Here is a 71,799-nt window from a genome sequence, read left to right on the forward strand (position 1 = left end):
GAATGATTAAACTCGTAATTTTTTGAAAGATTAATGAAATTCCTTAAGAGTGTGCTTATAAGGATAATAAGACTTAGCTCAATTTGAAGAAAACTAGTATAAAAATAAGTTTGCCTTATTTCTTTTGTTTTTAAAAGTTTTCCTAAGCATTATTAGTAATACTTAAGTGTTTAACACTTACTGCAGACCATCTGTTTACAAAAACACTTAATCCATGTTTTTTATAAAAATTAATTAATCACATAAATACAAATAATAAATTTGGTTTTCTTTTAATTATAATCAAATTTATTATTTGTATTATAATCAAATTTATTATCTGTATAAATATTATACTAAATTTATATTAAAATTTATTACAAGACATAGAATTAATAATATATAACAATTATGTAATGTGTTAAAAAGACATTTTTAATAAAAATATTAGTATAACTTTTATACAAATAATAAATCTAGTCTTTAAGTTGAAGATGAATAATATTGCTTTATTTTAAAAAATTAAGACTAAATTAAATAAAATAATTACGTATAAAAACTAAATTGAAATGAAAAAATGACATTTGACATTAATATAAACATGTTTCATTATCATGTCATATAACATGACAATGTCACATCTTATACTAGAGGCTTGATATGTGAACAACAAAATGAAAAAATAAAATAAAACTAAAAAAAAAAAAAATAGAAACTCTCTTTCAAATGTTAGAATTAAATTAAAACAAAAAGTTAAATAAATATCAACTTAAAACTTTTCCCTTGACCAAGTAATTAAGTTAAAATTAAATAGTTCTTTTGCATTATAAACAACTTTATTAAGCCTCTCACTTATTTTATGTAAATTTTTTTTATTGCATTATAGTCCATACCATCTATCATTCATTAAATTTAATTATAGATATACTGTAGGCTGACCTGCCATTTTATACCCCATAGAAACGTAACATATTGAAAATGGCAATGCCAAGTACTATAGTTTATGTGATTTATAATGGATAAATAATTGAACTCCTTACAAAGAATCCTTCTTCTATAATTAGTAGATGCATGTACTCCAACTACAAAGAAAGTGTCCGCACCCTCTTTTAAGTTTAAAAGAAGAGTGATATACAGCTGAGGAGATCATAAGAACATAGTGAGAAATAGTCATTATGCACAAGCACCAAATTATGCTTTTGTCATTGCTAATATACGAAGCAAACCGTTTAAGCTTTCACTCCGAACAAAGTAAAATGAAATTTTATCCAAGTATACATAATCGGACACACTTAATGACACATATATTATATCACTTTACAATACATATCCATCTTTTTATTTCCTCTTAATTTCTTATTTTTATAAATTTGTTAAATACTTTCACTTTATATTTAAAAATTATACTTTTTAATGTTCATAATATTTTGTTTAAATTTTAATCAATACGGTAACTTTAAATAAAATAAAAAATATCACTTCAATAAAAATGGGAAAATTATTTACTATAAAATAGAAGTTGATTACATATCAAATCATGAAAGAAAATGGAAATATTATTTTATAAAAATATAAAGGGTTTATTTATAATTAGAATGATCATAAATGCCACAAATGCATTTTTCCACCAACAAAATAAGACAGAAGTTAATGTGCATTTTTCGAAAGAGAAGGTACAAAGTTCGGATAATAAATAATTATAGGAATAAGGTGTTGTAAAGCTATACATAGCTTACGATAATTTTCCATCCTGATGCATTATCATTGAACAATGATAATATTTGACTTTATTTTTAAAAACACCTTCCTCACGTAAGCAATTTTATCGATCTGATCTGCGCTAGATATTTGAGAAAACTACCATATGATGAGCAACTCTTCGATTCAACGGGAAAAAAATAATAAACATGCAATGGCAGCAGTAGAAAGTTTACAAATTAGAGAATAACATTTGATTTGGGCCACATTTCACTGTTCTAAATTACCATTTGAAAACAGCGTAGTATAAACGTTTTCCCCCTTTCATCTTCAACTGGAGGGGCCTTAATCATAATCGAAAACAACAAATATTCATACAAGGGCTGAGAGGCCTAAACATTGGAAGTAGAAAGGTCTCACTTAACCCATAGCATATTTCTGGGTCCAGCTTCTGGCAGTTGACTCGTACTTAGTCCTATCTGTCTTGTACATGTGGGCGATTTCGGGGACCAAAGGATCATCAGGATTGGGGTCCGTCAACAGGGAACAAATTGAGAGTAACACCTAAACACGGCAAAGACAAAGTAAACAATGCTTAGTTGCATTTCGACATACTCTTCTCAACAAGAAATAATTGGAACGGCGACACTTAAAAACCAGAACTACAAGAGCCAAATAACTGCTTGGCTGCTTGAAAGAATCAACCATCAAGCTACATATGGCCGTTCCTTCCATTAGAATTACTCAATTGACAACAGAATTCCAAACTTAAATATATATTCGGACTTCATTGTAAAGAAATACAAATATTTTAATTTTTCATTAGCAAAATTAGTTTACATCGTTCCATAAAAAATGACTATAATATTAACAAATATTTAGGTCATACATCTTTAATGATACCGTAGACACATATAGGATGATAGCTTAAAGCAACTTTAATATTGTATATCGAAAATGAATACAAGTATTAGGATCATGTGCCAATAAAGTAGCGAACACATCTAAGTATGGGCAATTTTTCGAAGTTGGAAGAATGATTAAAACATAGTTTAAGGAATAACTTATTATGTAAAACCAATAAGAAAAAGACCTTGGAAATAGTTAGGGCAGGGCTCCACTGTTCCTTCAAGATGTCAAGGCAAATGCTTCCATTGCTATTAATATTTGGGTGAAATACCTTCGTCCTGAATGCAACCTGAAAGGCATTCACAATCCATGAGTATACACAAGATAAGCTGAAGGCCTTGCACCGCACAGGGCTCATGACGCTATACAACACAGAATTTGTTATACTCACAGAAAATAAATAGAATTCTCATTAAAATTTTCAATAATGTAATCGCTAGAGTTTGTACTGTTTTGAAAATTGAGAACAAACAATAAAATTAATTCTTGGTAAGAAATGAGAGTTTCATGGAAGCATTCAATGTTAAAAAGGCTCCCTTAGAACATAAAAGTTCCAGACAAGCAAAACAAGTGGGGAAAAAATGTACTATGGCATGATTTAAAAACAAAAGCTATAGAATTAAAGGAAATGTAGGAACGTTACAGAAATAGACACCTCATATATACAAACCTTGGGTGGCTTGAAGGGATAGTCCGGAGGGAAATGAATAGTGACGAGGAAAACACCTCCAGCATAAGGACTGTCTGGAGGACCCATAATTGTTGCTTGCCAGTGAAACATGTCTTCAGCAACAGGTCCTGCAATGTTTAAAAAAATAACAGATAAAATATGGGATAAGCACTAGGTTTTTCTAAATGATAACAACACATAGCTAGATTGAACACATCCCTAAGGCCCAATATACAAGCACATAATAGCATCTCAGGCTCTCAATCAATTCCTAAGTCCCAAAGCGAATTTCCAACAGGTTTATCCAACTATATTTATTTTATAACTCTAGAGATTAGTGGCATGATTAGGAAACAGCAAAATTACACGTCTTCAAAATAAACCAATCAGGTTGGATAAACTTAAATTAAATATAGTTGGATAAACTTAAATTAAATATAGTTGGATAAACTTAAATTAAATATAGTTGGATAAACCAATCGTCATAATAATATACCATTAATCATCAAATTGGCAATAAAGGTCTAGGCCATATGGCTATCTTAAAAAGATTTTAAGTAACCTAGTAGAGAAATTAGTTTGGATCACCCCTTCAATCAGGTTGGACAATAACACAAGCAGCGATCCAAAATGAGGAATAAGAATCATGAATGGTCACACCGATTGTTGGGTCATACTTAGAGAGGAACAACATGTAGAATCAAAGTCCTCAACTGGAGGAAAACCTGTTCCTTATTGCAAATTTAACCATGAAACACACAGCAAGGCCGCAGCAAACATAGACATCGTCCAGAAAATAATATAATCATTTATCAGGCAAAAACAATTTAAAGCTTAAAATACATACAGAATTTGTTCCAACGAAAAAAAATATCACACATCCCTAAAATATACTATATCAATAACAAAAAATTGTTGAACGTCCACACAGCACCACCCGATCATCAACAGCGTCCCAAATACATGTATAAAAAGTTTAGTTAATACCAAAATATAAGAAAAATCGATTCATTATCAGAAGCCCCAAATCATGCCTAGACCACTGTTACCATACAGTAACAACAATCTGCGAACGGCTAAACAATTATGCGAATTTCCAAAATACCATACACGATCATTCAGCGATACAAAATCAGAGATCGTATAAAGTTCTTCCATCGAAACCAAACTTACAAAAGAAAACGAAAAAAAAAAATAAAGAAAAAATACCGGCGCTGCAAGAGGTTGGTGGATCCTTCTGGAGATCCTTAAGTTCCTTCAAGATCCGCTTCGACGCCATCACGAAAACCTAACCGAAATCGAAAATCAGATCAGAAATTAATTAGCCACAACGCAACAAAACATAAACAGAGGAATAGATCTCGGTGGATAGACGTGATTACTCTACCTTCTCCTTATTCTTATTCTAGTTTCTTCTTTTTTTTGTTTTGTATTATTTTTTGTGTGGCGAAGGAGAGAGAAAGGCAAAAATGGAAGATTGTGAGGGATTTGGGGATGGAAAAGTGCTTTTATAAATGTCTGGTGCTGCGGAGAGGAATCGATCCACTCTCTTTTGCCTTCTTCCTTCCCCTTTCCTTTTACAATTCTTTCTCCTCTCCCGCCTTTATTTATTTTTTTTATTTTCATGCTATTATTATTCGTCCTTTTTCTCAATTATTATTATTTTTACTTTTCCATGCTATATTCTCTTTGGAAGGAGAGAGGAGAAAAATGAAAAAAAAAAGTAGGTAACCCCAAAAAATTATAATAAAAAGTATTTTTTTATCATTGACAATTAAATTACCAATATTATTTTTCAATTAAAAAGAGACAAATATAAAGAATTAAATTTCGTTATTACGCACAGACATATAAAGAATTTTTTATTTTTTTTCATTTCGACCATGTCGTCGTTAGAAGACGCATGAAAGAAACATAAGCGAACGTTTGTGGGTCCATACTTAGCGTTTTTTGTACGAAATCCATTCGTTTTCCGCACCCAGGGTCAAAAAGTGGCACCTAAAATAAACTCTCTTTCTTGCTAATCCTATCCTATTATTCCTCAATCAATATGTCCTAACCGTGTTACTTTTCTTCTTAACGCATTCCTGATTTTTCATTAGTTATCAATCAAAAGTTGGAGCAAGAAATCTACTTTACGATACCACCAACTCCACATAATTATTAATGCATTATTAAGTTTATGTATGCGCCTGCATAATTGAATTTTATTAATAGATGCATGCACCATTCAAAAAGTAAGGAATAAATACCATTAGGTAAAAACCAAAATATTAAACATCATTTAATACCTTTAAATTAATTAAGATTTGTTTATATTATAATTCCATATCTATAATAAAACGATACACGTTAATTACTTCAATTTACTTCATACATTGAATAATTACAAAACATGTGCTCTAATTTTCTGCCTTATCCACATGTTATTCTAGAAACTTCTATCTCACAAATCAGTGGATTTGGACAGGAAGTAGAATCAAACTGGGGAAGGTGGTGACAAGTAGAAAACTGGGTCATTTTTGTATTTTTATAAAAACAATAAATTAATAATTAACTATCAATATTATGAGGGAAATAAAAATAAAGGAAAAAAGAGAGTGAAATTGGATTATACGAAGGTGAGAACGCTAGAGAAAATGAACGAGAGCCAGCTGGATGGGGTCCACTGGATCAACACACGGTTCAACGCGGGCGAGTTCACTCGTTGATCTCGACGCATAACTCGTAACCACGCTTCCAATCTCAACCTTTCTTTCTGATTTGGCAAACACGGTGGAGGATGTCGGAAGGGAACCAGATCGACGATTCCAAAAATGACGACGTTCCCGAGGATGAATCCTCTCCGATTCAACGCGAAGAACCGGAAGAGAAGATCCGTAAACGGGACCACATTGACATCCTTTCTCACCCCAACGTGATGAGGCTTCTGAACAAGCAAGGTTGAAGCTTCCTTCTGATAAACCTCACTTTTTTTTTTCCAAAAAAAAAATGTTTATCACTCTTGTACCCGTTATTTGAATATGCGTCTTATTTATGAAATTTAAGAGTGGGGTTTGCGTTACAATTCTCGAAACTCATATATTGTCATAGAAGAAAAACAGACGCAGAGTAATTCGTGAAAATCTTAAATGCTGTGTGGTGTTCGGTTTTCAGGTGATCAGATTGTTCTATTTGCAGATAAAGTTTTGAAGTTCACTGGTTCTGGGAAAATGAAATACCGATATCTGATGATTACGGATTTTGCGGTTTACCTAATTGACCCTGAAACTGATTCCCTCAGACGGAGGATAGCCCTTGCGGCGGTTGAGAAAATTTGTGTCAGTGAGTTAACTGATAACTTTCTTGTAGTTATAATTCCGACAGAGTATGATTTGCTCATAGCTAGCGCTAGAAAGAATGAAATCATCACTGCCTTTGTTGAAGCTTATGAACCTGAGGTCGTTTCTTCCAATAGGTACTTGGAGTTTACACCTATTGCTCGCTCTCACATTGCTCCATCCTTTGTAATTGTACTTGTATGTGATTGTTTGTACGATCTACAGTGGGTCCCTGAGAATTTTTACAGAATGTGTTTGAAATTTTGTATATGCATGCTAGCAAACAATTGACTTTGTTGGCGATCCTCCATTTTTTAATTCATGGTCTAAATAGAGATGGCATGCTTTCAAATTAGCTTTGGAAAGTTAAAAGAATTTTTTTTCCTTGTTTCAGCAAATCTTGTTACATTTCATGCTACTTAGTTGAGCTGCAATCTTCTGTGTGGGCTACTGATTGAAGTTTTACACTATAAGACATTGAAAAACCTTAGAGATTATAAGAAGTTGGTCCATTTTTTGTACCATCCCAGTATTTCATCTTTGTCTATCTTGGTTATGTACGATTATTTCTGGTATGTCTGTGGTAGCTGTATAAATTTATTGATTATGTATGAGAATTATGGTCCATTGCCAATGGGAATTCTAAGTAATTCGTTACACCCTTGACTGCCATAAAGATCAGTATCCCATTTCTGAAGTCCTCATCCTCACAAGGTGGTCCCGATAAGCATGACAACGTCACCCCTGGGTATGCACAGTGTAGTCTTGCATGGAAGATGTCTGCAACATGATTGCATTCCCTGATCCCTTTTCTGTTGTCTCTCTATTTTACTTTTCTGTTGAGTGTCTCAGTTTTAGTTATGTAGGACAATAAGCAGTTGACATGTTTTTCTTTTCTGTTTATAACCTGGTTACGTGCTTTTTTATGTGTATGTCTTATGCCCTTGCTTTAACATTTTCTAACCCCAAATTTTAAATTGTTTCTAGTAAGTTGTTTGTTGTTTATAGACATGGTCCATACTGTATTTCGAAGCTGACAATCAAGGACTAATGTTTTCATGGGATGTGGTTTCCCCTAACCAAATATATTACTTTAACCCAGCATGTTTGATTAATGTTTTGTACGGTCTTCTTTACAATTTTGTTGTAAATTCTGTTGAGTATTGTTTTCAACCATTGTTACGAAATTTTCTTCACTTTAATCTAGCCCTAAATACATGCTTTGTAATTCCTTTTTAGGTTTCAGTATAATGCAGCATCCAACATGGTTAAGGAGATTGAATTTGAGGAAATTGAAGGTACGTGGAGGATTCTTTTTTCCTCTAATTTTTTTAAGGTGGGGCGATGTGCTTGGAAGGGGAATTAATGATCTAGGTCGACATTCCATTCTTATTTCTCTTATTATAGTACTTTCAGCTGCATGTTTTTAGTCTTGTCTTACTTTTGTTTAATATATTTCAGGCGGTGTCAAAACAAGAATTTTGAGGAAGTGAATTTCTTTTGTATTTTCGTGACAATGTCTGTAACTTGCTGGATATACGTACAGGAAATGATTGTTGAGCGATTGTGTAGAAAAGGTTCTTCTTACAAGTTTAAGCAAACTGCACGGGTGAACTTACCACCGTATATGTTTAATCTTTTATGGCATGTTTGGATTATTGTTCCTTATATATTAAATTTACTTTCGGAGAAGAATGATGCACTATGTATTTTTTTTTATAGTAAATGTATTTTTGGGAGCTTTCAAACGGCAATACAACCATGCCTTTAGATTCCTTTGGTACTGAGTTGAACGGCAATACAACCATGCCTTTAGATTCCTTTGATACTGAGTTGAAACTACGGTTGTCTAAGGGAAAATTTTGTTGCTGCTATTGGACGAGCGTAAGAATTAGTGCAACATACAATCAGATGTTAGTTGTATCCTAATTCATGTCCCGGTGGCAAAAGATTTGAGCTAACGAGCTCTCTATTGTAGTGCACAAGGCTTGTACGTCGTCGTGGTTCATCTGTATGCCCCCAAAGTTTGTATCATTCTCCCTTCCTTTCACTGAAAGTACAGGAATTAATAGATTTTCCAGTGCTTGTTGATGGAAGGTTCAATGGGAGACGTCAACCTATAGAACAAACTTCTTTACACTGGGTGTACATATTTGTATATCAGAGAATTAAGAGCGTTCGACAGTTTTGTATTCAATGTTATTTTTCTTCTCCCTTTCAGCTTCATATTGAGCTGAAAGTAAATTGTTAAGATGTTAGCTTCATATTGAGCTTTAACAAACAATACATGGTAAAAAGCTAGATTATAAAATGAAAGTACGAAGTAGGACAAGTTATTTATTTTTTAAATGTTGACTAGTGGAACAAATCTGTCATGGACAATCAAAGTGGACTGAGAATAGTTAATAAACAACGTATTAGGTGTCCTATATGCAGTGCAGTTCATAGTAGGTATCACGAACTGACAGCATAACGGACTCTAAAGATTCCCTGACTGCATAATACAACACAATTATTACTAGCACAGGGACCCAGTCTGATGTTACTGGTAGCTTAACTACTCAGCGTAAATTTGTTATGAAAACTTCCAAGAACCAGAAGTCCTTTCGATGGATATCATTTATACTGTTAAGAATATAATTGAATTGATTACATCTTAACGACTATTCAGCAGAACAAAAGAATATCATTGTTGAACAGAGGTAGAAGGTATGTCCACTGCACGAGGTGTGGGTGTAGAAACTTCTGACCGAGACTCCGTAGATGGTAGATTTGGCGTATTTACACGGCGAATCTCTTCAACCATTTTCACCACGTCAGGCATCTTTGGTCTCTGATCCGGTATCCTTGCAGCACAAGCCATCCCTATTTGTAGCATCCCCACCATTTCTTCTTCTATGTTGGGATACCTCAACAGCTCTACATCAAACACTTCTGCAGTCCACTCCTCTCTAACAACAGAATTCACCCATCTAACCAAGTGGACAACCTGCTCACCTTCTGTGCTGTTTATGGGCGATTTCCCAGTCAGAAGCTCGAGTAGTAGCACCCCAAAACTGTAGACATCAGATGCATGGGTTGCTTTACGCGTGTCAGTTACTTCTGGTGCACGGTATCCAGTTGTTCTCATGGCAGGGGCAGGTATTGGACTCATCAATGTTGCCAAGCCAATATCAGATATGCATCCATATCCTTGTGAGTTGATGAAGATGTTTGAGGCTTTTATGTTTCCATGAACGAGTTTCCCTCCATGTTGTGAGTGGATGCGAGCAATGCCTCTCGCTGCACCAATTGCAATTCTCAAACGGCTATCCCAGTCTAAAGCACTTCTACCTTCCCCTCCTTTGCCTGCATAATTGACATGCAACAAGACGTATGGAGGTCTAATTATTGAATTCAACGTTTATTACAACTTAAAAGAAAAATGCTCCAGGAAAACAAATGAATATTAGCCAAAGCCAACCCATGTGGCAGACTTATTGTTTCACCGACTTAGAAGTAGTTTTGATTCATTAATGCACAGGCAGGGACAAATTTTAATTTAGAACATCCCTAACGACATACTTCTAGGGTTTAATTCTAATACTACTAGTTAGGCTGACATGTTGATAGAGAGACTACGTAGGATGACAGAACAGTTTGTCCAAGTATGACTCTGTTTGGAAGATCTTATTAACAACTTATTTGGGCATGTCTCATTACTTGTACAAAGTATTCAGAAAAGCTTATGAAAATAACTGAAGATATATCCGTAACTTGGGTTCAGATTATTCCAATAAGTTCTCCAAGATAACTTACGAAAATAGCTTACAAAAATCTATTTGGTGTTATTTCTGTTTTAATTATTAATCCAGCTTATACGTTATTGCTTACATGCTAAATACCTATTCAATAAGAACTCAACTATGTTGTTTATGCAAACAGGCACCTAGTGGTATAGGCTTGGGCTTGCTGAACAAAAGAATTCTTATTATATGATGCAGAAAGCTAAATTCCTATTATGTTCTAAATTAAAATTTGTCCCTGCCTGTTGGAAAAAGTGTGAGAAACTGAAGATAATATAACTGTAATGTTTTAGACAAGGGAAAAGGTTCAATATACCATGTAACATTGCAGAGACGCTGCCTTGTTGATAGTAATCATATACTATGAGTTTCTCCTCCTTTGAGTAGTAATATGCCCTAACTGCATCCACATTGTCGTGCTTTATTCTCCCCACCACCTCCATCTGCTGTTCAAAATCTCGTTTTCCAACAGTGACCTCCTTCAACCTCTTGACCACCACAGTGGTTGCATCCTCTAGAGCAGCCTTATATGTCATGCCAAAGGTACCTTTGCCAAGAATCTCAGCAGATGCTCTCAACAGGTCCTCTAGATCAAATGCAAGATTGCTACCCTCAAAGAAGACAATTTTATTGTTTTTGTCTTGACTTCCGGAAGATTCTGTTTTCAGAGAGGTTTGTTTATTCTGGGATTTCGTTGGTTGCACATCCACATCTGCATTCTGATAGCAGCACACAATCAAGAAACCTGCAATCACCACAAACCCCAGCACGGAAGCACCAATGATGATACCCAACAATGCAGGTTCGCTGAGTCCTTTGGATTTTTCCCCTGGAGGAACCTCCGGTGGTTCCACAGGAAAGGCCGGAGGAAGTGCTGTTGCTGATGTAAGATTGTTACCAGCAAAGGCTGAACTAGGAAATCTAATAAGAGATTTAGGCACAACCCCACTAAGGTTATTGTAGGCTAAATTCAGCTCCTCCAGGCTAGGAATATTGAGATCAGGAATCTCACCCGTAAGGGAGTTGTTGGCAAGGACTAATGAAGTGAGATGAGTGAGATTTGAAATTGAAAAAGGGATACTCCCATTAAAATAATTGTTGGATAAATTGACAACACTGAGATTATTCCAAACTGAAAAATCCAATGGTAGTGGCCCGGAAAACTTGTTAGATTGAAGATAGAGGCTGGTCAAATTTTTCAGCTCAGAGAAACCATCAGGGAAAGGGCCTGATATACCATTTGATCTGAGACTCACAATCTCAAGTGCTGAGAGGCGACTCAGAGTGTTGGGTGGGATTGGACCACTCAAACCAGCTCCTGGCAATCGAAGGGCTGTGACCCGAGACTCGTCAGAGTTGCAAGTCACTCCTCTCCAGCTTTGGCAAACAGAAGTGTTCTCTTCCCAGTTGACATGAGGAGAGTGATTCATGCTGTCAAGGAAATCAAGCAGCGCCTGCTTATCCTCCACTGGTTCAGCCAGAACACCAACCAACACTGTTGAAAAAATGTAGAAAAGGGCCAGCTTCTTGTCCATTTTCTGGATTGATGAGAGACGAAGATCAACAGCTCAACACAACCTGGATGCAAACTAAGACCTATCGGGATATTGATAACCTTTACAAGAAACCAAACTGGAGTAACATCGAAGGATTAGTTACAGAATTAATAAACAGTATTTTCAATATATACGCAAACCCGAACCAAAGACAACGTCTACAAGACATGTTGAATACACAGTGTGCATTTTACTATGCTGAGTATATCTATTGGGTCAAAATAAGCAGCTCATGTTTGACCAGGAAATTAACCTTAATAACAATTTTTTTTTGTTCACCTACTCGATTGTTTTCCTTAATGACTACAAAAAAAAAAACGATGCAAAACTAAACTTTGAAGCCAAAAGTCAGTTTAACAGGCAGCCAATAGCAACCCGGTGATGATGGCCAAGACTTTTGACAGTAGACAAACACACCATTATATGGAACCAATCAGAAACATGAACAGCAGAAATATTCTCCGTTTGTGTACACCAGAAAAGTATTAAAAATATTAAAAATTTGGGGTTTATTCTTTCCTTGCATTTTGGAAGTGATCCAAGTGAACACAGATAAAAAGGTGGAAGGTAGATATAGCATATAGAGAAAAAAATGGAATACTTACAACTCACTTCTTGATCCAAAAATTGAGGAAGCTAGTTAAAGATCCACAGACAGAGAGCACAATGTCCTCGAAAACCATGGTAGGAATCTTGAAGAACAAAGAACAAAGAACAAAGAAAGAGTGATAAATTGAGGAGTTAGCTAGAAAAGCAGTGGGTCCATGACCATATTAGATACATGTCCATCATGTGTTCAGGAGTAGTTAAGAGGAAGGAAATCCAAAATGGGGTCGTTGCAATGATGATGTATCGGTAGTGATGGTAGATGAGCTGTATTCGCTTGCGACAACAGCAGTGCCACATGCAATTCAATTGAAGCAAGAGAAACTCATTCGGTAATGATTTAGAAGCCAAAGATTACATATTATTTTATGCCGCACAAATTGCAGGGTGCATATGCGTTTTAGACTAATGAAACAAATTACAAACATGCAGGCTTATATATTTTTATGCAACTATATATATAATAATTCTGTCACTAACTCACACGGAGAAACTTCCCAGCCTAAATTAAAAGGAATGTGTACCTACCTGCTGCTTCTATCGCATTTCACGTACGGATATTACTTCAATCAATTATTACAGAATTCTTTGCTGGGAAGAATACAAATTGCAGAACTTCAGAAAAAATCTTATCATTTTTACTGTTCATCTTACTCTAAACACATCGACCCTTGAGAGTCATTAAATTTATAATCAACAAAAAATAAATACAATAAGCCACTTTGGCAACTGTTTAAATTCCATTTATAATTGATTTCGTAACCAAATTTAGCGCTGTGAAATAAATTGAAGTAATGAAAAAATCTCTTCAGGACAAGTACCATAAAGCAGCATATTATATAGAAAATATAAATATGTACTTTTTTAAGTACTGATATTTTATCCGGAAAAGAAAAAACGTAATGCTGTGCTTTTTATAATATGCTAATCCTTCCAATGCTATAAAGAAAACATTGAAGGAAAAATTAAATATATTTAATATTAAGAAGTTAAGGATTTATTTAGTAAGCGAGATCATTATAATATAAAAACTATTAAAAGTTTACATTATTTTTAGGTTAAATATGTTTTTGGTCCCTTAACTTTCAGTGAAAATTGGAATTAATCTTTCCTTAAAACTTTGGTCTAATTTAGTCCCTCAACTTTATAAATGTATGAATTTAGTCCTTTTAACCAAACTTTGTTAACTTTATTTGATGTTTCAAACACGTTTCTAAGTTAACATTGAAACAAAAATGTGTCAAACAGTGTAAACAACCCAAATGCTATCATGAAATGTGAAACATCAAATAAATCTAACAAAATTTCGTTAAAAGGACTAAATTCGTACATTTATAAAGTTGGAAGACTAAATTAGACCAAAATTTTGAAGATGGACTAATTCTAATTTTCATTGCAAATTAAGGAACCAAAAGCATATTTAACCCTAAATTTTTTTTTAAAATATTTTTACAGAACATAATGAGGTGCCGATGAGGTTTTATATACAAATTCATTGTTAACAAAATAATCAACTAATGTAATCGATTCCCAAACTTCTTATGATTATATTTATGTTAAAGGATTATCTATTCCCAAAAATGTATGTATTATACTGTTAATCTATTAAAAATATTTTTGCAACTGCATGGTTAAAAGATTTTTTTAGGAAAAATCTTTTTCCTAATAAATGTTTCAATATGTTTTAGTTATATTATTTATTGGGAGTAGAATAAAGTTTGTTAATAGTAAAAAAATATTAATAGTTTATAGTTCATAGTACCCACTTGCTAAGACATAACTTTAAAATAAAATGTAAATTGATGAATACTCTTCCACCGACGCAATACTGTACAAGTTACGTACATATACACAGTATACATACAGTAAAAATATTACAACGAAAATATCGGAAAATGTTGACATTGGCTAGTTGGATATTGACACCATGAGTACTATTATTTATATGTGTGTTTGTAACAATTTTATTATCACCATTTGCAGCCGTTGACCACTATTCATTATACATTAAATCGTAATGAACCAAATTATGAGTAAAATATTATACCAATAAAATGTAACTAATTTCTTCCTTTCTCTATTTTTTAAAGTTCTTAATTAGAATTTTATATACCGTGTAAATATGGTTATTTTTTGTGTATTAAAATAGATGTAAATGTAAGTTTACAAATTAAATCGTTATCTTTTGTACTCATATTAAATTGGGATGGTGATTAAAATCAAGTACTTATGCTATGTTGATCGTCTTAGCTAGAGTTTGTTCTCACAAGAAATCCAGTAATTGTTAGAGTATGAGTTTTTTTGGATAGTCATGACTATCGCAACCATGAGAAGTGACATGTTCGATATTTCCAACAATGAATAAAACAACATCATTTTTTGCTTTATATCAGAACTTTTATTTAGGTACCAACACATGTTATTTTGTTCTTCTTTCAAAATCTTTGATCAATGTACATATTTCAAATTGTTTTAATTGATGAACCGAAATCAAATTCATCTTTAATTATAAGTTATAAAGGTAACAACTTCAAAAGGTATATGCATAGTCCATTCAATTGTAGATTTTTTTTTAAAAAATTTGAAATATAATAATTAAAGTCGTTCAATTATTATAATCGTATTCTTTTAATTTATTATCAAATTTGCAAAACTTACTTTCTTTTAATATATAAAAATAGAATATATAATGATTTGTTCTCGTAACTAAAATCATTAACGTTACTTTATTTAAATTTAATTGACTTAATTACCACACATTTATTTATATATATGATAAAGTTATTTTTTAATAAATAAATTAAATATAGTTTCGCAATCAAATATTATTATTTAAATTTACAAAATAAAATATTTATATTAAATTTTAATTATATTTTCATAAACTTAAACTTATATAATAAATATATTTTATCTTTTTAAGGAGTCTCGTGCGAATGTACATATACTAGTTTGTAATTATGAAGACATCGTCAAATGATATGGTGACACCAATAGAATTAGGATGTCAACAGGTTCTATCAACGAGTAGGTTAAAAAGGTTTAGGGTTTTAAAATAATTTTAGAAAGTGGATTATTTTAGGGAAAACTTTCATGTATCCCTCTTAATTTCTAACATCCTTCCGACACCTAATTAAAAAATATAATATTTTTATTTTTCTACTTGGTTCATTCTAAATCATTTTATATTTTAATATAAAAGCCTTATTTTATTTATTTTCGTTGAGGTTGGATAAAAGCTTATGTGATTGTGTTATTTTATATAAACATTCATTTCAAAGAATATTATCGCACTACCAATTTATGTCTTGGAACTTAACCATGTACAACTATATTATACTTAACCAGAAAATTTCTAAATAATTGTCAATTTTAATGATAACAGATAATTAGTTATTATAATAATTAGTTTAAATATTAATTTATAAACTAAAAACTCTTAATAACTAAAATAAATTAATTTATAAACTAAAAACTTTTTAATAACAAAATAATGAACTTAAGACTGTCCAATAATTATAAGATGAATTAGCGTATTAAACATAGAATGCATCTAAAATATTTAATTTGAGATTATGAACTTTTTATCTTTATGTGTTCTCTCACTGTACATTTTACTTTTTAATGAAATATTTAAAAACAAAAAATAAGTATGTAGTTCATTAATTTATTATTGTTAAAGTGATTGGACAGAATACGTTTTGCGTGAAATTGGACAATAACTAAGATGATGGGTGAATTGCTTTCTTGTGTTTTAAAAATAATTTTCTTCTCTCTTACTTAACAAAATAAGATCAACAACAATAAAGAGTGTAGAGAAAGAGAGATTTGCATACGTAATTTTATATTGGTTCGAAAATCTTACGTCTAATTGTTAATTTCTAAAATAATAGATTAATTAATTCACTAATACAAACAAACCAAAACTTACAATCACAAAGATAAAAGTTAAGGTTTAGAAAAACACCTTTCTTGATGCACAAGAGATGAGACTCACTTTCTCTGACATCACAAGGGATGAATAATTCTTCTGAATCTTCACAAAAGATGAACACCTCCTCCGACACTCGAAGGATGACAACTACCTTAAAACACATCCTTTGACAAATAAAGGATAAACAATTCTTCTACATCTCATTTGACACGCAAAGGATGACAAGTTTTTCCTCAACAACACTTCAATAGCTCTGCCAACACCAAGTTTCCCAAGTCTCTAGAGAGTTTCACAAGATCTCTAGCTTTTACAAAGTATCTTTAGTGTTTTGTGTTCAAGAGTTCAAAGGAAAGTTCTTAAGTAAGAAATGAGAGTCTATATATAGACTCAAGCCCTCTTCCATGTTTCATTTTCAGCCTTTTTGACTATTTTAATCAATTAATTTAAGTTTTAATCGACTAATTCATAAAGGACAAAAGTAACGGTCAATTTAACGGCTAGAAAAACGGTTAAAAACTCTAACGGTCTGATTTAATCTATTATTTCAGGATTTAACCTATTATTCCAGAAACATTTTGGGTTTTCAGACTTTTGATGTAATAATCGATTATTCTAGCGTTAATCGATTATTCCGATGTTTTTTTTACTCTAAACACAATTTTACAATACTAAGTTATTACATAGAATCAAAAACCACTAAAATTCTAAGTCTTATACATCGAATTACACTAATTACAAAAGTTTTACAATACAATACAAGTTTTCAAATAATTTTCTTATTTCATAATTGTTCTTAACTTGATTTGAACACCATCAAAACTCCATTTTCATCATTTTACTAACACACTACTACTCAACCAAAAGTAAAAATAAATTGTTTTCATCACACACATTTTTAATATTTTAATTTACTCTCAACAATTTAAAATATTATTTATGATTTCTATACGAATCATCTTAACACGAGTACAAATATATTAAGTAATAAGAAATAAAGACAAAATTAAGGAAAATGAGTGAAAATTTATAATTAAAAAAAAAAGTATAGTAAAACTCCCACTTGCCTATATACTTGTAGTGGCCGAATCTTGTTGCAATTGTAATGAATAAAATATTATTTTTAATTGAACTGTGAATTTATTTTTAAAAGACATTAAGATTTTAGACATCAAATTTTATATACAAATTGTTAAGACAAAATTTATAATTTGAATTAAAAATAAGTTTAATTTATAATGGACTTAATTAAGTAAATCATAAATTTATGTACTTTTAATTGAGTTTGTGTATTCAATATTTGTATACTTAAGTTTTACCACTTTATTTATTTATTAATTAAATGACGTAATTACTATCTTATTTTATAATAAGTCTTCACATGATATAAAATATAAGATTTTATGATTAATATAAAATAAAATTAAAACAATAAAAAATACTTATTGTTTTTATTAATTATACTATTATTCTATTAATTATAAAACTTCACATTTTTTAATAAAAAAACATAAAAACAAAATAATTGAAAAACACAAAATAATCACAAAGATTCTCACGGTTTCTAATAAAAAAGAATAAAAATATCAATCATGTTGATAAATTAAACAATAAAAATGCAATTAAAAAGTAATTTTTTTTAAGTATCAATAAATAAATAAAAAATTAATAAAAATTGAAGTAAAAATATTAAAATTAAATTTATTTATGAAAAGAAATAATAAAACCTAATTAAACTTTAAATATAGTACTAGAATACTATAACCTTATAAACTTTGTCCTTACGTAAATTGAGAAATATCAAAAGTCAGCCTATGATGTTTTCTTAAGGCAATATATAGCGTTGGCCACGTGCACCAACCCTTCTCATGGGAATATGGGCAGAGGTTGTTGTGGTTGTAACAACCAAAAACAATAACTCTGGAAGCATGTATCTATGTATGTAGATAAGGGAAAATTAAAAAAGAAGTAAAATAATATGCATGCATTTATTGTAATATAATAGAATTGGTGACTCCTGGGTGCTGCATGGGACATCTTACAGGTCAAACGCTGCAATCTTCATTCTGCACTTCCCCACACATCTCAAAAGGAATAAACTAATTTCTTAAAGAAAATTGCCTCCATCCACAACAATACCTATTAAGTGATTGGTTTATTTATGAATAAATATAGCTGCTTTACACCACATATACTGACAATTTCCAGTATTATTGCACTATTATTACGTTCCTCATCGTAGCCATTGCTGTGAGCCAAACATCATTCTTGAAAACAAAATGTATGGGTGGAACTATAAGACAACGGAGATGACGACATATCTAAAAATTAATTAGAAAGTTATATATATATATATATATATATATATATATATATATATATATATATATATATATATTTCACTAGTACGATGATTATTTTCGTCTATAGGTAACAATTCTTGAACTGAGACATATAAAGGTAAGACAAAAAGTCTACTATTTTATGCCTCGATTATGAACCGAGGCAAAAAGGTATAGGATTTTGTCTCAGTTCAAAAGAATCGTTATAATAGGTTTTTCATTTTTTTTTGGAAGGACTTTACGTCTCAGTTCCTTTTGAACCGAGGTAGTACGTTGTCCTTTACTGCCTCAATTGGAACCAAAACCAACCGAGACAATAGAGTGTTTCTAATTTTTTTATTTTTGCTTTTTCGCCAGACTTTATGTCTCGATTGTGGTCTGAACCGATGTCGTAGAAGGTTTTCTGTCTCGATTATGGTTACAACTGAGACGTATTCCCCTATTTTTTTTTTTAGAATAGGTATGTTTCTGCAACATTCCCAACTACAGAAACAGACCTACATATAATTTTACAGCTAGAACAGTCCAGAAGCATATATTTTGAATAAAAATTATATTTTAAAACATAAATGCATTCAATCTAATCATAAATCAATTTCTTAGAAGCATAAATGAATCCAAATCAACTTTGAAGTATGAATAAATCCAATTTACAAAGTTAAACTAATAATAATGTACAAAAGCATAAAACAACTTAGAAGCATAAACATAGAACTTACTATATCCTAATATCTACTACATACTATTATATAGTTGAATTACATATTTAGCCAATGTTTTTCTCACGAGTTTAAGTGACTTCTCTAAAATTGGAGTAACCATGTTGAATCTTTGTATAAAACACAATGATTTCATTTAGTGTATATGAAATCTAAACTATAGAGAAAATAAAATTCAAACCTAAATATTACCATTTCCCATCCACGGTAATGTGCACGAGTAGTAGTCATCATCCAATACATGACTTAGTAACCACACTCATATGACCCGATTTGTCTATTACACTACAATATATCGTCATAATTATAAAATGTTAAGTAACATCATTAGAATGATACAAAATGTAACAAAGTATGGACTAAAATACCAAACCTTAAGGTTCACTCATCCAAGCATTTTAGCTGTAGCAGTAGATCTCCCAAACAACATCATATGTGTTGCAAAGGAACTATTAAAAAAAATGTTTTAGCATACATTTATATGATAAAGAAAGTTGAAACATATGAGGTTCTTACCAATCTACTACATGTCTAAGAGGGTTGGGAGGAGACTTGTGCAATGAACAAAACCATACCCTCGATCCGTACGCATGTTTACTGAAATTGTTTACACAATTTCAATAATCTTGAAGGATCACTTTGATCGTGTTTGTGTTCAAGGTGTGACCCTATCCCATTCAAGAAGATTCACTTTTTTTAGTTTATTAAAACATATCAATTTTAAACAACATATCTAAAATTTCACAAAATTTTGCCTGCATTTTGCATTGGTCTTCAGGTTACACGAAATGAAAGTGATTATAAATCACAATCAAATATGCACCCGAAGATCAATACAAAACACAACTGCAAAATTTCATTAAATTTAAGACATGTATATTAAAATTGATGTGTATTAATAAACTATAAAAAAGTTATTACTCTTCTTAAACTGTTTAGCCGGATAATTTAAGATTCAATACTTGTAAATTATTATTACCATCTCCCCTCTATTCATTTGTAAAATGTACATTTATTCAAAAAAATTTGGAGATAGTAAATAATTTTTGTTTTAAATCTCAAACGGGAATCTAAAGCTAATTCACAACACTGATATATATTCAAGTAAACAAATAATTACATATGCAACATGCAATATATTCAAGCAAACAAATAATTAAATGTTCATATTAAAAGAAAATTTTTTAAGAATATATGAACCTGGAAGCGCGAATCCTGGTCAACAATGAAGAATGTCCACATTTTAGAAGCTATAAAACCTCACAACAAAAATACAATATCTACACAAAAACAAACAACACATTAGTTTGTCTCATGATTTATAACCTTAAAGTTTATTTCATCATCAAATCAACCAATTTAATAAAAACAAATAAAAATTGCATTCCCTAATTTCTATAATTTCTATACTCCTAATAGTATATCCCTAATTTCTAAATCAACTCATCTACGTTATCAACTCATTTACATTATCAACAAATTTAATAAAAATAATTTAAAATTTTATTCCAATATAACTTCTATATCCCTAACTCAAAAGTATACAACAATTATAATTATTAAGCAATTTAATACAAACAAAATTCATTCAACATTGCACAAAACATAATCTAATTCAAAATAAATATACAAAAACCAATTAATTTACTATCAAATACAAACATTTTAAAAAATGGAGAGGGTTCAAGAACTTACCACGTGCACGCACCAAGAAGAAGGCGACAAGTGGTGGTGACAATGTAGGGAGGTCGAGATGGCGACATATTCAATGGTGCACCGGCAACGGAGATGGAAGCAAAGGCGCCAAACAGAGGGATAAACGTCGCGGAGGAAACAACCAAAATAGTTGGCGGTGGTGACCACATGGAGAGGACGAAACGAGGACGGCAAACGACGGTCACCGACGATGGAAGCAAACGTGATGAACAAGGAAGAAGTTCGCGCATGGGTTTTTCTTTCGCGTAGAGAAGAAGATGAACAGGGAAGAATGGTTTTGTTTTGCGATTTCTGAAATTTAAATAGGTTACTGCCTCGGTTCTCCCCTTAACCGAGGCAATATCCCCCTTACTACCTCGGTCAAAGTTGCAACCGAGGCGTAAACCCTCGAGAAAAAAAAAATATAAATAGCTATATGCCTCAGTTACCTTTCGAAGCATAAACACAATATTGCCTCGGTTGGAGGACAACCGATGTCATAGAGCCCGTGACAGAACAATGTTTTTCAATGGATACGATCCAAATTCAATTTGTCAACCTCTACTGCCTCGGTTGGTCAAAGAACTGAGACAGTAGCCCTATAGCAGACTAGTTGTTAGGTGAAAAAATCTGTTTGCAGGTGGGCAGTAGTCTTTTCTGCCTCGGTTGTTCTTAGAACCGAGACAGTATCCCTATATCAGAAAAGCTGGTAGGTGAAAATTCCCATTTGTAGGTTTGCAACAGAGTTTTCTACCTCGATTGTACTCAGGATCAAGACAATATCCCCCTTTAGACATTGGTTCCTGAACAACTAAGACATATACTTTCATAAAAACTACGAAAATACCACCGTACTTTTATACGTTTTGGTTTCTATAAAACTGAGGCACGTTCTAAAATTTTTTTTTACTAGTGATTGTTTTTTGTTTTTTGATTATTGAGATTTTTGAACTAATCAATAATAATAGATTACCTTTTTATTCATTAGATATTTATATTGCCTTGTGAAATGTAGTGGAAATGTTATATTTAAAATATATACATTATTCTAGATATTTTTTGATTTTTAGGTTTTCGTTTTATGCCAAAACGAATTATGTTTGTTTTTTTTTTAAAAAAGAACAACTCTAAAATTTACGTCTATCAATGTATTACCAGATGAAAGTTTTGGAAAATAATAAAAAAAATACAAATTTTACGTCTCTAAATATCTAACATAAATTTATTTGTTATATAGACACTAAATCTATATCTAATACTTTATAAAAAATAAATTTATGTGTCCTACAATTACGTCTGATCTAAATTAAACGTAAAATATTTAAAATATTTGACTGAAAATTCTTTTCTTTGTAGATAAATAAATAATTATTTTTATCTTTTTCATGATATAATTCAAATATTATTTCTATCTTTTGAATAATATAATTGAAAAAAAATATATATATATACATATATATATATATATATACATATATATATATATACATATATATATATATATATACATATATATATATATATATATATATATAAAAGAAAAATTACATCAAATAACAATGCAAAAGTCATTTTTAACTTATAAAAAGAATTTTGAGATTGTACAATTTGAGAAAAGTAAAAATAAAATTTAATTTATATAGAGGTGCAGGGGAAATTTTCCGGAGGTGCATAGAGCCCAACATAAAACCTACCACATAACACTAGCCCATCAAACAATCAGGATTCAAAATTTGAGAAGTTGTTGTTTTCACCCCATTATTTACTACTACACTCTCTCTATCTTTTCTTTTTCTTCTTTCAATTTAACCGTATTTACCAATTTTTCTTTAGGATTCACACTCCACTTCTCTACCCTTTTTCCTTTCTAACCACTGAGATACAAAATTTATTTGGATTGGGATATTCTGTTTGGACTCTTTGGACATTTTAAAGAATTACAAAAACATCAATGTAGGGAGAGTTTCGGAATTCTAGTAAAATAAATTATGAGCCTTTAGATAGTACATTTAATTACAACAACAACAAAAAAACTATATAAGGCTTCATAAAAGTTACAAGGTCTGATTTGTTTGTATAAATGTATTAATATAAGTTATTACAAAAAAAAAAATAACCACTTTTAATATAAGACTCAATATTTAATAAAACTTATATTTCTCATTTTTTCCTTTTTTTTCTATCATTTATTACTTACTTATTCTTCAAAATATCACTCTGCTGTCTTCGGACCATCTTCCTTTTATTCAATTATTCTTTCCTTTTAACATGGTTTTATGAATTAATCTTTAGTTTTCAATGCCATACATATCATAAGTGAGAATTGATGATTGATATACTAATCAAGACTATATATTGTGACACATTGCGCAATATTTTATCCATTCATTTCACTTGTTTAAGTTTAAATCATTAACTTTTTATAAATTAATTGATAATTTCACTTACCTTTTTTTAAAAAAAAAAATAGATATATTTTGTGTTGTTTATTGTTATTAGAGTAGGTGCCAAAACTAAAGTAATTTTCATCATCAGTCAAAGAGAATTATATTAGTTTTTTTTTTTTTTTCAAATGCACACACTCTTTATAAGATATTATTAACTTTACTTGTAATTATTGATGGAGTTTTATAAGATATTATTAACTTTACTTGTAATTATTGATGGAGTGTTTTTTAACAAAAATCGATTAAATCATATTTGAAATAAATTTATCCTTTAAAAAAATCTAAAGTTAAACAAGATAGTGTTTGATGTATATGAATACGATTTTTACCTTAATTTTTACTTTGGAGTACTAAAATGATTACATACATCCACTTTTTTACTTCATTCATTTTAATGATTAATGTGTGATAGTGATATTTGAAAGACTCAATTATATCTGACGAGAGAAAAGAATATGAGAAGTGAGATCGTTCAAATTGTGAGTTTGATAATAATTAAGCGCGATATTCCAGATATATTTCAAAGTGTTATATATAAAGAAATTACAAGTGTTAAAGATTTTCTTATTGAAATTGAAAAATGTTTTGCGAAAAGCGATAAGGTAGAAACAAGTACGCATTTTCAGAGCTTGATTTTCATGAAGTATAAAAACAAAGAAAACGTGAGATAGTACATCATGGAGATGTCGATCATTGCTTTACAACTTAAGGCATTCAAACTATTGATAGGGGGAACACATGTTAGCCAAACCCACTCCTTCACGTGTGTTTTTGATCATGACAACACAGTTAATAAAGCACATGTGTGTGTACTGTGTGACATAGTTATATATGCCTATGCTTACTGTGAGATTTGCGCATGCATATTTATGGACATATTGTGTTAATTATTGCATATGATTGTGTTTATAACATGATCATATATGTGTATGCATAATATGTTTTGGAAATGGAAAAACCACATGCACAAAAGCATATTTGCATGACTTAATCAATTACAATGTTGTGTTAATCAATTAAGGTCATCAGACAACTTTAGCTTTTAAACTGTGACAAAGCAACAAGTTTTGAATCGATTATGTTAGTTGTTAAATCGATTAAAACTCGTGTGTTTGCACAAATATTTTTCAAGTGTGATGTGATGGATTTTGAGAAGAAAAGTTTTCAAAAATATGCTAAGTGTTGAAGCTTAATTGATTACATGAATAATGTATTCAATTAAGTCTCTTAAAGATTTGAATATTGTTTCATGCTTGTCATAACTATCTTAACGGTCATATTTTTGAATATGTTCACTAAGCATTAAATGCAAATCAATTACATTAATTGAACATTCAATTAATTGCTTTGACTGTTATTAATCTGTTATAAGAGTTTAATGTAACCGATTAAATTAATAGCGTAATTGATTAAAATGCATTATAGTTGACTAACTCTATATATAGACACAATGATTGAATTTCTGTAAGTAAGAGAATGGAGTTTAACATTTTCATATTTGTTTCAGATTAAGTAGCAAAGTCTTACATAAGTGATCAAACGCTCCAAGAAACAAGGATTGTTGTGGTGATTTACATTAGTAAGTTAGAGAGGTGATTTACGTTTTCACATTGTGGTCGTTCTAAAGCCCATGTTGTAAAAACTCAGATCTTTATAGTGGATTTGGCTTTCAATCTCGGATTGATTGGAAGGACACTAGATGTAGGCAATATTGGCCGAACCAGTATAAAACTCAGAGTTTGAATTTTTCTTCTCCTTATCTCTTTGTATTAATCGATTACACTTTGTACTTATTCAAATATGCATATTGTTACATTGCATATGCTTTTGCTTACTGTTCAAGAAAATTAAAGACTTATGGTATTTGCGAAAAAGATTTCAAAAGCTATCAATTTTATAAAACAACAATTCACCCCCCTCTTGGTGTGAGAAACAAAGCACATCTTTTCTAACACAAACTTTAGTTGTCAGAAGACTTACTTGTAAACTTTGTTTTGATCTCTCTTCCTTTACAGTTTAGACAATTTAATGTTGGGTTAAATATGTTTTTAGTCCCTATACTTTGGGACGATTTTGGTTTTAGTCCATTTTCAAACTAAGGTACAATTTAGTCCTTCAACTTTAGAAAACTCTGGTTTTAGTCTTTTTTACCAATTTTTTTTAACTTTATTTGTTGTTTCAAACATGTTTCTCAGTTAACATTGAAGCAAAAATGTGTCAAACAGTGTAAACAATCCAAATGCTATAATGAAACGTGCTTGAAACAACAAATAAAGTTAAAAAAATTTGGTAAAAAGGACTAAAACCAGAGTTTTCTAAAGTTGAAGGACTAAATTGTACCTTAGTTTAAAAATGGACTAAAACCAAAATCGCCCCAAAGTATAGGGACTAAATACATATTTAACCCTTTAATGTTTCATATAACTTTAAGAAGAAGAAATGGTTTCTTAATGAGCTCATCTCATATTGCATACAAGAAGATGAGAAATTGAAGCAAGAAAAGGCTAAAAGTGCTTATTTATCCAATACCTCTAATGACAAAGGCAAAAGGAAAAAAACTGAGAATTCAAAGAATAAAGTTGCTAAATGTCCACCATAAAAGAAACAAAAACAGTCCGATAAATGTTTCTTTTGTAATAAAGTTGGACACATAAAGAAGGATTGTATAAAATATCATGTTTGACGTGCAAAGAAAGCATTGCCTAAGCTAGTAACCAATTGATTTTGAAAGATAGATCTATGTTGGAGATGAAAAATCGATAGAAATGGAAGTTATATGATGTTTTAGATTATTATTGCGTACTAGTTTTTTATTTGGATTTGAAGGACACTTTAGTTGTATCATCATTTAGGTGAAATTTGATTTGATTTTGTTTATTTGAGCAAATTATGTTAATTTTGTTCGTTTGGCAATAATGCAGTTTTGCTAGAACCAATTTATTTTTGGCTAATGATAATCAACATATGCTTGATACAGTGGCTTCCTATAGTGAATTCTTAAATATAGAATTGCATGGTACCAAGCATAAAATTGACTTCACAAACCTTGTTGTTTGTATTGAATGCGTTACAAGTAAACAAACCTAAACAATAAGATCAAGGCCTATAATATCTATGATTCCAAATTAAAGATATACTTTTGAGATGAGAACAACCACATTCTTTGAGGATATTGAGTTTAGGGGGAAGAATACGATTAGAGGAAGAATCAACGAAAATTCCAAATATGATTCGTACAGTTGCTTATAATGAAGTAAGTTCAAAACCTGTAAAGAATAAACTCAAGATCTTCAAAAACCTATATTTTATGAGGAGTATAAGCCTATGCAAGACAATAAGATTTGGGAACTTGTCCCATTACCATAAGGTGTGAAACCCATTGGTAGTAAGTGAATAGTTAAGATCGAGGGGGATTCTAAAGGTAATGTGGAGATGTATAAGGTTCGTCTTGTGATGAAGGGCTATACCAAAAATAAAGGGATTTCTTTTAAAGAGACTTTCTTTCCAGTTTGATTGAAAGACTCTTTTAGAACAATCATGGATCATGTTGAATATTATGCTTTGGAGCTTCATCAAATGGATGTCAAGATGATGTTGAATCATGGATCATGTTAAATATTCATTTATAGGCTAAAACAAGCATCTCATAAATGGTACCACAAATTTCATCAAGTAATTATCTCATTTGGTTTTGAGATGAATTATTTTATTGTGTGTATCACAAATTCAATGGGAGCAAGAACTTTTTCCTAGCTTGGTATGTTGATGACATACTTAAAAGATTTAGCATGAAAGATAATAGATTAAGGGATTCTCTAGTTGCTAAGGGAGACAAGGTCAATCTCAATCAAGGCCCAAAAGGAAATTCGTAAACTTAGGAAATGCAGAAGATTCCCTATGTTTTAGTTGTAAGGAGTCTGATGTATGCCTAAGTATGTATGCGTCTAGATATAACATACATAGTTGAGGTTTTAGGCAAATATCTAAACAATCCAACAATGGATAATTGGAAAACAGACGAAAGAGTTATGAGGTACTGTTAAGTGCTTGACAAGTGTACCAGATCGTTATCAAGTAATATAAAACGGGTAAGTTCGAGTATCGTTTCCTAAAGGACTCTTAGGCCTTAACTTTCATGTAAACCAATTGCATAAGACTTAAGAAGAAATTAATTTTAGGGTTTGGATGCAAGACGAAATTAAACATGCAAGATGCAGTGAATCAATTGGCTAGAAGAAACTATGGATGAATGGAGTTGTTGGGGTTTACAATTTCACCTTATCCACCCTCTTATATTTACTTTTCTTATCTACTTTGCTTATTTATCATATTGTCATGCAAACTTTCTTAGTCTACCCTATACTCAATCTCTTGGCGAAAAAAGCCTATTACTAATTACTGGCTTGCTATCTCTAGCCTCCCCTAGTAACTAATAATGCATGATAAACGGAAGCAAAATACAATTGATCGTCCTATCCCTATCTCTAGACGGTATTAGCATAATCAAGGAATTTACCCCAGTTCATGACATTACTGTGCGTCTCCGTATCAATAAAGACAAACAACATTTACCGAATGAGTTAAACGATAAAAGCATTAAGCAGAGGTAAGGAACCCAACAATTGATAAAGTAAGCATATGCAAGCATATAAAGAAGATAAGAATTTTGATATAAGAGAGTTTCAAAATATTACATTATTCCCCAACAACCTAGGGTTTAGTTCACCATGGACATGGTGAAACTAGATGTAAAATAATGAAAGAATGGAAGAATAAACCCTAATTTGGTAGATTGGAGCCTAAGCATCCAAGGAACCTCCTCCAAGGTGTGTAGAACAACACTGGACGTCTTTGTCTACCAAAAGATTGCTTTGGAAATCGCACTAGGTCTATTTATAGACCAAAAAAGTAACAAAATTTAAGCCCAAGCCCAAACAGATCATAAAAATCGTAGAAAACAAGTACAGATTCGCGTTCCCGACGCTTAATTTGACCGCTCAGTGGATTGCCTCCAAGCCGTCGGACGCTCAGCGGTCAATTCTGGCACTCAGCGCCACCGCTCAACGCCCAAAACTGTTGCTCAGCGGTTTGGTCAACATTCTGGTCAACTGGTTGGCTTTTCTGGTTGATTGGTTGACTTTTCTGGTTTACTGGTTGACTTTTCTGCATTCTGGTTGACTTTTCTACACTGCAACCATTTGATCTTCAACCTTTCTTTAAATTCATTCCAAAAACCTACAAAATCAAGGTAAACCAAGCATAAAACCAAGAAAACCAAATTTGACTCTCTTATTCTCTAACTTAATAAAAATGCATGATTTCAAGCTAATTCTAAGAGATAAAGGGTATGATTTAATATCAAAATTAAGTATGAAAATAACAGTTTTTCAACCATTATCAGGTATTTCAAAAGAACAAATGTTTATAAGCTCACATATAAAAGGTCAAACCAATAAGATATCATTGGGTATTTTGACTTAATTTTGCAAACGCCAATATAGTTTAAGATCCACTTTAGGTTATATTTTCATTCTAGCTAGTGGTGTAGTTTTTTGGCTTAATGTTAAGCAAACCCTTACGACTTCATTCAATATGATTGCAAAATTTGTAGCATGCTATGAGTCATCAAATCAAGGAATATGACGAAGTTTTTTGTCACATGGTTGCTCCTTCTGGAAGGAATTGAAAGACTACTTAACTTATATTGTAACAACAAATCAATAGTATTGTATTCTAACAATAATAGGAGCTTGAGCAAGTCAAAACATTGACTTCAAGTTCTTGATTGCTAAAGAAAGGGTATAAAGTGAACAAATTTCCATTGAATATTCAGGAACAAACGTCATGTAGCATATTTTACTAAGGCTATTACACTCAAGGTCTTTCATGAACATATTGCTCATATGAGTGTTTTACATTTAGAGGAATCTTTGACTTAGTGAAAGTTAGTCAATTTAGTGTGTTTATGTTCTGTGTTTGATTTCATGTATTCATAAATTGTCTTTTGGACATATTTGGTTTAATAAATATATGATTTTTTATTCATAAATTACACTTTGTATATTAAGGTTATTATAGTGATCTTATTGAGATAAACTAAGGACTAATTAAAAATAGATTGTACAAATCACCTTCATGTAATTTTCATGTTACACATTTCATGATGAATCCATATCATTTGGTTTTGTCAGCATTAGTGATTATTGTTAGATTTGGTTGCGATTGATAGAATAAAAATTGTTTTAGTTCTATACGTGAATATAAAGAATGCAGGAGATATTTTGAATATGCTCAAAACATATAATGGTATTTTTGAACTCATTTAGTCTAACATATTTATATAAGTTTATAAGAATATATATAAACTTTTATAAATACGTTAGACTTAATAAGTTCAAAATTACCATTATATGTCTTGAGCATGTTTAAAAGATCTCATCCATTTGTTATATTCACATGTAGAACTAAAACAGTTTTCATTATATCAATCACAATCAAATCTAACAATAATCATTATAATATATATATATATATATATATATATATATATATATATATATATTAAATGTAAAGGTATTAAAATCATTATATTTTATTAGATAATTTATCAGAGTAATTTAATTATTAAGTTATGGTCAAAGAACACGTATATCATGAAAACTTTATTTTGTAAATACCATAAGTAATATATGATAAATTAAAATAATAAAACGTAAAAGAAATTAACTAACAAAAATTATATAAAAAAGTCATAATCAACAAATATAATTTATTTATGTTTCTTTTCTTTCGTTCCTATCAATAAGAAGAAATAAAACAAAAACCTAAAATGTTTTACAGTTAAAAATCAAATACCGATTAATATGTATTATTTTCAATAAATAACCAATACAAATATGCTCCCAGAGTTATAAAAAAAGTTAAAATTAATCCTTTAAGAAAAAAATGATTGCTAATTAATTATTATTTTGTTTTTAATTTATAATCTTAACATTATATTCTCTCACTTGAGTTATACTCACTTAATACGAGGTAAATCCTCTGATGGAATTATACGTCGCTTCATAATCTTCCTCTTAGCAAATCCCATCTGCTTCTTTACCATTGGTTAAATATGCGCGAGATATCGCCGAAAGGAGACCCAATAGCACAAGAGAGATGTTACTACGCAAAACAAAAATAAAACAAAATTAAAATCGAAAAACGAGAAAATACAAGAGAAGATAAAAAAAGTTAGTGACAAGGGAGGAGAGAGAGGAAAAGATAAGAGCGAGGAGGATACACGGCAGCATAAACCCTAACTCGAAAATATCGCGATAAATCGAAAAAATTATTGAAATCCGCGACCTCCGTTTTTCTCTCCGTCGGGATTATCCAATCTCTCATACTCCGTAAGCTGCAAATTTCTCGCTGTTCATTATTTCTTCTCATCTTCATCATTTTTATTTGTTTTAAATGAAATTGATTTTCTGTATCTATGAAATTTGGTCCATTTTCGCAAAATAGATTCACATCACTGTGTGATTGGATGGAAGGTTTATTCAATTAATTTGAAAGATTGGAATATCTTCACGTGTTTGCAAAATGAGTAAAATGAAAGACGATTTGAATTTGATTCTTGACATCACTTAATGCTTTTACAAGCAACTGAAGAGTTAAATTATGTGATGGATTACTCTGTGTCTTGAAAAAATTCACTGACCCACTTTAGTTTTTATTCGTGTGCATTTCTTCAATCATTGAATTATCACTTTGTGCTTGAATGATCGTGGTTTATGCCAGTGTGCTGCGTTTCTGATGAGATGCTTACCCTTTTTTCTGGTTTGATCTTATCGTGTAGGTTGTCATATACTTATCCTCTAGGATCCACGTTACTGCATCATAAAGTAAGTTGAAGCTTTTGTTTTGCTATGCCTGTCTTTAAAAACAACACGGAAGCTGATTGTATCATTAATGGACCTAGCATGTAGCATCATACCACACTTGAACTGTTTTTGGTAATCACAGGAATATGCACTGCACAGTCGGTGAAATGGCTGCATAGGGCGGCAACGTGCTTCATAGTCCTCATAATTAATTTTTCATTCTTCCTCTTTTGTTAGATTTATAGGGATTTTTGATGGATTAGATATATAGTAAAATGATAAAGAGCTTGTATCGAGGGAGAGGTGGAATTCAGGGGGGAGAAGAACAAGAGATGTAGAATGTTTAATATGAGTCTCGAATAATTATGTTTGGTGCAAACATAAAATGAATTCAAGCTACCATGTTTATAATAAGCATAACAGCAAACACAATCACAGTGGCTGCAATTGTGACCACATTTATAACTGCAACCATAATTTGACACTGTGGAACCCGGTGTTGAGTAGTTATTTATATCCCAATGAACAATAACTTTTACTTTAATATTCTTCTTACCATATGAGTACCATTTTCTTCGGGGGGGTTTATATGACAATTTTTATTTATCCTTTTGCTAAACTTTCATTTATAATCTGAATATTTTGTTACCTTACTCTTGGTTACTCTGATGTAGATGTAATAAATTAACAGAATCATTGACAGCTTATCATATAATGTGCTTATTTTCTTTTTTTTATTTGAACTCGGCAGTGGTTCGAGAAAAAGATGTCTGTTGGGAATATGCAGAGAAATTAGATGGAAACAAGGTAAGATGTAAATTTTGCCAAAGAGTTTTGAATGGTGGCATAAGTAGGTTGAAACATCATTTATCTCGATTCCCAAGTAAAGGGGTAAATCCTTGTAGCAAGGTCAGAGATGATGTTACAGATAGAGTAAGGGGTATAATAGCATCAAAGGAAGAGGTCAAAGAAATCTCTTGCGTGAAGAAACAAAAACTAGCAGAAGTCAAGTCACCCAGTAATCTTTCGGCAACTAAAGCTCTTGTATCTTTGGATGCACCATCCCCTGTTATGAAGATTTTCCCCACTGGCAATCCTATGACCCCTTCCTCTACAAACAACCAAGAGAATTTAGAGAGAAGTATTGCTCTATTCTTTTTTGAGAATAAGTTGGACTTCAGTGTTGCAAGGTCATCATCGTATCAGTTGATGATTGATGCCATTGCAAAGTGTGGTCCTGGATTTGCTGGTCCATCGGCAGAAATCCTGAAAACCACATGGTTGGAAAGGATAAAATCAGAAGTGGGCTTACAGTCAAAAGATGTTGAGAAAGAGTGGGCAACTACAGGTTGTACCATCATTGCAGACACATGGACTGATTATAAATCAAAGGCCATAATTAATTTCTTAGTCTCTTCACCATCCAGGACCTTTTTCCTTAAATCTGTGGATGCCTCTCCATATTTCAAGAACACGAAGTGGCTGGCTGATCTTTTTGATTCTGTAATTCAGGAATTTGGCGTAGAAAATGTTGTTCAAATTATTATGGACAGCAGTGTTAACTATACTGGTATTGCAAATCATATTGTGCAGAGCTATGGAACTATATTTGTATCTCCTTGTGCCTCTCAATGTTTAAACCTAATCTTGGAGGAATTTTCCAAGGTTGATTGGGTTTCTAGATGTATTTTACAAGCTCAAACGATATCAAAGTTAATATACAATAATGCCTCATTGCTTGATCTTATGAAGAAGTACAGTGGAGGCCAGGAACTTATCAGGACTGGGATCACAAAGTCTGTATCCACCTTTATGTCTTTACATTCTATGTTGAGGTTGAGAACAAGATTGAAGAATATGTTCCACAGCCATGAATATGCCTCAAACACTTCCTATGCAAATAAACCACAGAGTATTTCTTGTGTTGCAATTGCTGAAGATGGTGATTTCTGGAGGACAGTGGAAGAGTGTGTGGCCATCTCTGAGCCTTTTTTAAAAGTATTGAGGGAAGTATCAGAAGGGAAACCAACTGTAGGTTCCATATATGAACTAATGACGAGGGCCAAAGAATCAATCAGGACATACTACATAATGGATGAGAACAAGTGTAAGACATTCTTAGATATAGTTGATAAAAAGTGGCGAGACCAACTCCATTCACCTCTACATGCTGCTGCTGCCTTTTTGAACCCCAGTATTCAATACAATCCTGAAATAAAATTTATTTCTTCCATAAAAGAAGACTTCTTTAATGTTCTGGAGAAATTGCTTCCTGTACCAGATATGAGGCGTGACATCACCAATCAAATCTATACTTTTACGAAGGCACATGGCATGTTTGGCTGTAGCCTAGCAAAGGAGGCAAGGCATACAGTTGCACCCTGTAAGTTTTAAATAGTTCCCCTTGATACATTTTCGGAGTCAATTTTGTGATGAGGTTCATTTTGAGCTGCTTTGTTCAGTCCAACAACTTTTGTGAATATTAGTGACCAACTCCAACATTGGTTTTTAGGTGAAGAAAACATGCACATCGAGTAATTGAGCCTAATTCCAGGACTAATGATGTTCCAGTGTGCACAAAGTTGGGTTTTATTTTTTGGGTGAGGGGACTTGTGGAAGGATAGTTGGTTCAATCGTAAATGAATGGAATGCATTTGAAAAGATAGGTCATGCGAAATTAACTATAGGACTTTTTTCAGTTCATTTCTGATTAGTGAGATCTTTTTTCGTTTCATTCACTGTACAACTTTTAGCATCTGATTTCACCTTCAGTTGCATTATGAGAAACTTGGACAGTCCTAGCCTCCAGGAACAACATCTCGTTTCACTTGGTTTAATTCTTATCTATATGCCCTTTTTTCTCTTGGGAGGGATGATGACCACATCAAGCTAAAATGTGTCTGCATTATGCTTTGAGCTTTTGGTATTTGTAATTGTTCATTACAGAACAACGCAACAAAATGTTTTTGACATGTCTATTGTTAGCGAATGCCAGTGCTTTGATTGTCAAGCATCATAATAATCGTATTAATGAAGCAGTGGCAAGGATGCTGATTATTTCAATCTGCTGTTTATCTTGTGCAATGGATTTTGAACAGATGTTTCATGAGAATGTGATTTTGTTGTTTTCTATCTACTTTTTTAGACTAATTTTATTTGCAACTATGCTGGTACCGTTACTCAGTACGTTAGTTATTCTGCAAACTCATTGCTTTTACGTTGTAGGGCTTTGGTGGGAGCAGTATGGTGATTCTGCTCCAGGGTTGCAACGAGTTGCCATTAGAATATTAAGTCAAGTTTGTAGTACCTTCTCATTTCACAGGCAGTGGAGTACCTTCAGACAAATTCACTCTGAGAAGCGGAACAAGATTGATAGAGAAACATTGAATGACCTCGTTTATATAAACTACAACCTGAAGTTAGCTAGACAGATGAATGCTAAGTTTTCAGAAGTTGATCTGCTTCAATTTGATGATATTGACATGACTTCTGAATGGGTGGAGGAGAATGAAACTGCAAGTCCAACACAGTGGCTGGATCGTTTTGGTCCAGCCTTGGATAGCAATGATTTGAATACGAGACAGTTTGGTTCTTCTATATTTGGTGCAAATGACCCCATATTTGGATTGTAATTTTGTATCCCATTATGTACCATACCTAGTGTTCTTTCTAGTTCTCAGTTTTCCTTGTAGCAATGTATCTGAAAGTGATGTAAAGACAGTACTCTATTATTTGTCTCCCTCAGCCAACACGTGGGAGCATAGGACTGTTGATTAATGAATTGCTGTAATTTTTCTGTATCAGAAATATAGAAATTCAACAATCACATCTGATTTTGGACTTACAACACTTGTAGCTGAATATGTATGAGCATTTACATGAATATGTTAATTCTTAGTGGAAAATATACAGTACTATTTCATAAGAATGCAAAATTTACCACCCACATTATAGCACATCTTTAGTTAAGGTTTTCAGAAACATAATTTCTTTTTTCTTAATTTCTAATTTGGTCTTCTAATTTCATTCAAATTTTCAAAAAAATCCTTAGTTATTTATTTTTTCCAATTTAGTCCTATAGTTTTTCAAAAACATCAAATTTGATTCTTTTTCTAATTTGACTGCTCGTTCCCTGACCATGAGTAGTGATCTAAGAAGAAAAAACATAATATCCCAGTGGATAAAGAAGAAAAATAATACATAGTTAGTTGAAAATTAAAGGACCAGCAAGTAGACAAAATGACCAAATTGGATGTCTTTAAAATACTAAAAGACTAAATTTGATGCTTTTAAAAAACTAAAGAAGTAAATTTGATTGTTTTAAAAAACTAAAGGACTAAATTGAAAAAACGAATAATGACTGATCTTATTAAAAATTGAAATAAAATTAGAAAACTAAATTAATAATTAAGTCTTTTTTTTAATAAAAATATATTTTTATTCTCTATATTTTTAGTAAAATGTGATTAAAATCTTAATATTTTAAAATAATTTGATATATATATATATATATATATATATATATATATATAATTTTTCTCTTTCAACTAGTTTCAATCAAATTCTACAAAAATTTCAATTTCAATATAACTACTTTTTCATCCTATTAACTTTGAAATATTTAGCAACTAAATTGATGAATTTAATTTATGCACAATGCAACTTATAATTATGTATACTACAGTATATTAAAACTAACAACATTAAATTAGAATTTATCAAATTCAAATTAGTTCGGTTTGACCCAAAAGGTAATAAAATAAATTTGTATTTATCCTGTTAAGTCAATATATGTTATTTTGATCCGCTTAAATAAGTTTGAATAAAAAAGATAAAAATAACATATATATTTAAGAATCTAAGTTATATTAATAAAAATAATCTTAAATTTAGATATGATAATTTAATAATTATAATTTTGATAGTTGTTTTAATAAAATATTTATGTAATATTTTCACTATTTTTTTAATATAATTATTATTTTTTAAAACCAACCAATTCATTAACCTATATTAGTTCAACTAAGTTAATTTAGATTGAGCCCTAAACTGATATGATCAAATGATTAAAATTAATTCAAGTCACATTTTTTTTTCTCTCGCGTGCAACATAATGAACCTATTTTCCCGTCTTTATTTAAACAAATAATCACATTGTTGCATTTCAAAAAATTGAAAATATTAATTCAACCTTTTTGTTTGATTTTTTTTTTAAAATTGAGTGACTTGATATCATAAAAATTAAACAAAAAATAACAAAAAAAATAATTTAACAGAAAATAAAAACTAAAATCTTTTCGACTTTATCGGGAGATGTTAGCCTGCATGAACATGTATTATCTAAGAAAAACAACAAAGGGTTATTAATACATCCAATCCATTAATTTCTTTTGCTGATAAATAGTTAAATTTTCAAATAATTATATGAGTAAAACATTTTCTTTGATCAGTCAAAGAAAACAAAACTTCAAGGTGAAGTTAGAATCCTGTTACGAAGTGTAAAGGCACACGCTTGTTCGATGGACTATGATTTCAGAAGCAGGTCGGGCCTACAAGCTCCGATGTACCGTCAGCAACAGCCACCGCCACCGCCTCCGATGTACCGTCCGACACCGTATGAGCAGAATCACACACCTTCATGTAACCCTTTCTCTCTCCCTCTGATTAAGGGTTTAAGTTTTCGTTTGTTTTCTGTTCTTTCTTGAAATTTGCGGAAATGAAAGAAAAATTGACTCAGATGCGTTTTCACTGCTGTGAAATTGATTTTTCGCATTGAATTGAATGTGCAGCAGGATTAGGATTTGGCGTTAGGGTTGCTATAAGGCCAGAATATAGGATCACACCGCCTGTAAGATTTGCTTTGCTATTACTTTTATGAATTGAGAGAATTTCTAAACTACTCTGCGTTTTAATGCTTGTAAGAATGATTTGTAATTTGAACGGATAAGATTACTTTGTGAAGTCCATTTTGGATGTTGGTGAAAGCAAGGCGAATTTTGCGTTAAATTCATTTTGAGGCTGTTCTTCCATGAGTCTGAAAATTCTAAAGCTTTGCATAATTAACTTGGTCTGTTTCGATGGTTGAATATGATCTTTTGATTGTTTTGACAATTTTGCAGCCTCACTTATCGCCTCATGCGGGAGATAATCCAAGGAGCAACTTCCAATTTGATTTTGAATTAGAGAGAAAAATTTTAGCTGAAGCGGATAAGGATAACCCAAATTGGAGCAAATTTGGATCAGAAAATATCCCGACCAAAGTTTCTGATTCTTCAACTGCAAAGGTTTGTTCTTGATTTAGAGCAAGAAGTTACAAGTTATGCTATTGTAATGGGTTAAATGAATTCTTTTCCTGTATTTATTATGCAGAGGCGATACATTACTATTTCTTAATTTGTAATTAATTTGGAGTACTGTTTTTCTGTGTGTGTATAAATAAATCATTTACTGTTTCCAAGTTCCAAAACCCAGTGTAAAATGAAACTTTTTTTGTTTAGGTTCCTGCTGTGGATTCCATTGTGAGCAAATTTATAGCTATGGGGCTCAGCCAAGAAGCTGTTCCAATTGCTGTTGAAAACTATGGTGATGATCCAACCAAAGTAAGTTATGATCATTGACACTCATTGTTGAAGTGATGTTTCAGTTAATAACATTAGTAAAAAGTGTGATTATGATTCTGAAAATAATGTCATACATCTCTCTCTTTTGTAATGATCATGTTGACTACATTTGTTATTAACCCAAATGGTTCTTCCCTCGATACTAGACTCTCTCCAGATTGTTTTTTTGGACTTATTCCAGTCATGGAGTTGATTGCTTTACCAAGAATGATTAAGTGATCAGTTTAATAGATAGTTAGCTAAACAATGTGTACATCTTTGGATGTCTCGCTTGATTGGTTGTCTTCTTATCACGTCTCTCAGTCTTGGTAAGGAGAGTAGCATTGGTATTCTCTGAGTCCACTAGTTCCTTTTATTTACAAACCTCAATGGTCATTAAGGAGAGTTGCTTTGATATCCTTACATGTTATGCCTTAGGCCTAAATGGAAGAATTTTGACCTAAGTTTCTATTCAACTCAGTATTCTGAACTAGATCGAACTAACTAGTTTGACCAGTCTAGCAGAGGAACTGGTCCAGTGACGGTTCAGTTATATGAAAAAACCAGCTAATTTCAAAACTGGTAAAGAACTGTGCGGAACTGGTGTTGGAAATCAATTTGAACCGGTATTTCAAAATTTTAAACCTTTTTTGTATTTTGAATTTAATCTGAAATATTGAGGTAAATAAAAACACATTTGCACATAGTTATGCATTACTGCATATTATTATTAATTTTTTTATCTTATAGAACATACAATTTAGCTTTTTATATTAATATGCAATTTTTTATATCATGAGTTTTATGATTTTATACTTTTTCATCACTTAAAATATTAAATAAATCTAAAAACATAAACTTTATTTCTACCAGTTTGATCGAGGTTCAACATAAATTGTGAACCAATGTCTTCTCTGGTTTAATTGTAGATCTTGTTTTTATAACATGGATTTAAAGTTGACTAGTTGTCTACTTCTTGTTTGCATTCTGTTAAAAGCTTTTCCAGTTCATTTTGGAGGCTGCTTCCAAATCGAATATAATAACTATTGGCCTTTCTTAGCATTAGAGAATTTCAAGAGCTTCCCCAGCTTGGATCTTATTTCTTAGTGTTTTGCTTTGTCATTCTTAGGATGATGGCCAGGACTAAACCTGCCTTGAAGGGGTGCATACTGTGAATTACATCACGTGGTTTTTTTTTATTATTGGTACTTACCACATTGGATGCATGTTTATAGTTTTCGAAGTAATCATTACATTGTATTTTCTGTTTAGGGTTTAGCATCTGATGACTTGATGTTTTTCGAAGTAATCCTTTATTTGTGTTGCCAGCTGTCACAGTAGTAGCCATAATATCCGTGAGAGTCTTACTGATTAATTCGTTTTTCTGACTTAAATGTATTTCTCATTTGAAGGTTCAAGAATTTGTGAAAGGCTACACACTTCTACGTGAAATGGGATTTTCATCAAATAGTGTTGCGGAAGCTCTGGTCATGAATGACAACCGTACAGACAGGGCACTAGCGCATTTCCTTAACGGTTCATCGTAGAGATTATTAATGACTGAGGAATATATTAGTTTCTTTGTACGATGATAAAGGTCAGATATAGGTTGAAACATGGGCAATCTGTTGGTGTCCTTAGTTTTATATACTCATATGTTGGTGAGTTGTGGAATTGGTTTTGGTTTTGGATTGAAAGGATCGGTGATTCTTAGAGATAACAAATAGATCTAATTTCCTCCCCGTGTTATGTTTTGCTTTGCTTTGGATGTCAAACGATTAATTACGTTATTCTATTGCAAATCTTCAGATTCTAATGATAAATAGTTAACTTAAATGAAAAAACCATAATCATGAATCAAAATTCACTGTCTATTTCATGTACAAAAACAAAGTTCCCTTAACTGCGAATGAGATTATGAGCCACCATGTCATTCCTATAAATACTTCCATTAAGTACAATTTTGGAAGTTCTTTAACTAATAGGACCCTCTTCCTCAACGCCTACGAAAAGAAGGAACCCAAGAATGATAGAAATCAATTTATAGACAGCAAGCTCTTGTAGAAAAAAAAAAAAAAAAAAAAAAAACCAAGGCGGGAAGCTGAAGTTTTATTTGCTGTAGATGTTGCATGCCTCAGTTATAACTGCAAGTAAACCTTCAACCGCTCAACTTGCCAACTGTTCTCATAAGATGAAACTGTTGTTCATGGACATCAAACAACTTTTCCAAAGACATGTATTACGTTTGTGGTCTTCTCACAAATAATGTACTTGAATGAATTCAAACACCGGCACAGATTGCTCCTGAAAAACATAATCATGTATACTTCAAAATTTGACGACGTCAACCATTATTATGGTAAGTAGATTTTCTATATAGATTTCTTGTATACTTTAAACTAGCACACATGCACATGTAATACACAAGGATAGAGAGGGAGACCTGTCGACCAAGATGAACAACAAAACTTTGCCTCATCAACATGCTTCACATCAAGTCCAATAAACCATGATCCAGCGCTCACATCATCGTGGGCATATGTACGAAGAATAGATCTGTCAAGTCAATAGATTCAAGATTGATGCATAAACGGCAACTAACAGCATATGTTGCAGATAGGAGAATATCTGACCTGTTTATTGATATAAATTTGGCCAAAGCTCGTGATATAACATACATCTCTCCTGATGCATGGCGAAAGTATCTGTTGAGCAGGAGACTTGATCATTATTTCAACAGGATATAGATGACACGAAGAAAAATATTTATGATGGTTAGTGCAGTGCACCTCAAGGAATTCGGTGTTTTGCACCATAAAACTAAATAAATACATGAAATATTCAACTCATATGACAGGGACACAGAAATTTTACATTGACTCGAGATTTTGGCATTTAATAATGTATAATCATATCTGTAGAGTATTTTTTATGAGGAATTGTATGTGCAGAAAACATAATTTTATTCGTAAAAACTCAACATATTTATAGAACATGAGTAAAACAGAAAAACTATCAATTAATGAACTGCCTAAAAAATATTGTCTAGAAAAAAGATAACAAATTTATCCTAACAGTCAATATGAAATTTTAAAATAAAACAACATAAAAATCTAAAATACTTTGTTGTTAATTAGTTCCAATATATTCAACAATGTCACATAATGGACTTCTCCCAAAAATATTGTTTTAAAAATATGTATTGCAGTTTTACATACTGGATCAACAAACTCAGTTGCAGAATATCGTGAAAAAGAAAACTGTTTCACCAAAGATACACTTTCTGCTAAGAAAAACTGGTAAATACTGCATAATTCATGACTAATTTATACAAGTTTGACAAGCAGTAAAATTAATACAGTTGTTCAGTCATATGAAATAACAGGTTGCTTGGCTTACGATTTTTTGTCACCAAATTTCCACCATTCTGGTTCGTACCATTTATGGTTCCTGTCATATTACAAATAAACACTTTGAGAATCATAACATATATTCTCTCTAGGGCACATAAAATAAAACATTTTAAGCAACTTTAGGGGCTCACAGCTCAGAGAAAACTTCGCCTGATTTCATGCATCCCAAGTAAACACGTGGTTTGTCCAAGTGAGCAGCAAGTGTAGATCCCAAGGCATCTGTGCAAGGAAACACCAAGTGGTAAGACACATGTACATCTATAAATGGGTAACAAGTTCTCTGGAATTTCATTAAATAGGGTGGGGGGCGAGCACACAATAAAATGTTAGCAATTTTACTTCTTTGTTTTCTTTAACATATTTCCTCTATTCTTGTCGGTGCCTGAACTTGGTAATGGGTTGTAGCCTAATAATAGAATCTTGGATAATAGATGTCTAAGATGAAACTTGAAAATTACTCCACAAGAATCTCAGTTGCTATCAAGAGAAATGCTTTATTCTTCCTATATTTCTCTAATAGGTTGAAGTTTTCATCGGAAGCATGCAACCATCTACGATGATAATGTTTGAATTAAGCTATTATATATTATTTAACATGAACTTTTAATATTTTAAAATTCATCAAGTACGAAGTTCTTGGTATCACAAGGCCTGAAGTTCTTGACATATATAAGAGAAGGAATACACATTTGTATTTGCAGGTATACACATTTGTATTTGGAGGTTAAGAAAAATAGAAAGGATAGATCACGGTTACACTGGACAAGCAATAACCTTCTGCCAAAAGATTGATAATTTTTCCAAAACTGTTTTAAAATGGAGGTATAAAGATGACAGGAAAGTACACTATAGTCTCATAGCCATAGCTATCATATTATATAGCCATCATATCAAATTTTCTGAACATCCAGCTGCAAAAGAGCCTATGTAGTGCAATCTGCAAGTTTGAATAAGCATGAAAATCTCAAGGCTAAAGCAGTGATTCTATGATATAACTTTTACCCAGAAGCTATTATTTTTCACTTCCAAGCAAAATAGTAATAAAGCTTTCAAAATGAAAAAAAAAATAAAACTCTTTGTTATAAGTTTTTAAACAAATTTGTTTAATTAAAAATGTTAGAAATTTCATATAGATAAGAGACACGTTAATTTACAGTGTATAAATTAAGAGTAATCCTCACCTTACAAACTGATTTTGTAAAGATAAGTTAGGCTTAAACTCACTTCCTTATAAAAACTTTTTCTTTTCTCTTAAAAAAAGTGTAAACAAATGAGTCCTTAATATGCTTACATACCAAGTCTACAGCTGATTATTAGCTACTGTCACTACTTAGATTAAACATGACCCTTAATATGTTTATAGACCAAGCGTATGCCTGATTGTTAGCTAGTGTCACTACTTAGAGTGAACATGACAACTCCTTACGAGGCTAGTGGGCACTCCAAGTCCATCTCTTGAACAGTCATCAAAAAATTCAATACTTAAATTATTTGCTGAAAGAAAAAGAGGTTTCTAAAAAACAAAGGTATAACTTTTCCATTTTTCCAACTTCGTTTTTTGCAACAAATAGGAACGAGAAATTGGAAAGCAGATCAAACCTACGTGACTAGAAAAATAAAAGAGGGCATACCAAGATTGAACAACAATAGTCCAAGAAGCCACAAGTCCAATTAAAGACACAGACATGCCATGGAATGGTAACAGAGAGGAGGGAGATGGAGATGAGGATAATGGTTGTTTTGTAATTACAAAAAACGTCAGGGATAATTTTAAGAAGCTCTAAGTGGAGCTTTAAGATATTTTAGTGGCTTTTTCCTTTTTCCGAAAACCCCATCCAAACACTCCAGTTCATGAAAAAGCACCGTTTTAATGATAAAATAGCACTTTCACTTACAGGAAATACCCATCTATATGATGACTCCACAAACTTGAGGTCATAAGATCATACTCCTATCCATAACAACGGAGCTCTCTAATGCACGGGAGGATTTAATAGAGGAATTCAATTAAGAGATAAAAGGAACATATATACTTTATTGTTAGACTAGAGATATAACCAAACTATTTTATATAAGTGCAAAACTTACCTTGCAAACTTGTTTTGGAAGGTTGAACTATGTCCAAATTTACTTTCTAAGAGAAATATTAAGTAAATTACATGATTAACAATAATAACCTCATTCAGTCAAAGGAAAACTAACCAATATTTACATAAACATCATCATTGACTTTAGCATAAAACTCAGCATCCCATTTGTCTGCAGCATAAGCAAAGAACAATTTAGCCTTCTTTGGGAATGCATCATTTGTTTCCACGTGATTATCCTGTCAGCATAAGTTTTGAAGGTGAGCTAACTACCTTATTCTCTTGAACCTTATTCACCACTTGAAAAAAGTCACAAAACACTTTACAAGCACCAAGTGAATCAACTGCATATTATTACTTTTTAATCCCAAATCTGCTTACTTATCTAAAACTACAGTCTGAAAAATTATTGTAGCATGCATATAATGATGTCAACGCAAGATTGATGCCAACTCAAATATAGTTTCATTTAGAAGAAAAAAAAAATGAGATTTTAACCATTGGAAACAGAAGAATCAAATAACAAAATGCACAGTGAAATAACTAGGCTAGAAAGACATGTTATTAAACAGGTTTTTCCTGACTGGCACCAGTTGTGCCAGTTGTGCCGGTCTAACTTGAGTGGCACAACTGATGACCAATTCTTTGCATCAGAATTCTGTGGTGAAATTTACACGGTTCTAACTTTTAGCAACCAGTTAGATTCAACTTTTGCATATGGAGGACGTTATATGTAATCTAAAAATTATACTCAGGAGTCTGGAGGATCTATTTCCAAATTTAGAATGAGACAACTAACAATGATTTTCACAGAAAGCAAAGGCCAAATGATAAACCTAGCCTGTTAATTTGCAGTTCTAAAAAAATATAAAGTTTCAAAGCACATGAAGAGATGAAATCCTGAAATTAATCGAACATACAAGAATTATGAAGTCATTAGTCAGCCTATTCTCACGATCAATGTCTTTATCCAGATTGTCTCCACGATTTTCACTGCAAAAGTATATGTAAGATATAAGCCATGTTCCGATTTCTCCCACACACCCTAACCCATACAAGTCTAAAAAAGAAGGAATTTGAACCTTCTACCAATAACAAATCGCACAATGATGCCCTTTCCATCTTCAATTTTCTTCAAAGATGAACCTACATAGATAGTGCTTTAAGAAAATCACATCTAAATGATAATCTTAGTACAGGAAGCTATAAATAAACTATCCAAGAAAGATACATTAGAAAACAAATTTTCATGATTTCTGAAAATAACTACATTCAGAATCAGTGACATCTATCAATATATGAGATATACTAAAAATGTGAGTTTCCATTATAGAGTTTTCTTATGATTCATGATCAATAACAGATATTAAAAGAATTAAAATACATCAATAAGAGGATACCGAGTCTTCTTTCAAGTGTGGAAATGAAGAGAGGAGTAAAGGGAAACGGATTTCTTAACAAACAGATACTATGTTAAAAGTCATTATCAACATGCAGCAACAGTGACTAAAGCCACAATTTTATGTTTTGACATAGTTTCAGAATCTTAAGATTCACTATTTGAATGTTATGACTCAATGCATTTTGACTTCTACCCATTCATATTCCAAGATGAATCTTAAATAAATTTATATCTTAAGACACATCTATGAAACTTGTACAACTTATTCAATTCAACAATTCATTTGATTTTAACTTTTCACCAATTCTCGTGAAAAAAAAATTAAAGAGACATGTGAGCTCAAATATTAAAATGAAAAGGAATTTGAAAGAACACTAGTGAGCATATCCTATTTGATTATTTCACCTTTGTTTTTTACTCACCCATTCAATGAATATACACTACCTAGCTGTTTAATTGTTTCATTACCATTCTCCTAAAAATAAAGTCTTCACAAACTTATATAAACTGATAATTTTGTTTTATATGACTTCTTATGTTATTTTTATCTATTTCTAATTTTAATAGTTTATATTGGAAACTATAAATCATCTATATGATATATTCTAAGTATTGTTTTCTTTATAATTGAATCTTAGGATTCAATACAAAATTACAATGTGGCTCTGAGGAAGCGCAGGCAAAGAATATAAATACCACTTCCCATCCACGCCTTGCGGATTGCATCTCTATTCTTTTGGCGGCCAAACTTTGTTAGTATACCTATCACAACCAACGGCCTTCTCCTAGAGTAAGTTCCATTAGTCTCTATCAAGGGTTTCGAAACAAAACCCTCTTGTCTAGCCGCAGAAAGTTCCGTCTCAAGGGCATCAAGCTTCTTATGTTGTTCCCTACAACCATATAATTCAACGGTACCAGTCACAAAAGAAATGAGCAAACATTCAAAGTCCAAAGGACATCATGAATAAAATCCAATAGCAATCTACAAAAAACGATGGTAATTTTTTAAGCAACACGTTCAAGTAAATTTAACTCGCCTGCAGGCTATGATCTTCAATGTATCATCCACAGAAATAGCAGATTGTCCCTAGAATGAAAACCTCGCGGTTAATTTAGCCAGAACAAGTAGAAACAGTGTACATATCCTAATGCATCGAATTTTAGAATACAGTATCACACAGTTGATCTACGACACATACTGAATCCTAATTCCTTAATAATAACTAATAATACGCACGCCATCAACCAGTTCTCGAATTCAGAGAATCGACAGTGTCAGATCAAATTGAAACGCATTAATTGAATAAGCAATCGCGAAAATTAAAATCCGGTGCAATGGGTCGCGATTCGTTCATGCGGAAATCGCGATAACGACGTAATTGAAATTGCAGCGAAAGAATTTAGAGGATTACAGATCGGTGAAAAATAGAGTATGTGAGGTGTGAGTAGCAGTAACTAACCGACCTGACCAGTGATCCTGTCGAGCTCTTTGATGAGGTAAACGCGATTCTCTGCATCCTGCCAAAGCCTGAAGAGGAAAATTGCGCAAAAAGAAATTAAGCGCAACGGAAACGGAAGAAGAGGAAGAGAAAGAAAGAGAAGAACCTTCCAGCGACGTAAATAGAAGCGAAAGTGGCGAACATGGAGATGAGGAGTGCGGGAATGCGGGATCGATTACCCATACTTGAGAGTCTGTGACTCGATCCCCTACTCTGCATTTTTAATTCAATTCAGTGCAAACCTATGCACGACAATTATGTTATATATGTAGACAGAGAGAATTGGATTATAATTCAGAACTCCATAGATGCAAAGAAAAGGAGGAAAAGACACTGGTGGTGTGGTATGTGATGGGTTCTTGTTGCTGGTCAATTAAGTCACCGCTCATTCAATCCTTTCTTTCTCTTGTTATTCCTACGGCGGATTTATTTGAGTGAATAAAATGTGAATCAAATAAATAAATGTTGGGTTAAATATATATTTTTGTCTCACAAAATTAGAATTAGTTTATCTTCAAAATTTTGACCTAATTTAGTTCCTAATTTTAGAAATGTATTTTTTTAACTAAATTTTGTTAGGTTTATTTAATATTTCAAACATGTTTCATGATAATATTTGTTTACCCTGTTTGAAACATTTTTCTTCAATATTAATTCAAAAACATGTTTAAAACATTAAATAAGGTTAACAAAATTTAGTTAAAATAATTAAATTCATATATTGAGAGACTAAATTAAACAGGATTGATTCCAATTTTCACTGAAGGATAAAAACATATTTAACCCATAAATATTTTATTATTACAAATAATTTACCATAAATGTTTTCTTAAATAATATTTTCTCATTAAAGCTTATAGTTTTATTTATAACCTTTTCGATGACGTTATTATTAAAAATAGGTTACATTGAATATGGTAGTTGATAGAATAATTTATTGAACTATTTACTATAAATGTACTTTTAATGAAATGTAAAATAAAAATAATGTTATTAATTAAGTTTTAGAATCTCATTTTTCTATTGTCTAGAATAATATTTAAAATGGATATATTACTTTTGTACTTTTTTCTGGTGAGGATTTTATCTTTTATAAAACAAATATTTATTAATGCTTAAATATGTGATGAAAATATTATATCAATATTAAAAAATGGTTAGAAATCGAAATAGAAGTAGGAGTATAAGATAAAAACTATTTTGTCCTGATGTTTTAGGATTATATCATGATTTGAATATTCATTTTCAGCTTAAGAAAGAGCTTCCTTAGTTTATGATGATTTGGATTGGATATTGTCTTCTTTTATGTTTTGTATGATTTTGGATTGAGTTAGATGTTTTGTTTAATACATTATTCTTTTGTGTGAATTTATTTTACTTGAAATCCACTTAAAAAGAAATGAAAACTTATAAACCTGAAATTAAATTCGTATGACATTTAACTGATATTGGAAATGTTATGAAAGACATTAAAATATTTACAAGTTTGTTGCGTCTCTAAAAACAACTTTCAAAACAAATACAACTTTTCTTATTGCTTGATTAATTTAAAGAAAAAAAATCGAAATATATAGTAATTTGAAAACATTAAAAAAATTGAATTTCTTTTTTATAAACGAAATAATATTTTTTTTACACCAAACAAGGGGCGGTTAAGATTTTGTTCTGGTTTGTGTAAATGAAGAAATGAAGAAAAGTACGTAAGTTGGAAAGAAAGGCTTTGACTAAGAAAGAAAAAAATCAGCCTATTTGGTACCCTTCATCCATGTTGCACAAGTACAATACCAAACATGCCCATTTCTTCTTGCATAAGTAATAATTGGGCTTCTTCATCCATAAAGTTATGATAATACTTTCTTTGCAGTAACTTTCCATCTTGCCCTGCATCACAACAATTACAAATTAGTAACTCCAGCAGGCCTTATATATTTAGATAGTTAGTAGTTTGCAAACTCAGCTATGAAATTGGGTTCAAATTATTTATTCTAAATAGCATCATATACTACTATATATCATAACTTTCATTTTTACCTGCTTTGTTTGCTGATTTCAGTTAATAAAATCAATTCTTTTCAACTTTTATCTTGTATAATTATCAAGTTTAATGTGTTTTACTTATTTAATGTTTGTTTTATTTTTAATTTTTATTTTGAGTAAGTTAAATAAGTGAATAAGGAAACATATTTTGAACAATAAAAAAATTATTTTTAATAAACTTTCATATTAAGTTCCACTGACTCAAGTCCAACGCTACAAAATCAACAAACATCTAGTGTTGTAAGGGAGTCTGGTGTCGAGCCGTGGATACATGCGTCAAACACCATATGCAAGAGAAGTTGTTGTCGTCGTGTGGTGGTTTTGCAGAAGTTACTATTTTGTGTTTTATTTGGTTGTGTCGAGTAATACTGATATCGTTGGGTGGTAGTAGTGTTGACATGTAAAAAATAAGTACTTATTCATGCCTTCTATGAGAGTTTTGGATATTTTTCGTTTTGCACGATAGAATAACACTTTGAGTGTTTAGGAGAGCCTTTTAGAGATTACTAGGGGTGTTGGAAAGATCTCTCACTCCTCCTTGTATCTTTTAATCCATCCACTAAGGTTTTTTTTCCTCTTTGGAGTTGGAGAGGAAGATGAACAATGAATAGGAGATGAGGATGCAAATGGGGAGTTTAGAGTAGTTACTTAGTGTCTTGTAAAAATGGATATCCTTTTCTCTTTGATTCCAATCTCTTCTATTTGTAAACCTTAGGCTCTCTACCATGGAGAGCTAGACCCATTTGTTGAGATCAAATGTAAGCATAATTTGTGTTCTTAATATATATATATATATATATATATATATATATATATATATATATATATATATATATGATTTGTGTGATTAATGCTTGTTGTGACTTGATCACCCATGACTTGTTTGTGGTTCTTAAGGTGTTAGAAAATGTCTTTTGAACTTATAACTGAAATTTAATGTCATGGAGCTTGTATCTAAGGATAAAGCATGTTTCTTCACTAGTACGAAAATAGCGTATAACATCACGCGTTTAACGTCCAACCACTAAATAACCAACGTTAAAAATGATCGGTGATATTTTTGTAAATAAATGCAATTGTAGAATATGGTAATTATTTAAAGCAATGCGTCATTCTTTTTCTTCTTTCTTTTAAACCACCATTAGTACGTCGAATTCTGTAGGGACTTCGACGTATTATTTTTCAACTAGAAGCCAAAGAGTTATCCCTTTTTAATTCTTTTTTCTTTTAAACCACCAATAATACCTCGAATTATGTAGAGGCTTCGATGTATTATTTGTAGGGGCTTCGATGTATTATTTGTCAACCAAAAGTTTTCCCTTTCTAATTTGAGCGTGAGATTGAAAATTCATTCACTTTATCTTGGCGCGCGAGACCTTATTCTCTTCTCAAACTTTTCTCGAACGAAGTTTGGCAACCATCATATGTAATCTTTCTTCCATTTGATACAAATGCATGTTAATTAACTACTTTATGTATGATTTTTGTTTGTTTTGACCGATTATTTTTGTGCTCTTGTCCTTCATAGGCGCATTTTGCTTTCTCTCTCACTAGTAAAAATACTTTATTTCGACGAACTCATCTTTTAAAGGTTAGTTTTCGTTTTTGTTTTGAAGAACTTATTTGATGTTTGTTTTTGTTGAACTTGTTTGTTGTTGTTATTTGGTTGAACTTGTTTGCTGTTGTTGATTGATTGAACTTGTTTGTTGTTTGTTGTTGTTGTTGATACTATACTACACGTTCATAGTTCATGCTTTATAAAATACCAAAAACTGAAATTTGTTGTTTTTCTACTTTTCAAGTCCCGTAGAGTTGTAAAAAAGATCACAATTAATAAAAAAAAAACCAAAAAAAAAAATTTGCTTGACGTCGAATATTAACAAAATTCGATGTCAATTTAACGTCTTTTGATATGACATTGAATTAGAATTCGACGTGAAAGGCCAAAAAACAACGACATTATACAATATTTTTGTACTAGTGCTTTAGTAATCTTAAGACTCTTGAACTTAATGCATGATTGTTTATTGATGATTCAAGGACTTGAAACTTGAAGAGTTATCATAGGTTTAAAGTGACTAGGAACATGATTTGAGTAATCTTGCGAGTTGATTTTGACATGAATTTAAAATTGAGATGATTGTGTATACATAAATATGAAGTTGATGAAATCTAGTCTTAGCATTGTAAATACTCATTGTTAATTTTCTTGTGCACATCAACTCTTTGATAAAATACAAAAAAAGTTTCTTTTTGTTTTTGTGAATCTTGTTGTCTAATTAAGTTGTGAATTGCTAGAGTTGTCATATGTCACACAAGTTTTTATGGAAAGAATGATATTTATTTCTTGTTACATGTGATTGATGTACTTGTCGTTCTCCATTAACAATATATTACTCACAAGCACAAAATAATAAAAATTTGCCGCTAAATTGTATTTATTGACATAAAGAAAACCATCGATAGAGTGATCGTCGAGAAAACCTTATCAACAAATGCACAAATATGTTGGTTAGTATCAACAATCACAAATTCATCGATAAATGATAGTTAATAAATGTGTGACTGGATTTTCTTCTTCCTTCTCTTTTCCTCTTCTTTTTTATGTATTGCTTCATCCTTTTCTTCTTCTTTTTTTTTTTCTGTATTTCTTCATCGATAAATGATCGTTAATAAATGTGCTACTTCCAAGTCATTTTCATCTTTTGGGATTCATCTTTCTCCTATTTGCCTTTAGGTCTTTCTTCTTCCTCTTCTCTAACTCTAGCAATCACCGTTACTGTCATGGATTCATATATGTGTCACTGATGCGATTGAGTCACCTCCTCTTCCTTTTCTTCTATTCCTCTTCTTACTTATCTCCTTTTAAGATATATATAAAAAAAATCAATCAAATTGATTAGGAAATTTGTAGTACAAAATACCATAAAATGAAACTATTAATAATTATAACGATAAGATCCTAACGAAAATATCCTTTTGATAATAAAAGTTTTAATTTATTGATAAAAAATTATAATTATTTGAACTATCAATTGTTATGATAACCTATCAACATATATATTAATTAATAGATTAAAATGTAAGATTTGTGAATAAATTATTGTAATTAGTAATAATGACTAGTACTACCAATGATTTTAGAAGCTTCGTTAAAGTGCATATAGCCCTTATCCATTTTGTTATCCAATGTACACGTAACCATATATATATATATATATATATATATATATATATATATATATATATATATATATATATATATATCATATCTATGCATGTTTTAGACATATGATTGGATCAAGACAAAGCTATTTTTAACACTTTCTCTGGGCTCAAACCTTAAGTTGAACTGAGAAGATAATTCGTACTTAATATTCGTACTTTCATTTTTTAAGATAATTCTTTTTTTCTCTCCGAAAATTTTCATGCAATATCCATTCACATGCAACACACTATTTCTTTCCTATTCAACATTATGAGTCTAAATTGATTAAGATACTCTAAATAGATAAATCTGAGAGCAACACATAATAACTTAACCAATCATGTATATCGTTATATTCATTTTTAAATACCATTATCTTTTCAACAACCTTGTATAGTAACTAACTTTTTTTTAAGATGATCTACACAAGATTGAACAAGTTAAATTATCACGTAAGTAAATACAAAAATAGAGTTTAATTTATGTATATCCACGTAGTATCAACTAATAATTAATTTAAAAAAAATCTCATAATAACATAATTTCAATAATTATTATAAAGATCAATAGTTTTCTATATAATAATTTATATTTAAACCAAAGTGTATTACACTCTAACTATGTTTAAATTAAATTATAAAAAAAAGTGTGTGTATATAATATATATATATATATAGATAGAGAGAGAGAGAAGTAGTCACACTGATCCAGCCAGTTTCTTACTGATGCCAACCAAAATCCCACATCTGTATTCCATTATTTTCTCTTTGAAGCACTAGTTATTATTATAATACATATTTCATCTTCGAGGACTAGGGTTTATTTACGTACTGATAATATAACATGTTTTTTTATCTCTAACTGCTCCCATATCTTGCTGTCAAATAATTATAAAATACACAGATATCAACAAATTTTGGTTGAGTTTTGTGTTAAACTTTTGACTTTGCGGTTCCAAATGTTGATAGTGCATGAATATGCTTCTCGTATAGAAGAAGGAATGTATGTTTTTGTTTTTTGTTTCTGCTTGAAAGTGTTCCTCTATTTGTATTTCTAGAACTCCATTTTTTCCGTTTTAAACTCTGATTGTAGAAACCTGTCCAATGTGTGTGTGAAAGTGAAACTAAAATACTCTTTGGAAATTAACTACTCTAGAACAAAGGTTGTCGTTGTTAAGGATATTTCAACACACATGTCGAGAGAGTTATAGCCAGAATTAGAACAGTTCAACTTCAATGCCTGAAGACTCTTATATGCGTATGCATGTTAAATGATTAATAATTAAAATTTCTATTTTAATGTCTATATATATGATTGATTAAAGGATCGTGTGTGCTTATAAAGTAAAGTGTGCGAATGCTCAGGGATGTGTAACAGTTTAAGAGGATTAATAGCAACGTCCTTGTTTTCTTATCAAAGATAGATATTTATTTTTTCTTTTTCATTTTCATCTTCAGTACTTTTTTTATTTGTTCATTGATCATTTCTATGTTGTTTAAATGAGACGAAGAATTATGCACTTGTGTTCATGAGAATGAAAGTTAAGTAGGAGAATTACTATTTTATTTTTTTCAAGAGAAGGACGAAGTTTCCTGATAAGTTCGCAAGTAGAACCATGAAAAATATGTATTACCTAATATATATTTTTAAAATCAATGTAAAGTGAGATGAAAAGTATGATGTTAGGGCTACTGGACTAGAATTATATAAATTACTTTCTTCTAGAAAAGTAAAAAATAATATATTAAATAAATATAAAAATATGTCAAAAGTATTTGTTTCCATATAAAATAATGGAATTTCTTTTTTCCCTTTTTGTATCTTTAAAATTTAGAGTCAATAATAAAGTAAATAATTTTTTGAACTTCTTTTTCGAAAACCAAACATGTTAGAGTATATTTGAGAGTTAACTTTTCGAAATAAGAAAGGGAGAACACGTTTTCTTTTAAATTAAATGAGTTATTTAATATTTATAAAAATAAGCAAGAGATTTAAGATGGTAAATTTATGCTAGTCTACCATTTATATTATGGAAAGTCATTAAATTATAGATAACAATTAGAAATAGAATTTGATTTTATTCTCTTTTAAACCTTACTTCAGAAAGTCTTTAACCCTTCCGATCATATGGTCAATTAAATCATTTTTTTTATTATATGAAATAAAAGAAATTCATTACCATTTATTGATGACTTGATTCTTATGAATACTTTTCTAGTCGGGTGATCTTAAATTTGAGAAATCGATTATTTGGAACTGTTATTATAGTTTGGTCATTTAATGACTTTTAGTAGACTTATATGTAAGATGTAAAGTCTGGCATTCGGAATACTTTGTCACTGCCATTATTTTTATATATAATAATAAGATCTCTTTAATTTAAAATATAAACAAAGTAATGGTTTTATTTTCAATGGTACGTATTAATTCCACATTGATAAAACTTATCAATTATTTTCCTGTTTGAGATTTGAGATTGATGATTCAAAGGAACTATATAAGATTTCTTTATAAAAACACACATATCACTAAAAGAATATTTCATATAATAATTATTAACCGTTTAATTATAAAAAGTTTGCTCCCACTAATACAACCGTTTTCTTATATGCAGGTCAAATGTTAATATAAACCTTGTTTTTTTTTTTTTTTCTTTCTAACTAACAAACACAATAAGGAATCCTACTATAAAATCTTGATGTACCCATTAATGGAAGTTTAATCATAGACCCGCACTATTATATAATACATAGACCTATGTGATAAATATACTACTGGTTCCATTTATTTAACAAAGTTTTGACCTAGAAGAACAAATTTAATAATGATTACTTTCATATTTATCAAACAAGATAATATACTCTTGTTTTTTAAAAATTTTTTTTTTTTTCTCTTTTCGAGATTTTAATTTCGGTTTACTTTGTGTTGAGTATTTCGAATTATTTAAGCATATTGTCTTGGATCTCCTAATGAGATTTATGGGTATACATTTTTTTGAAAAGAAAAAGACATTGTTCTAGAATTTGATTATACAGTAAGAGATTATTTTCTTACCTATATCAAACGGAACCAGTAGCAAAATTAAAAAAGTAAAAGACATGTATTTTTGTTGTTGTTAGGTTTAGTTTTAGCTTTTAGGAGTTAACACAGTATAACACCTCTCCACACACTACTTTTTCAACCCCAATTAATATTGCAGAACACGTATTAATGACGTACCTAATTACGCCGGCCATTAATATTAACGACTGCATCAGAATACTGAAATTAAATAAATATAAGTTTTCTTTTAGAAAAAAAAGGTATGGTGGATTGTCATTACCTCCATTGAAATACAGTACAGTATAGATGCTTTCAAAGTTTCAATGATCAAAGGTTGCCAGATTAGCATCCATGTGATTCTGATCATACAAAGAATAATGGGATTGAATATATTTAGTGCCGACATACATCAGCAAACTAAACTAAACGCAATGTACAATACATGCCAAAGAATGATGTCAACGGCGTAGGTCATAAGAAATTGGAGCACAAACTGCTCAAAAGAAAAAGGAAAAAGAAATCCAACAAAGAAGTTTCCAAATTGTAGCAGCTATGTAGTGACCGAGAGAGCAACAAAATTCAACTTTGCCCCCTCTTTTCGAACTAGACAATAACTCCACAAACCAATCCCTATCGATCTCGGTTTGGATTTGATCCAGTCTTCTGTATGAAGGAAATTGAACACTAAATTCAACAATAAGAAGAAGTTCCTAACTAATCTAAGAAATAGTTGAACAGGTCTATAGAAGGAGTATGAGGTGAAACAAAGCTGAAGTTTGAAGAAGGGCTTGGCAAGACGAAAGCACCAGCCCCCTCCGTAAAATTTCTTCCACTTTGAAACGCGGGACTCAAATCGTGAAGGAAGCTAACCATGGATGGATCCGAAGACGGAGGAGAGAAAAAATTTGAAGGAATGGGAGAGAGTGAAGCCGGCCCCGGAGACAAAATCCCTTGAAACATGTTTTGTTGCGATCTCTCCACTACCCCATCACCAATGATCTCTATCCCTTCCACATCGTTTATGATATTCATATCCCCGTGACCCATCACCGGTTTCTTCCCCATAGGCGACAAGGCCTTCTCCACGGTGGCGTAACGCGCCGCCGGTGACACCATTCCGCCGCCGGTGTTAAAAGGGTCGTTGTTAATGATGTTGGGAAGAGGGTCGGAGTTGTTGTTGTTGTTGTTGGAGGAGGAGGAGGAGGAGGAGGAAGTGGAGCCAGTGAGGCGTTGAACGAGGTTCATGAAGTCACTTGGTGTGGTGTGGATAACCTTGGGGGAAACGGTGTAGATTATTATGGGTTGACGCGGTGGTGGTTGGGGGTGGGAAGGTTGTGGTGGCAAGGGTGGTTTTTTGATTTTATGAGAGTCTTTGTTTATCCTGAGCGGTGTGGGGCGTGGACCTTGGAGTTGTAGTTCTCTCCTGGGCGATCTTTCCGTGGGAATGTGTGAGAATTGATCCATGTTGGTGCGATGAGAGGGTGGTGAGAATGTTATTGAAGAGTGGTGAAGCATAGTTGTGTTGTGATTTTAATCTGGGGATGGAATATAAGGGCAGATATAAAGAGATCTGGTCAATGGTGAAGAGGGATTATTTTAATGAGAGATTACAAGTTTTTGGTAAAGTTTGGCTTATTGTGAGGTAATTTTTAAGGGTTTTTTCAGAGCTACGGCCGGTTTCGTGATGTTGTGGTTGTCTGAACGCGTCTGGGGAGAGTTGGAAAAGGTCTCTTCTTCCTTTGGCATGTCATTGTAGGATGTGATGACGTGGGTTGAGAGTTGTGTGTGAGAGAGTTCGAATGCAAGTGGATCAGTGTTGACAACTTGACAGTGGCCCATGTAACGCTCTGTGTGGTTTCTATTTCGTATCATTCAATGAGAATTTAAGACTTTTGAGTGCAACATGGCTATGCAGTGAATCTAACGGAGAACCCGTCCTTCTCCTATATTTCTTTCTTCTTTGGGTTACCATTTGCTCATCTATTATGGTTAATTTAGGTTACTAATGCTTCCTTTCCACATCTGTATCATTAGTTAATATTTACCCATCAACATAAAACTAATGACTATGACTTCTTAGTTATGATCAGCAAATTTCGGAAAAGAAAAGTACATGTAATTTTCGGATTTAAAATCTCCAAGAATCCGGTAATTAATAAACAATAAAAGACCTAATTATCATTGTGGTAAAAGAAAATATATGTTATATGGATACACTCTTAGTTGTTATATATCTATATTTTTATTTGTTAATATTTATAATAAATTATTATATTTGATCATATTTGAGAGTGAATTTAAGTTTAACTTTTAAACATATACTCTTTCGTCGTTAGTAGATTCAATTCAACAAATATTATTTAAATAGATTGCTAGATATTTTAATTTAAATCATTCTCATAAAACTAAATAGTAAACTATAAATTAATTTTATTAAAAAAAAAGATAAATGTTATATGAATACACTCTTCGTTGTTATTTATTGGTTAATATTTATAATAAACTATTATATTTGATGATATTTCTAATTGTGACAGTGTTTTTTTATGAATTAGTAGGTGGTGTAGGAGAAGGTTACGAGGTTTTATTTGTGGATGAGCTTGGTGTGATGGCTATAGTTGAATGATATGTAGGTAGAAGAAGGGCGTGAGTCTCATGGTGGGATCCACTTTAATACCCTTTTACTTGTTCAGTGGAAGGATTTCATATTGCAACTTTTATTTGCAGCATTGTTAATAATACGACCACGATATATATTAACAATTTTTTATAATAAATTATATGCATTATTTTATTAGTTTATATATTTAAAACGGATCAATAATAAATTATTATATAAATGTGGTAAAAAAGTTGTTAAAAAATTATTAAAAAATATTTTTCTTAATAATAATAGAAGGGACCAATGAAAGAAATAACAGTATATTTATAAATTCTGGTATATATAACTTTTATTATTTTGCTAAAAAATAAATAACCCTTTCCACAAGATGCCTTTAACACAAAAGGCACCTTGTGTCACCTATAATTAATATTTTTCTACTTTATTATATATAGCAAATGTAAAGATTTAAAAAACTATTAAAACGAACACTTACGTGCATGCATAGTAAATTTTTGAGGTGGACGTTGTTTGAATCCTTTGGCCATAGGCAATTGTCACCCTTTTGTTTAGACAAAATAGGTCTGGATACAGTCTATATTCAGATTTTAGATTGTATTTCGATGAGCACGTTAGTCAATATATGTGATTGTGATTTCTCTCGGATAATTGTTAAAAATTTAAGGGATAAATATGGTTTTGGTTTCTGTTAAATAAAATTAGAAATGGTTTATAATTTAAACTTTGATCAAATTTAGTTTTTGTATTTTCAAAAACATTAGTTTTAGTTCTTATTTTTTAAATATGTTAAAATTTATCATATAGGATAAATATAGTTTTAATTCAATATTAGAGGAGTTGACTCGTGTCTAAAACATGTTATTTTTTTAATTAGAATATAACTTAAAATTAATTTTTAAGTTTATTTAAAAATTTTAAAACTCTTATGTTCATCTAGCCTAGGTTTTTTAGGATTAACTAAAAAAAAAATTTATTACGTGAAACCATTGTTGCCATAAACATTTAATGGTGAAATCCAAGAGTTCTATTCTTCATCACTTCAACACACAATCTTTTAGGCATTGTTCACTTGAGTGGATTTGTAGGAGAGTAATTGAGAGAATTTGAAGATAAATTTTTTTGTTGTTTATTTGAATAGATTTGGAGATAAGTAAGAGTGGATTAAAAAATAATTTTTTTTTAATTTGTCACATAAATTAAATCCTACGCTAATTTCTCACAAACTTTACTTCCAAATTCACTCTCGTTTACCTTCAAATTCACTCAAATAAACAACAACAAAAAATTACCTTCAAATCCTCTCAAATCCACTCAAGTAAATAAGGCCTTACTCTCCTCCGTCACTTCCATTATCTTCAACCATCAAACACCACTCAACTTTCGGTCATTATCGCTGACGGTACCTTGTTCGGTCGTGGTGATTGTGGAGGTAGCAATTTCTAGGTTTGCGAGCATCATGATAAGAACTCTAAGGGTTTCTGAATTTCTGAAAAAAGAATAATGAGTTGGGTTGAGCTCACCACTCTCTACATCTCTTATTTTGTTATCCATCAACTATTATTTGTATTTTTTACAATTTTTTCATTTTAATTAAACAAATTAAATTAACATGTGGTTGCACGTGTCACCCATGTGTTAGTAGTCCAAATACTAATTTGGAATGTTGTTTAATTTCTAGCATAGACTTTAACATATTTGGAATATAGGGATCAAAATTAGTGCTTTGAAAGTACATGATCAATCAGTACTAAAGTTTCGACTATAGAGTATTTTCAATTTTATATAATACTTACATATTCATCTCAAACTTAATTCATCCATCTCTTATCTTTCTCTAAATTAATATTTGGTTGTGTTTTTAAGTATCTAATAAAAAAATATATATGTATTTAGTGTTTTGTGGTCGTTGATTATTAATAATAACTTAAAAATGTTATTAGTTAATGGAGTAATAAATTTTATATTTGCTTATTTAGTTTTATTTATGTGGTGAGGATGAATTGTAAAGTGAATAGAAAGTGAAGTAATTGATATAATGGAAAGATAATGAATTTAATAAAGTTTATTGTTATGTATGATTGATTTGATTTATTAATAAATGTTGAAAGGTTGGTTTTTTTATGTACTTAGAAATATGAGTTAAAAATGAAACTAAATTATATTTTTAAAAATAATTATTAATATGAGAATAGTTTTTATTAATTGATAATAATATTAAAAAATAAAAGAAAACAAAAAAGTAAAATTATTTTTAAAAATTAAACATTAAATATAGAATAAAAGACATTACTCGATAATGTCAATTGAATTCACATGAATAAAATAGTCAACTAGAATTATAACACATAACAATTTAAAGAAAGACGATATAAATATGAAGTTTTCAAAGTTACTATACCCATTATTAATATGTTTAAATTATTAATAATGGAAAGACTTGTAATACTAAAAAAAATACTATTTATCGACAAAAATTATATGGATATTGTATTTATTGATAAACTTTATAAAGAAAAAATATTTTTAAAATAATAAGATTATATTTATTGATAAACTTTATAAACAAAATATATTTTTAAACATATTAACATTTCACCCTTTATCTCACACTCTTTTACTCTTATTTTCATCTTCATTATGATAACAAGTTCAATAACATAACAAGTTTTGTCTTCAAAAGCTCTTATTTCTTTATTTATGGCATTAATCCATTATCGTTTTTATTGGCTTCAACACATGTTTGGGGTTCTTGATTAATAGATAAAGCGAGAGTATAGTTTCAAGCCACATTTGAGATAAGTTGATGTTTTCTCTCCACATTATAATTTTGTGTTGGAGTTTCAACACAACTTTTTGAATGATTTATCCCATAATTATTATACAAATAAGTGAATTGAGATTTTTGTCTATTATTTGACATAATGGTCTTAATGATCTTACCAAATTTATTTTTAATATAAACAACAAAATTTGACAAAAGATTTCTAGTCTCAATTTTATTCTACGTAAGAAAAACTCAAGAATGTTTAGTATGATCGTCGACTATGGTTAAAAAATATTTATGTTCATGTATAGAGGGAACAAATATGGGATTTCATATACACTAGTGCAAAAACGCTTTTTAACGTTGGTTATTTTGGGTTTTTAATGTCTACTAAACAATCGACGTCATTTCCAGTGACGTCAATGGGACGTCGAACATGAATATAACCGACGTCTATAATGACGTCAGTCAACACCATGTCCGACGTCACTAAACGTCGGAGTATGACTAACTGGACGTCTAAAGACATTATATAGACGTCGGTCTGAGCAATAACCGACATCGAAGAGGCACTAAAGACTTCGAAAATGGCACTGATTGACGTCTAAAAGGTACTATAACGTCGGTGTATACATTAACCGATGTCTAATACAGTGGTTGTGTTTTAGTGCAATTTTGTTCCCGTCTTTGGATAGCCTAGTAGCACAATCTCCTTTTGATAGTTTCCCCTAAAAAAAAGCTTGCGTCTTTTGAATTTCTTATGGCATTTCAACCCAAAACTAAACCTGGATTGTTACTTAGTTTCATTTTCATCCGCAAGAGGGAAAAATCACGGTGAAACGATAACTACGAAACGACCCAGGGTCGTTTTTGGGTTGAAACGACCAAAAGAAATTCACAAGACGCTGCTTTTTCTGGGAGGCAACTAGCAAATGGAGAATGTGTTATTACGTTACCCCAAGAAAGGAACAAAACTGCACTAAAACACAGCACAAAGAAAGCAAATTTTAATCAGTTGAACCAGAAGATAATCGATGAAAGACTAAACTAAACAAAGTTTAAACGGTAAGCATAAAAAAAAACACGCACCTAGGATGCAATGCCGCAAGAGAGAAAAAGGAGAGGAGGAAGACGATAAAGATATTAGAAACAATAATGGAATGCCACAAGAGAGAAAAAGAAGAGGTGCCGCAAGCGAGAAAAAGAAGAGGTGCCGCAAGAGAAAAAGGAGAAGAGAAAGACGATATCAAAAATTGAATGTCACGGAGAGTTTGCGGTTTATTTAAAATGAAATTGGACGTCAGTTGCTCCAGAAACCGACGTCTATAGTCACATAGACGTTGGTTATCCCACTAATATGACGTCCAAGTTAACATTTAAACTGACTTTTTGAATACCCATTAGACGTCGGTTTCGAGGGGAGCTGATGTCTAGGAGTTGAACGGATTGACGTTTGATTTCCTGTCAGGGATGTTCACGACTGTTGTGATGGGGCGCCGACGTCTATAGTAACGTAGACGTCGGTGCTCATCTAGCCGACGTTTAAGGCCCTCGAGTTTGGTGGACATAATTAATTACAGGCACATAGATGTCGCTTCCCCTCAACACCGACGTCTAAATTGAAGAATTTTTTGTCTTCCCGCCTTCCAGACAGGCCTTAGACGTCGCCTTTTGACTACGTGACGTCTAAGCGCCTGGGAATTAGGTGAAGAGCATTAATTGCAGCCCAGTAGACGTCGACCCCTCTTAACACCGACGTCACTGGACTGTCTTCTCACTTACCTCAGGCCATTAGACGTCGGTTTGTGGTAGTGGGGACGTCTACATTATCATAGACGTCGCCTTACCTCAAAACCGACGTCTAGTTTACCAAGCTATTTACGATAATGCCACCGTCCACTCATATACGTCGGGTTACCCGCAAACCGACGTCTTCTGGGTGATGTTAAACAACATTTTTGCACTAGTGATATCAACATGTATCATATCAAAATAATCAAAGAATAACTATCACTTTGCAAAAAATAAAACTTGTATTGTTTTGAATAATGACAAACATCAATATAGTCAGAGTGAAAGTAAGGAAAAATTCTTCAAATTTGTTTAATAACCCAATCAGTAGGGTGTCCTAATCTACAATGTCATCTGTGTATGTCATGTTTAGAACAATGTAGGACAATCTTAGCATAACTTTTTTGCTAACGATAAAAGGAAGATCATCGAGATATTATAGGTCTTTAGTGAAACTAGCACGCTTGATAATCTTGGATGTAATAGTGTCGTGTATCTAACAACACTCAGTGGGAAATATTATTTTACAATTCAAATCTTTAATTAAAGTTTGAATAGAAATTAGGTTAAAAGAAAATTTAAGGATATATAAAACATTAAAAATAATGAGTTTTTCAGAAAATTGAATAATTCTAGTAAAAAAGGCAATGACACAAGAATTATTAGGAAATTTAACATTCATCAATTTTATTTTATAGAGAATGATAAAATTTTCTTTATTGTGGGTAATGTGATCAGTGGTCATTGTGTCAAAAATTCATAATTTACCTTGTTGGGTGTTAACAGTAAAAACATTATTATTGCTTCTTTGAACGTGGCTAACATTGTGTTTTGAATCATCAGACTCTTTAGGAAGTTTCAGAAGCCTTTTCATTTGTTCAGAAGTGAGAGTAGTGGTCTCTTTCTTAATGACTTGTTTGTCATGCTCTAAGATATCATCTTTGACATTGAAATTGCACATCTATTGATTGTCTTTGCCTTGGTCTCCATTGTTGATTACTTATTTCTTGACCATTGGTAATCATCATTCTGTTTGTACCTTGATGAATACCCATGCTTGGAGTAGCACTCGTCCACAATGTGATTCATCTTGTGGTAGTAAGAACATTGCTTACATTTGTTTGGATTTCTTCCTTTTCCACTTCCTTGAATACGCGAACCATTCACTCTTCCTTAAGCTTTCCAAGAAGCTTGTTCTTGCTACTTATAATTCTTTTTTATGCTGTTAAGAAAATTTTTTCTTTTAGCACTTAGATTTCCAAAACTGTTAGTTTGTCATTCTTGTTGTATGATCAAGGAAAAAAACTTATTTATGTTGGGTAGAGGTTCTATTAAAAGGATTTAAGTTGTTACATTATTATAGGTTTCATTTAGACCCTTTAAAAAGAAAATGGCATGCTCTGGTTCCTATATTTTCTAAAGGTTCTGGATAAATCACATTCACAAGGTTTACCATAAATGAAACTCGGTGTAGGCCTTAAAAATTCTAATTCTTTCCATAATATTTTTAAATCAATGAAAAATTGTGTAATGTTTGTAAACAATGAAAAATTGTGTAATGTTTTTTTCCTCTTGTTGAATGGAATGTACCTCCTGTGGAAGATCTGAAACATAAAAGTAGTCACTTTTAAAGAATCTTTTCCTAAAATAATCTAAAAGATATTTAGCTAGGTCAATATACATGACATTTTCACCAATTTAAGGGGATAAAGATATGAAAACCTATAAGATTATCATGACGTTGCATCTTTCTCACAATTCATAGAGAGGGTCTATATGCATAAGAGTCTTGATGCTCCTATCAATAACTTCAACTTGCTTTTGGACAAAAGGGAATGCTTCATGCTTTTTGCTCCAAGAAGTGTAGTTAGTTTCATTTAAAGAAAGCAAAACTAGAATTAAACCTAAATTTTCTCCTGGATGTAAGTAGTAAGGACTCATGGGGATGGGAGATTGAGTCATGTTATGTGTCTAAATCGTGTTGTTTGAATTTGTTTGATTGATGTCAATGTTGACTACCATATTTTAGTACGTAATCTTCAAAAATAAGTAGATAAAGGACTAAGATGACAATGGAAGCAGAACATGATATAGACCTATTTTGATATACCATAATGAATATAATATCTTTATGACTCCAAACATAAAGGTCGACGTTCACGACTTGAATGTTACTTACCATGATGAGATAGAAAAAAAATGTAAAGAAGAAAACAGTGAAACAAACATTTAAGAAACATATTATTTTTTTATAATGTACTAGCACCTATTACAAAAATGAAACTTATCTTCAATAAATTTTGGAAACAAAACCATCCCTAATTAAAAAAAAAAAGGGAAAATAAAAAATCCTAAGGACTCAATAATAATTAAAGTTGAACACAATTTATTATTTTTATCCAATAATCAAATACGGTAAGCCAACGTCAACACAATATAACTCTCATCTATAATTAAATAGGAGGACAACATAAAATGTTATATATATTTATTTGCATTTATTTTCTATACGTCTTCATTGGCCCCATATATTTCAACAATCCCTTCAAAAACATTTGAACACATAAATCAACCATTAGGCTCAAATTTGAAATTAGAGTGACACAATAGTATTAACAAGAAAGCTTCTTCACGCCCAAAACAAAGGATTGCTGGGTTGAAGCCAAATCTTATTTTTCCTAACCATTAGAGACCATTCACGGTCATATATAATTAGAATTTTTTCTTTTAAGGTGAACCACTTCATTATGTCCTTATTTAATTAGAGTTTATAAGTAGATAATTTATAACCTTTTATATTAGTTGGATTCCATTTCCCTTTGTGATTGTGTACAGGAATTGGTACGTTGTACATCGAATTAATCATAATTTAGTATTTTGTTGATAAAAAATTACTTTTTTTATTAGATTTTAATACTTGCATTAAAAACATTAACACATGTTAAAATAAGTTTAAACATATTTTGAACAATTGAATTTTTACTCGAAGATTGAGATTCATGAAATTGAACTCACATTACTTAAGTGGACCAAATTTAAGGTATAAAATGATATCAAACTGATTTAATCAACGAATGCCAGTTTAACTGATTTAACGAAAAACTGATTTGTTAATAGGGTTATCAACTCAAAATTAGAACATTTCGGAATTAGTTTGGTAATCGGTATAATATCTCTAGAAAAATTGAAACACTTGAGAAATAGTTAAAATTAGTGATTTTTTTTTTGTTTCTTGTAAAAAGTGTTTACAACCATTTCTTTTTAATTTAATTTAAATTACTTTTAAAATAAATTAAAAGTATGTATTTCACACCACAATTATTTTCTCAAATATAATTAATTTTCGTCTTGTAAGATATACGATTTAATCATTTATATTAATTTGTAAATTTTAATCATAATCTTTATAATTTGTATTACTTTTACTAACAATATTACACAACATTAAAAATATTAATTTATTTACTTTCTTTATTTGTGATAGATCATTAAACATGGAATCAATGCCTTAAATTGCTAACTCTAAAATATTACGTTTAGCATTTAAAAATATATTTAATATAAGCTTAAATTGAATTCAATGGTTATTAGTTTGATTATACAATTGAACAACAGCAATTCAAAGGAACTAAATATCCATTAAAACATATATAATATGTTTGATCTGGAAATCCATATAAATAATTGAACTTTAAAATGAAATTAGAAGTAAATGTAGAAATAATATGTACTATAAAAGGAAATGTAATGATTAAACATGATATATTGTGATACTAGGTATTGTGTTGTCCCTTTTTGCTTCAAGAAATCCAAATCTAATCATTTGAACAAGCAACGTGTGTTTGGCAGCCCTTTAGGAACCCTTATGACTCTCAGAAAAGTCTTCTTTTGACGGCTTTACTTTAAAGTTGAAATAGCATTCCTGCTTGACTTTGCATTTATTATGAATATATATACATCTAATAATACTACTCACTAGTCTACACGTTTTGCCTATGACTTTCTTCAAATTTCTTAATTAAATTAAATACCTTCACCAATATCTTTGATAATCATAAAACCCTAAATTAATTTTTTGCCTTAGGTCGCAGTCTTTTTATGGGGACTTGATTTTTCTTTTGCCTCAATTCACCAATATATAGCTATTAATTATTTAACAAAAAATATATTTTAGAAAAACAGTTTTTAAAAGAATTTTGGTATACTTGGCGTAATAGGCAAGGATGCATGTTTTTTAATTGATTGATTATAACTTGGTGAAGAGGAGATCTAATCAAAGTGTATGAAAGCGTTTTTATAACCATCTTTTGTTGAAAGCAACAACTCAATCAACTGATGAAGTTATTTCGTTACTAAAAAGGAAGATAAACTCTTATATATGCATGAAAGCTGACGTTGAATTCTTGTTTAATTTTCATAAATGTTCAATATCGGTCCATTTGATTATTGTCTATCAAAAAGGATCAAGTTTTAACATGTCAACTTTTGTTATCATTAATTTGATGCTAGCTAGAGGATAAATTCTCATAAAATAAATATAAAACCATGACAATGTAGTATTATTACTTAAATATGCACAGTAATTTATTTATACCCGTATAAGACTAATTTAATCTCAACTCAAATAAACTTAAATCTTTAAATAATAAGTTTTAGTATACTTTTAACTTATAAGATGTTGAATTTATTTGTTTTTATATTCAACGTAGACTTATATATATATATATAAAAACAAATAAATTCAACATCTTATAAGTTAAAAGTATACTAAAACTTATTATTTAAAGATTTAAGTTTAAATATATATATTAAACCCTAAATCCTAAATATATATATATATATATATATATATATATATGGGTTTATTAATTTACGTAAGGGGATTTTTAGTTAGTACATTTTAACAAAGTGTACCAAATTTTAGGTTACAAAAATGTTAAAACTAACTTTAAATCCAAGAGTATTTTAATAATTTTAAAATTTAATTTTTAATAAAAAAAAATAAAAGGTAGTTATTGAAAATCCATAAGAGAAGTTATTAGATTTTATTTTATTTTTAATTTAAAAAAACAACTACCTTTTATTTTATTTTTTATTTTAAAAAACAACTACCTTTTAAATAATATAATGGTTTAGGGTTTATAGTTTATAGAACCCGTCTTGGTTCATAGAACCTGTTTGGATTTATAGAACCCGTCTGGGTTTATAAAACTCGTCTGGGTTAAAAAACAACTACCTAGGGTTTAGGGTTTATAGAACCCGTCTGGGTTTATAGATTTCGTCTGGGTTTATAAAACCCGTCTGGATTAAAAAAACAACTACCTTTTATTTTATTTTTTATTTTAAAAAACAACTACCTTTTAAAAAATATAAAATAAAAACTAATAACTTCTCTCGTACCAATCAGTATTTTTAATAACTACCTTTTATTTTTTTATTTTAAATTAAATTTTAAAATTATTAAAATACTCTTGGATTTAAAGTTGGTTTTCTTTTTGGTTTAAACCTCTTTTTGGTCCCTAAGTTATGAGCGGATGTTCAGTTTAGTCCCCGCTTTTAAAAATGTAAACCTTTGGTTCCTAAATTATAAAAAATGTATCAAATGAGTCCTTTTTTGATGTTCATGGTCAAAGTACAAAGAACAATCTAAAGTGCTGTTATTATTAAGACCAAATCAGAGCAATATAAAGATGTAGCAGTTGTTAAGAAAAAACCAAAAACAGTATTTCAAGTCAAAAAAGGACTCATTTGATACATTTTTTATAACTTAGGAACCAAAGATTTACATTTTTAAAAACGGGGACTAAACTGACCATCCGCTTATAACTTAGTGACCAAAAAGAAGTTTAAACCTTTCTTTTTTAATTGAAACATCTTTGTAACCTAAAACTTGAAACACTTTGCTAAAAAGTACCAACTAAAATACCCCTTACGTAAATTAACAAATATATATATATATATATATATATATATATATATATATATAATTTGTAATTAATATAATAACAAAAGTTCAATTCTACTATACTCATTGAGATAAAATTATGTAATAAAAACTTCTGAATGGTGTAATGGAATTTCGATTTACATTATAGTTTAAGAGTCACCTAATTAGGTAGGACTTAGTGATTAGGCTTCTAGATGATCGATTTAGTAAGAAAAGAACAGTAATTAGAAATTAGTAACTACTCTGCATCAGAAAATAGTGATAAAAAAATTTAAAGGTCTTATACTCCTTCAGTCAAAGTAGTACCCTCCATCAGATAGATTTGTGGGGTCACATACAGGAACACTTTTAGAAACGACATGGTCATCTGCACTTTGCTGAAACGGTCCTAATTTCCTATCATGCGAGATTTGATAAAATTATATAAATTTTATTTCTTTAAATATTTGAGGTTTATACTAATATACGTTTTGATTATTTAAATAATTGAGACATATACTAATATATGCTTTAGTTATTTTAGAATCAAAGTCTAGTGATTTTTTTTTTTTTAAATATCATAGGTTTTGAAAGACTTTGGTTTTTTTTTTTTTTTTAATCAAAACATTTTATACTTTTTCAAAACATTTTTGTCCTAGAGAAAAACAAAAGAATAAAGAGAGTAAAATTTGAATTGGTAATGTTACAGGAAGTTGAGTACAATTAATCCTAGTGTATGAATATTGTAATTAAATTTGGTGGTGATATAGATATGTTTGGCATCCTGATTTCTAACCAAACCTCGTATGTATATTTTACCTTTTTGAAGTTTTCAATGAATAGAAGTAATCAACTTGTAATCACATGTGAAATGAAATAAGTAGTGCTAGCTAGCTTCCAAGAAACTTTTAATTTGACTTTAACTTGGGTCCAAAGGATGAATGTCAATGAAATTGTTTTAAAATCATTATGATATTGTGCCAGAATTCAACCTTGTTTTTAATAACAAAGAAAGCACATTAGAGAACGTAAATGAATATGATAGATAAAACGATAATCTTAATTAAACCACATAGGGATGTTAACAATTATGTTTGGATACTTCAAAAGCCTGCGTGTGCTTCCAAACACGCGCCTTTCATTGACTCGTTTAAAACAATAAAACTTTTCCATATATTTTAAAAAAAAATTGTAGTTCATGAGACATACTAAATCATATGATTTTTTTTTTCTAGTTGAATCGAATATGAAAATTGGAATATGTTTATTTTCGTGTTTGAATAAAAGTCAGAAAACGAACAAAATCACATGATTTTTGGGTAATTAAAGAAGAATTTATCGTTTCCTTTTTATTTTGGAAAAAAAGTATTATTTTAGAATGCAAAAGAATGATAAAAAATTGTTTATGAATGCATAAAGTTTATCCTAATTATTATTATTATTATTATTATTATTATTATTATTAATCCTTAAGAAAAGTTCCCATGGTTTATTTTATTTTAAGGGCTTTAGCAAAATGTCTAAAAAAAACAGACCTTTAGAAGGAGTTTATTAAAAAAAAAAAACTAATATGTAATATCAAATTTAAGTAGTGTGTACGAATTTTGAGTGAAATCCGATAATGGCCCAATATGTGTACCAAGCCTGAAACATTTCATTTATAGTAGCTATTTCTATCTATACGCCTACAATTTACTTCTAACACTCATTCCATTTTTAAGTTGTGTTGTTTTTTTTATCTAAACTAGTTTTAAATTTGTGTTTACCTGTTTGTTTGTATGTTCATTAAGATAAATTTAAAGGTTAAAAAATAAATAATAAATAATTTTAAGTTTATAATTTTGTTTTGAATAAAATCAATGTGAAAAAATTATTTATAAATTTAAAAAGTCAATATATTTATAAAATATATAAATAATAGACTTTGTATAAATGCAAAGAATAAATTACCTGCAAAAATATAAAATATTTAATATAATTTTTATACGCAATGGTTAGTGTAATTATTTATTAGATAATATTAATTAAAATTTTACATATTAATAGATAAAGAATATTAATAATAACAATACTTATATTATGTTCATAGTAGATATTTTTTATTGTTGATAATTTTTAACATAAAATTATTATTATTATTATTATTATTATTATTATTAATTAATAAAACTTACAAAATAAAATTAAACACATTTTTTAATTTTAATTTATTAAATGATTAAGTAATGAAATGTACAGAAGGAAGAAATCATCTATTTAAATAATATCATTTTATAAAATAAAAGTAAAATATATTATCTTAAATGATCAAATAATTATAAAAAAAAAATAATACTTTAAGAAAAACATAATTAATACTTTAAACATAAATCATGTGTTAAAATATAAATTACATAGAAACATATATGAGAGAAAAAAATTAAAATATCAAATAACTTAAAAACTAATAATTAAGACACTTATAAAAAAATATATAAGGTAATTTCTATACAAATTTCTTTTCTTTTTTTTTATATTTATAATAGATTACAGTAGATACCTATATTCTCGAGCACATTCGCCCCTCCATTGTCACGATCCATAAATTCCCAGCTAAGTGGGATCTATGAGTCAAGGTAGAGAATGTGAGACTCAAAAAGTGGAAGACAAGTGGCAACATGGGAGTGGATTGATAGGTTTTTGACGGTCGTATTTAAGATGAGATTTTCAAAACTGGTGTCACTCCTCTGCATGCAACTTTCTTCTCCAATTTTTTAAAACTACATTTCTCCTCATTCTCTCTAGAACCTTCATCTTCTCTCTAAGAATTCTCACCCTTTGTCTCTTCCGATCATTTATCAGACCTTGCCTGAGCATTCCTAGTGCAATGAGTTTTCAATTGCACCGATCAAAATTGAGTTGGTAAGTTCATCTTCTTCATGAGAAGTCTGCCTCCGGGCACATACAAGCCAAAATTCTAGTTGCATGTGTTCATCCCCTTCATTTCCACAAGAATTCTGATTATGTTTTGGTTTCTCTTTCTTTTTTGGTGGGTTATAGGCATTCTAGAAAAGGTTGTAGTTTGGGAAACACATTCTACTGATTTAGTGAGTAGCTGTTCTGTTATAAGGTAAGGGAAGCTAGCTAATTTAATTAATTTGTTTTGATGTATGAATATATGATTGATGATGTTGCATGTATATGAAATTGAATGATTTGTTGTTCGGTAATGTTGGTAGGAATATTGATGCTGTGTGTATGATAATTGTGTTTTTGCATGATTCTAGGTTAGTGGTCGAGTGAAATTGGAAGGAAGTGTGATAGTGAAAATGGGGGATTTCTGTTCGGTTTAGGTTGAGTTTGTTTAGGAAATCTGGAAAAGTCATTTAGAAAAGTGTTAGAATCCTTAAGCCATTCAGAAATATACCAAAATTAGTAAATCTGGTTCTCGGTCATTGAGTTCATGATTCTGCAAAATTGACTCTCAAATATGTGAGTGAAACTCTTTAATTAAGGTAAGGAATGTATAGAGGATCTTAGGGAAGTGTATAAGATTATGTGTAATAAGTTTGGAGGATTAGAAGTTGGAAGAGTGTAGTAAAATTTGGTAAGGTTGGTGTTGATCATAATTTTGCAGTCGCTCTGCAGAATCATGTAGTTCGCTGAAGGTCTTTCATTGACCGTTCGGCCTGTTTGGGTGCTCGGTTTTAACTGAATTCTGCTATTATGGAATCTCAGTTAATGATCGATCGGTCCTTTTCCATTATTCAATTGAATATAGTTCTCGGTCATGTATTACCTTGATAGTACTTGGTCATGTACTATCTTGATAGTACTAGGTCCTGTACTGTATTGATGGTGCTCGGTCATGGACTAGCACTTGGTCTTGGTAGTACTCGGTCATGTA

General features: G+C 30.7%; 7 protein-coding genes across 11 annotated transcripts; 3 read left to right on the top strand and 4 right to left on the bottom strand.

Moving 5' to 3' along the window:
• Positions 1 to 1,842: 1,842 nt before the first annotated feature.
• On the bottom strand, positions 1,843 to 4,839 carry LOC106778901 (ubiquitin-conjugating enzyme E2 28). The gene is made up of 5 exons (XM_014666900.2): positions 4,642 to 4,839; positions 4,466 to 4,542; positions 3,257 to 3,384; positions 2,771 to 2,875; positions 1,843 to 2,241 (listed from the first exon to the last, which is right to left on the bottom strand). Exons 2-5 carry the CDS (start codon positions 4,533 to 4,535, stop codon positions 2,098 to 2,100), a joined length of 447 nt encoding a protein of 148 aa, XP_014522386.1. The 5' UTR covers positions 4,536 to 4,542; positions 4,642 to 4,839; the 3' UTR covers positions 1,843 to 2,097.
• A 1,046-nt stretch (positions 4,840 to 5,885) lies between these two features.
• On the top strand, positions 5,886 to 8,773 carry LOC106778904 (myosin heavy chain IB). Of its 2 annotated transcripts, none has more exons than XM_014666904.2 (4): positions 5,886 to 6,198; positions 6,413 to 6,713; positions 7,816 to 7,950; positions 8,038 to 8,773. In XM_014666904.2, the coding sequence occupies exons 1-3, from the start codon at positions 6,039 to 6,041 to the stop codon at positions 7,940 to 7,942; spliced, it is 588 nt and encodes a 195-aa protein (XP_014522390.1). In that variant the 5' UTR covers positions 5,886 to 6,038; the 3' UTR covers positions 7,943 to 7,950; positions 8,038 to 8,773. The 2 variants fall into 2 exon arrangements, with proteins under 2 accessions (XP_014522390.1, XP_014522392.1); XM_014666906.2 differs by having other exon boundaries at positions 5,890 to 6,198; positions 7,816 to 7,874.
• Positions 8,774 to 8,951: 178 nt separating this feature from the next.
• LOC106778903 (probable inactive receptor kinase At4g23740) lies at positions 8,952 to 12,888 on the bottom strand. 3 transcript variants are annotated; one of them, XM_014666903.2, is made up of 3 exons: positions 12,530 to 12,888; positions 10,678 to 11,993; positions 8,952 to 9,924 (listed from the first exon to the last, which is right to left on the bottom strand). In XM_014666903.2, exons 2-3 carry the CDS (start codon positions 11,894 to 11,896, stop codon positions 9,263 to 9,265), a joined length of 1,881 nt encoding a protein of 626 aa, XP_014522389.1. In that variant the 5' UTR covers positions 11,897 to 11,993; positions 12,530 to 12,888; the 3' UTR covers positions 8,952 to 9,262. The 3 variants fall into 3 exon arrangements, with proteins under 3 accessions (XP_014522389.1, XP_022632078.1, XP_014522387.1); XM_022776357.1 differs by having other exon boundaries at positions 10,678 to 11,939; positions 12,523 to 12,888; XM_014666901.2 differs by having other exon boundaries at positions 12,523 to 12,888.
• Positions 12,889 to 30,851: 17,963 nt separating this feature from the next.
• On the top strand, positions 30,852 to 35,355 carry LOC106778916. The gene is made up of 4 exons (XM_014666919.2): positions 30,852 to 31,048; positions 31,498 to 31,543; positions 32,274 to 33,905; positions 34,748 to 35,355. Coding segments are annotated over exons 2-4 (2,040 nt in total). The 5' UTR covers positions 30,852 to 31,048; positions 31,498 to 31,542; the 3' UTR covers positions 35,155 to 35,355.
• A 1,566-nt stretch (positions 35,356 to 36,921) lies between these two features.
• LOC106778906 lies at positions 36,922 to 39,916 on the top strand. 2 transcript variants are annotated; one of them, XM_014666908.2, is made up of 5 exons: positions 36,922 to 37,162; positions 37,312 to 37,370; positions 37,642 to 37,806; positions 38,020 to 38,121; positions 39,534 to 39,916. In XM_014666908.2, exons 1-5 carry the CDS (start codon positions 37,042 to 37,044, stop codon positions 39,666 to 39,668), a joined length of 582 nt encoding a protein of 193 aa, XP_014522394.1. In that variant the 5' UTR covers positions 36,922 to 37,041; the 3' UTR covers positions 39,669 to 39,916. The 2 variants fall into 2 exon arrangements, with proteins under 2 accessions (XP_014522394.1, XP_022632060.1); XM_022776339.1 differs by lacking the exon at positions 37,312 to 37,370 and having other exon boundaries at positions 37,029 to 37,162.
• A 58-nt stretch (positions 39,917 to 39,974) lies between these two features.
• Positions 39,975 to 46,935, bottom strand: LOC106778905 (hydroxyproline O-galactosyltransferase HPGT1). Its single transcript, XM_014666907.2, has 12 exons — positions 46,629 to 46,935; positions 46,488 to 46,551; positions 46,061 to 46,110; positions 45,720 to 45,913; positions 44,704 to 44,767; positions 44,542 to 44,614; positions 43,737 to 43,860; positions 41,666 to 41,753; positions 41,521 to 41,571; positions 40,755 to 40,826; positions 40,565 to 40,677; positions 39,975 to 40,425 (listed from the first exon to the last, which is right to left on the bottom strand). The coding sequence occupies exons 1-12, from the start codon at positions 46,739 to 46,741 to the stop codon at positions 40,403 to 40,405; spliced, it is 1,029 nt and encodes a 342-aa protein (XP_014522393.1). The 5' UTR covers positions 46,742 to 46,935; the 3' UTR covers positions 39,975 to 40,402.
• An 8,072-nt stretch (positions 46,936 to 55,007) lies between these two features.
• On the bottom strand, positions 55,008 to 56,702 carry LOC106778886 (protein MKS1). The gene has a single exon (XM_014666887.2). The coding sequence runs from the start codon at positions 56,322 to 56,324 to the stop codon at positions 55,524 to 55,526; it is 801 nt and encodes a 266-aa protein (XP_014522373.1). The 5' UTR covers positions 56,325 to 56,702; the 3' UTR covers positions 55,008 to 55,523.
• Between the last annotated feature and the right edge of the window lie 15,097 nt (positions 56,703 to 71,799).

This window comes from Vigna radiata, unplaced genomic scaffold (assembly GCF_000741045.1).
Source record: "Vigna radiata var. radiata cultivar VC1973A unplaced genomic scaffold, Vradiata_ver6 scaffold_183, whole genome shotgun sequence".
NCBI lineage: Eukaryota > Viridiplantae > Streptophyta > Magnoliopsida > Fabales > Fabaceae > Vigna > Vigna radiata.

What these genes read in the sequence shown, in the direction of transcription:
- LOC106778901 (XM_014666900.2), bottom strand. Translation starts at nt 4,535, where the DNA reads ATGGCGTCGAAGCGGATCTTGAAGGAACTTAAGGATCTCCAGAAGGAT. An exon ending in ACCAACCTCTTGCAGCGCCG is followed by an intron (nt 3,385 to 4,465) that starts GTATTTTTTCTT and finishes TAAACATTGCAG; the next exon opens with GACCTGTTGCTGAAGACATG. An exon ending in CTGCCCTAACTATTTCCAAG is followed by an intron (nt 2,242 to 2,770) that starts GTCTTTTTCTTA and finishes TGCCGTGTTTAG; the next exon opens with GTGTTACTCTCAATTTGTTC.
- LOC106778904 (XM_014666904.2), top strand. Translation starts at nt 6,039, where the DNA reads ATGTCGGAAGGGAACCAGATCGACGATTCCAAAAATGACGACGTTCCC. An exon ending in GAGGCTTCTGAACAAGCAAG is followed by an intron (nt 6,199 to 6,412) that starts GTTGAAGCTTCC and finishes TTCGGTTTTCAG; the next exon opens with GTGATCAGATTGTTCTATTT. An exon ending in GAGGTCGTTTCTTCCAATAG is followed by an intron (nt 6,714 to 7,815) that starts GTACTTGGAGTT and finishes ATTCCTTTTTAG; the next exon opens with GTTTCAGTATAATGCAGCAT.
- LOC106778903 (XM_014666903.2), bottom strand. Translation starts at nt 11,896, where the DNA reads ATGGACAAGAAGCTGGCCCTTTTCTACATTTTTTCAACAGTGTTGGTT. An exon ending in CGTCTCTGCAATGTTACATG is followed by an intron (nt 9,925 to 10,677) that starts GTATATTGAACC and finishes TCAATTATGCAG; the next exon opens with GCAAAGGAGGGGAAGGTAGA.
- LOC106778916 (XM_014666919.2), top strand. An exon ending in AAGGCATACAGTTGCACCCT is followed by an intron (nt 33,906 to 34,747) that starts GTAAGTTTTAAA and finishes TTTACGTTGTAG; the next exon opens with GGCTTTGGTGGGAGCAGTAT.
- LOC106778906 (XM_014666908.2), top strand. Translation starts at nt 37,042, where the DNA reads ATGGACTATGATTTCAGAAGCAGGTCGGGCCTACAAGCTCCGATGTAC. An exon ending in AATATAGGATCACACCGCCT is followed by an intron (nt 37,371 to 37,641) that starts GTAAGATTTGCT and finishes ACAATTTTGCAG; the next exon opens with CCTCACTTATCGCCTCATGC. An exon ending in ATGGTGATGATCCAACCAAA is followed by an intron (nt 38,122 to 39,533) that starts GTAAGTTATGAT and finishes TCTCATTTGAAG; the next exon opens with GTTCAAGAATTTGTGAAAGG.
- LOC106778905 (XM_014666907.2), bottom strand. Translation starts at nt 46,741, where the DNA reads ATGCAGAGTAGGGGATCGAGTCACAGACTCTCAAGTATGGGTAATCGA. An exon ending in GGCGAAGTTTTCTCTGAGCT is followed by an intron (nt 41,572 to 41,665) that starts GTGAGCCCCTAA and finishes GTAATATGACAG; the next exon opens with GAACCATAAATGGTACGAAC. An exon ending in AAATTTGGTGACAAAAAATC is followed by an intron (nt 40,827 to 41,520) that starts GTAAGCCAAGCA and finishes CCTGCTCAACAG; the next exon opens with ATACTTTCGCCATGCATCAG.
- LOC106778886 (XM_014666887.2), bottom strand. Translation starts at nt 56,324, where the DNA reads ATGCTTCACCACTCTTCAATAACATTCTCACCACCCTCTCATCGCACC.